Genomic DNA, 63,526 nt, shown 5'->3' with positions numbered 1-63,526 from the left:
GCCCTAACACCCACATAATTACAATGCAATACTTCCTTCCATCTAAGGATCTTACATGGTTTTAAACTAATTACACCTCTACCCCGATATAATGCCGTCCTCGGGAGCCAAAAAATCTTACCGCGTTATAGGTGAAACCGCATTATATGGAACTTGCTTTGATCCACCGGAGCGCGCAGCCCCGCCCCCCCGGAGCGCTGCTTTACCGCATTATATCCGAATTCGTGTTATATCGGGTCGCGTTATTTCGGGGTAGAGGTGTATTTGTATTACAATGGTATAAAGGGTCGCTACTGGTAGACCAGGATGCTGTTGTGGGCTATGTACAACAACAAAACAAACCCCAAATGCTACTTCCGTCTGTACAGCGTTTACAATCTCATCTACCCGCTCAGGGCCCTTGTTGACGCTAAATGGTACAGTGAGTAATTCAATCTAAACAGCTTAAAAATCACTCTGGAGTATGTGAAACTTGATCTAGAATATAAACTCTCTTCCTAGCTTTGGACTATGGCAGTGGTTCTTAACCAGGGCTACATGTAGCCTTGGGGCTACTCATGTCTTCTGGGGGTACATCAACTCATCTAGTTACTTGCCTAGTTTTACAATAGACTACAGAAAAAGCACTAGCAAAGTCAGTACAAACTAAAATTTCATACAGACAATGACTTGTTTATACTTCTCTATACACAAACGTAAGCACAATATTTATATTCCAATTAATTTATTTTATAATTATATAGTAAAAATAAGAAATTTAATTTTTCAGTAATAGTGTACTGTGACACTTCTGTATTTTTGTCTGATTTTTGTAAGCAAGTAGTTTTAAGTCAGGTGAAATTTGGGGGTACATAAGACAAATCAGACTCCTGAAAGGGGTATAGTAGTCTGGAAAGGTTGAGAGCCACTGGACTACAGCTGTCAAGTATCAGAAGGTAGCCGTGTTAGTCTGTATCCACAAAAACAACGAGGAGTCCGGTGGCACCTTAAAGACTAACAGATTTATTTGGGCATAAGCTTTTGTGGGTTAAAAAAAAAACCCACTTCTTCAGATGCAGAGAGTGAAAATTACACATACAGATGCTGCATCTGTAATTTTCACTCCATGCATCTGAAGAAGTGTGTTTTTTTTTTTAACCCATGAAAGCTTATGCCCAAATGTTAGTCTTTAAGGTACCACTGGACTCCTCATTGTTTTTGTGGACTACAGCTCTAATCTATATAGTGAAAATGAGCACCTACTGTTTCTGGGAACTGGTAGGGGCCTATAGCTCACTTGGATTAAATAGAGCAGCTGTCACCTATGCTGTCTTTATGAGCTAGAGATTAGGGGTGGACCAACTACACCTCCCACTATGCAATGTTCCATTTAGATCATAGAAAGAGACTACAACTCCCAGTACAGTGCGACATTGGAACTACCGCTCCCTTATGCAGTAGTCAATATTAGCTCCACTGCTGTAGTTGATAGGATGCCTATGACCTTGTCTTCACGTTCAATTTAGCTGTACCGGTCCTGGCTCAGGCAGGAATAGGCAGCAGGTTTAAAACAAACAAAAGGAAGTATTTTTCCCCACAAAGTCAACCTGTGGAACTCTTTCCCCGAGGATGTTGTGAAGGCCAAGACTATAGAGGGTTCACAAAAGAACCAGATACGTTCATGGAGGATAGGTCCATCAATAGCTAGTAGCTGACAGGTGCAGTGATGGTAGCCCTAGCCTCTATTTGGCAGAAGTTGGTAATGGGATGGATTAGTTGATTACCTGTTCTGTTCATTCCCTTTGGGGCACCAGGCATTGGCCACTGTCGGAAGACAGAATACTGGGCTAGATGGACCTTCGGTCTGACTGAGTATGGTTGTTCTTGTGTTCTCAAACAAACAAAATACACCCCAGGGGCTCCTCTCCCATGAGTGGGCTGCTTTGCCTCGCCTAGCCAAGAGGGGCTGGCCCTCTGGTGTGCCCACAACTGGAACTCAAGTGGCCCTGCTCTTGCTCCACACTACACACAAACCCCATCTGCTTGCCTTCTCACCTAGCGACAGTGTAGGCGGGGGATTCCCAGCCACCTGAAAGAAGGGCCCAAAGGGGGAGGAAGGGCCTGAACGACTCCAAGCGCACCAGAAACACTGCAGCAGCGCCTCCCACTCCCGCGCCTCCCCGCCCCCCACATAGGATCCTAGCCCCCGACCCTTGCGCCGGTAGGGTAAACATCCCCCAGCAGCAACCAGGGTCTGAGTCAACCTGGAGCGAGGCTTCAGGCCCTGTATGCTGAATGGTTTCCGGCCTAAGGTCAGTCCAGGGCCCCAGGAACCCCAGCCTGGGGCCCGTCTTGGACTGGTTCCTCAGGAAAGTTTGACCAAGTTCAAGTCCCCCTCAACTCTGAGTGCCCAAGCGAAGCCGAGCATGCCGGGAGCTGTAGTCCCCTTGGAGACGAGGCGGTCTGAGTGAGCGATGCATGCCGGGAGCTGTAGTCCCCTTGGAGACGAGGCGGTCTGAGTGAGCGATGCATGCCGGGGGCTGCAGTCCGGGATAAGGGCTGTGCTTCGAGCCGGTCCGCTGGCGGATTGGCTGCGGGTGCTAAGATGGGCGGGTGCTATAAGGTGCTGTGGCCACTCTGATTGGCTCTCTCTTTACTCAGGCGCGGTGCCGTCACTTCCTCCCCGGCCGGACCTGCCCCCGGCGTTCATTCTCTTTAGTGTTTGCCCTGTGTCCGCCACCTCCCTCCGCCACTGCGATTCGCCCCCCCTTCCCAGACCCCCTCCCCGCCTCGGGACCCGGCCAATGGACTGAGACGCCCGCCTGCCCGCCCGCAGCACCAGCCGGCCCGGGAGCCGCAGCCCAGGCAGCCAGGTGAGAGGGGGGCGGCTCCGGATTCCCCACGGGGGGGGCGGCGGCGGGGCCTAGTGGGGCAGCGGCGGCTCTGCTGTCTCCATCTGTGGGGTGTGCGAGGCCGGCAGCAGGGGCCCTGATCGGCGAGGATGGGAGTCGGTGCTCGGTAGGTAGTAGCGCCGCCAGCTCGCACAGGGGCAGGGTTCCCCTTCGCCTCCCGCTTCCTGGGGATGAGCCGGAGCCCCGTCCTCACGGGCAGCGGCAGGCGGGCCCTGGGGGGAGTCGGCCTGGTGTAGCGGGGGGGCGGCGGCTCAGGTTACAGAGCGGGCCCTGGCTGAGGCTTCTGAGGGGGAGCAGGCCGCGCTGGGTGGGAATCGCCGCCCTGTCCGCGAGGGAGGCAGTTGAGGGGAGCATCCCGGGCCCTGCCCCGCCGGAGGCACCGACCCCCAGGTGCATAGGCAGGTGGCAGTTGAAGCGCCAGGTTTCCTCCTTCCCACTCATCCCCTGTAACACCAGGGTGGGTGACAGCTACAGTATCAGCCACCCCCATTTTCCCGTCATGACCTCAATTTTTTGGTAGATGTACCAGCAACAGGTTCCTTTGCAAGCTGTTTCCCTGCTGCCCGTTTTAGAGCCTGTGGGATAGATGCATTTGTCTAGTTCATACCTGCTGCCCCATTGTGTTAGAGCCCCGATAGGCAATATCTTAACTTGATACGCAGATGACAGCCTTCTGTTTGTTTTTGCCTGTTAAAGAGGCAGAAGAACATGGTGCATGTCAGTGGGTAGGTTAAGATCACAGTGACACAAACAAATAAAAATGCCAGACCAACAATATAATCCTTTATCCGCTGCTTGGGTAGTAAGTTTATAAAATAGATACACAATGGTCTTCTGAGTTTTATTTAAAATTCTTATAATTCTCATTTTAACATGCAACTACAGTACCTTGCAGTAATGTTCATACTGGGGTGGGGGGGGGAACTATATATTAAACGTGTTAATGGTGATGTTAACATCATAGCATAGATGAGACAAGTTGTAGTTTTAACATGTGTTAGCTGGTCAAGGTAAACTCTAGGAATTGGTTTAGAAAAACCACAAGCATTTGGGAAGTGTCTAGACTAGCTTTTACAAAGGTATTAACTATTTCAAGTTAATTGGCAATCAGTTAACAAGGTTAAAAGACATATCCTGTATAGTTGATTTCTCCCACCCCTTACACATACATACACTTTCCTGTCCAAAATCCTCATTGGGTTGTAGAATTTCATTTTAACAAAATAAAACTCTGTACTGTGTATATGTGTAAATAAATAAAATTAACCACACTAAAATAAATTACAATAGCCAGACTTCTTGAAAGTCTTTCATATTTTTAATTTTTTTCTTGTGTGGGCATCTGTCAAGCCAATCTATGTAGACATTAATCCATCCATAGACTTACCTACATCTGTGCAATTGTGCTGATGTAACTACAGGATCAGAGGTAAATTGAAAAAATGGGCTGCCTATATCTCTGGCACTGAATAATATAAATTCTACTCTACAGGTGTCTGGATTTTTAAAGCCCCATCTAATAGTCTTTATTGGTAAATCTAGAAATTGTGAAAGTGGTTTGACTATTTTTACACATTTATCATTCCAAAAAGGGGAGTTCATTTTGCCTGTTGTAACAGTACTTTCAACAGTTGCATTGACAACTTTTCTTAGACATGAAGATGTTGATATTTACACTGCATGTACGTGTCTTGATTATTTTAGTGGACTGGACCAATAGAGAAGACCTATGTGGTATTTTTGATAACTACAATCATTAGCCTTGAGTGTGTATTTTCAAACCATGTAATGTTATAGAAAAATAAATAAAAAAGTTTCATTTAACGTATTTTTATGATAGTGGAAACTGTTAGCATTTAAAGGCTTACATGTTATCTCAGTTCTTTGCCTTAATGACATCTCTCTCTGCCCTTGGTTTTGTGTCTTTAAATCACAGTGTTGCTCCTGCTTCTCCTTCAGATCCCTGTTTAGGCTTTTTATCACTTGCTTCTCTTTTTATCATTAATCCACATCCTCTCTCCTGGGGTGTCTTATCTGTATTTGTGAAGCACCATGTAAATTATCAGCTATGTGAATTATTTTGAGCCTCATCTTATAGTGCCACAAATATTAGCTTTGGGATATTCCTTGGCTAGTCAAGGTCTTGTAAGAGGAACATGTTTGTGGTTTATAGAAAGTTTGTCCAGGAGCATGACCTTGCTCAGCTAGAGTGTGTTTGCATTCTGATCATTCATTTTTTCCTGTAATTGATAGAGTATGAGGGGCTAGTGCCTTTTTTGTGGTAGCTATTTAAACCTTTCAATAACAAATGTTTGGCTATCCTATTTTAACACTAATTATAAAAGTTAAATAATAAGCCACATCAGAGCTGCTTCATACTGCAGGTTATCAAGCCATTGTCACTGAGGTCTGGTTTACATCTAAAACTTGGGTCGACCTAGCTACATTGCACAGGGCTGTGAAAAAATTTGACCCAGTTAGGTCAATCACTGTAGATGCAGCTTGGCCAACAAAAGAATTCTTCCGTAGACCTAGCTACCACCGCTACAGTGAGAGAAAAACCCTTCTGTTACTGTAGTAAGTGTCTATGCTACAGCAGCATAGCTGGATCTATGCTACTGAAGTGTAGACATACCCTGATATTGGGTTATCATGGAGTATTTTGTAAAGTGACCTAACTCTACAAAGCTATTAGAGTTCGTGGAAATTTGGACTTGAAGTTCCAATAATGATTTGGTGTAGGGGAAGACTGGAAAGGAGCAGAGGCAGCTAAGCCATCAGTTCCTGCAGTATTTAACCTTCCGTGTTTTAAAAAAGTGTGTAGCCTTTATAGTAGTAAGGAAAATTCACATTTTGTAGTGTGGTTCTGTCTTCCTGGGTCTGCAGACAGCAGACTTAATCGGTTTCACTGTTGCCATGGGATTCTAACTAGCATTAGTGAAACTGATGATGTCTGTGTCACTGCTACTTGGAAAAGTTATGAACAGGCAAGATGCTGTAACTATTCACAGAGAAGGAGAAAACAGAAGTGGAAGCTGAGTGAAGGATAGAATGACAGTGCCCCTGGTCACTGCAATGAGGAGTCTGGAGGAGATGTAAAGTAATGGATCCTTCTGTACAGTCAGGGGGCTTGAGATGATGGAGGGGAAGGGGTTTGATATGTATTACCCTTACTAGCCAGAGGCTGATATTGGAGACAATAATAGCATCTTTCTTGGTAGCCACCAGCCATCTAGTTAAAAATGGGAAATAACGACAAGTGGATGTTGAATAAATTCCCAAACATCCCACTTCTTCATCTTGGGCACGTCTAATATATTGTACAGATCTCTGACAGACCCAACTGTAGATTCATACACATTGACAAAACTTGTATAATTTTTCATGGCATTAAGGTATTCATTTAATAAGAGATGGAAGCCCTGAGCAGGATTCAGGAACAGCACTTTGTATGAATTCCCACACCCTTCCTCGTCTCAGTGGCTTTGTGGGAGGTGGTTGTTCTCACTGATTGGGGTAGGCTGGTAGATGTCGTATTCTACTTATGTGGATGTCAGGTAAATTTTTCAAGACCTCAATTTTTGGGCTTCAGATAATCACCGCTACTATTTCTACTGAGGTTTCAGAGGTGTCCGATTGCAAGTTTCAATTTTTTATATGGTGAGTGTAGAGTATTAATAATTCATAAAGAATGTGATATGAAAACCATTCCTTCAAAATTGCAGATGTCACCAAAACCCTGCTGCACCGCAGACTTTTTCTGAGACCTTGGGCAAGTCACTTAGCCTCTCTGTTCCCCATCTATGAAATGAGATAATAACACTCTGTATTTCACAGGGACATTGTAAAAGATTGAGAGGCAGGTAGGTAATGTTATAATAGGGGCCATGTAAGTGCCTAAGATAGATAAGAGATTTATTTAAACCTAAGTTCAATATGTCTTTTGTATTAATGGGCAAAAACACCACTATTCCTGATCTTGAACTGAAGTTCTGAATATTTCATTTTATAAAAGCTTCTGTCTTTCCTTTTATACCCCTGAACAGGAATATGTTGCTGATTGGAAGAAATTATTCTGTCGACAGAATAACTCATACATTTTAGACTTTAGTTTTAGCTAAAGTACAGTACAGTAGCACATAAAATAGTCTGCTTTACTGTGCCTTATTAATCAGTTACTATTTTTACTCCCTCACTTAGTTTCTGAAAACCAATACAATATTTAAAATTAGAAGAAAAGTAGCTACCCCCTTCAAAGAAAGGACACAAACATTCAGAAATGGGTTTCTAGAAGCATGCCCATTTCAGCTAGCTTCTAGTACAGAGGTGGGCAAACTACGGCCCGCGGGCCACATCCGGCCCGCGGGACCATCCTGCCCGGCCCTTGAGCTCCCGGCCCCTCCCCCGCAGCCGTGCGGGCAGTGCTCTGGGCGGCGGGGTTGCTCGCTCCTGCGGAGCAGCGCAGCAGCGTGTCTGGCTCCAGCCAGGCGGCACGGCTGCCAGACATGCTGCTCTGATCGGCCTGGTAAGGAGGCCGGGGGGTTGGATAAGGAGTGGGGAGTCCCAGATAATGGGTGGGGGGTCCCAAGCGGCAGTCACGGGACAGAGCAGGGGGCGGTTGGATGGGGCGGAGGTTTGGGGGGGGGCAGTCAGGGGATGGGGAATGGGGGGGGTGGATAAGCGTGGGAGTCCTGGGGGGTCTGTCAGGGAGCAGGGGTGTGGATAGGGATCAGGAGGTGGGAACGGGGGGGCCTGTCAAGGGACGAGGGTGTGGATAGGGGTAAAGGCAGTCAGGGAGCAGGGGGGATTGGATGGGTCGGGAATTCTGAGGGGGGCAGTCAGGGGGTGGGAAGTGGGAGAAGTCGGATAGGGGGCGGGGGCTAGGCTGTTTGGGGAGTCACAGCCTTCCTTAGCCGGCCCTCCATACAGTTTTGCAACCCCGATGTGGCCCTCGGCCCAAAAAGTTTGCCCACCCCTGTTCTAGTAGATTTATGTTCTTTATAATTACAAGCTATTTGATTTACAACTATTAGACAAGTATGATAATGGAGAGGATATTATTAAACACAAATCGGAGGACATTTAATAATGTTATCAACATGATGCCATGTTGGTTTTGTGTTAGTCATTTGAAATTAAGAACTAAAAAATAGACAGAAATACATACATTTCTATAACCTCTTATTTGTTTAAAAATCATTCTGAAAAATATGTATCAATCAATTAGATGTTAAACTTCATAAACCTGCCCTAGTAATTATTCTTCTACCTTGTGATAGGTCACTCTGAAGATTGTCACTGCACAGGTGACAGATGTTCATAATATATTGGCTTTTGTTATATTTATGGTGATTGAAGAATTCCTTTCATTTTTAAATATCTCTGGGGAATACGACTATAACAACTCAATTTAGTGCGATGGGGTCTGTAAGATATTGTATTATTTATATCTATCATTTTTCTGATTAGTTTTTTTTACAAAATATCCTAAGTGTTGAAAAAACTGGATTTGTTCATCTAAAAAAGGTGGCTGGAAATGTTAGTACGTCTTGTACAATTTTCATTTGTGTAGATTGAGCATTCCTTGTCAGCTACTATTTATTGCACGGCCCTTTTCTCATCTTTTCTTTTTTCAGTCTTCTGTTGTATAGTGCTGTGTGGTATAAGTACAGAAGAAATGTCCCTGTCCCACCTTGTTTACAATTAGACAGAGTACAGTATACTAAAAACTACACATGGTGCGTGGACTGAAGGTCAAACCTTCACGTGGTCAGTTTTTTTTTTTACATAAAACTTTAAATTTAATACTTGATGCCTATCCTTGAACTGCTTCACACAATGTTCTGGGATGGTAACATTTGGATTTTATGAGGAAGGTCACTTATAGAACAGTGAGAAGGGGATTAAAAGGACAAGAAGTCCAAGCATTTAAGAAATATCCAGCTATTGAAAATGGTTACGATCATTCTGCAAAGTACATTCTCAGAGGCTGTATTGCTGCAACGGAGGAATACTTTTCTTTTTTTTTCTTTTTTTTTGTGCTATCTAGGTGAAAATCCTATGGAGAGAGAGGAACTTAAACCTGTCTTTAAAGTTTTGGCTCTAGTAAGATAGTTATAAGACTTTTATGCTAGGGACTGAAATGCTACTTTGGGACTTATTTTCAGTCTTGGCTTATGTCAAAAAACCATTGCAGTGCCAAGAGACCATACACCTTCTCTGATAAAATAGTAGGAAATAACTGAGTAGGAAACAAATTTTAATTTTCAAGATCCCAGAGGCAAAACTGGGGGCATGCTATGTGTAATGTCTGTCAAAAAAATAAACCATAAATGTATTGAGTAGGATTGGTCTAAAATTGCAAGTGACTGACTTGATCTTAGTACTGAAAGCATTTCTTTCTTTAAAAAAACAACAAAAAACCCTGGCATTTAACTACATAATTTTTAGTTATGAGACATGACCAAGTTTGAACATTGAAATTATTGCTTTAATGTTACTTAAGTTTTAAACCTTTAACAAAATATATAAGACATTAACTCTTTAGGGAACTTTTACTAATCAGTATCTCTGCTTTCTCCTTTTCCTACTTCTACCGCATAATATCAGTATATAACACAAGAAGTTAATCAGAAATATTAAGGAGCCTGACCTGGGCCCTGATAGTCAATAGTCATATAAAACTCACCTTGTAGTAAGTAAGGGCTGCAGCGTTTGATTCATAGTTGTTAAACTTTTTCTATTGAACCAGACTTCATAAAAATTCTGCAACACAATGCCAGAGCTTTAACTGATACCACTGTGTGCACAGCTGTTACTGTAACTTTTAAAGATGGTTGCAAAAGTCAATTTTTGAATAAGGCTATCAGATATCTGTTTCTCTGTGTAGTGCATTGCAATGCATTGGTTCTGTGGAGGAGGCATAAATTCTGTTCCCTTATCTGATCTTAGTCCTCCAGTGTTAGATCACATGGCAGTAAGATCAGGCCTTGCTGTGGAGGGGGTACATCATATTCTTAAGCAACCCTTATAGCCAGGCGAAGAGCAGGATTGATGGACTTCATGATTCCAGCCATTTCTCCAAGTCTAAGGCTTGGCCTATACTTAAAAGTAGTTTGATATAGCTATATCAGTCAGGGATGGGGAGGGAACACACCCCTGACCAACATAGGTATTCTGACCTAAACCCCAGCTTAGACGCAGATAAGTCGATGAAAGAATGCTTCCATCAGCGTAGCTGCTGTAGCTCATGGATGTGGTGTTCCTCGTATACCGCCTGGAAAACCTCTTCCATTAGTGTAGGCTGCATTTACACTACAGGGTTGTGCCAGTATAGCTCTGGCAATATAGTCTCCGTACAGTAGGCATCCCTAACGGAGGTTAGTTGGGATTAGGGAAGGGGAGCAGGAAGAGGAGGGTTGTCAAATCAAGCTGTAGTTCTGCATTGTTTACAAATGAGCTTCATTTTTTACCATCTGTCAGGGAGAATATAATTATGTAAGTTCTTGTCTAAGGCTGAGATTTTCAATGGTCATGGGGAGTTAGGCACCCAACCCCCTTAGGCCCCTCTGAAATTCACAGCCTAAATACTTACAATGCATATATTGAAGGCATCTTATAAAACAAGCCTCAGAAACTTAAAATATATGTGGAGTTAACATTTTTCTGAAAACCAATTCCAAAATTTTCAAGCAGTCTTCACTCTCAGCTACACTTTGGACAATTTTGCCCTCATATTCAGAAGTTTCTTCATTGCTCCTGATGATAATTTTTAGCAATGATCAGTTAATTATAGAATACCTTAAAATACTTCAGTAGCTTCACAAAGCAAATTATTAACACTGCATTTTTTTTCTTCCTAGGCTTTCTCCAACATAAATACCCTCCTTGGAACTAAAACCAAAACTTCACTGTCCCTGGATCACCTAAAGGTACAGGAAACATTAAACCTATGATTCAATAACTTTTATCACTTATAGTGGCTATCTTTTTTTTTAACCTAATATTCAAGGAGGTTATTAACTGGCAATATTCTGTTACATGGTGGAAAAGAGCTCTTTTTTCCCCCTGCGTACTTTAACTTATCTGAAAGACCTCTAATAATTTTGGCATTAAAGAAATTACCTGAAAAAGAAGTTACCTGAAAAAATTACTTTCTTGCATAACTTTTTCTTACAGAAATCTGACAATTTTTGGCTGAGTGAAATGAGGCCGTAAACTCAATTTGATAGTATTTCTCTGGATGTAACATAACTTTAGACTACCATTCCCAATACTTCCAAAATTTCAGGGAATATTGTAGGCATCAATAGACAGAATCCTATTGATTTTTGGTAAAAATTGGAAAACCAGGAGGAGGAAAATGTGAGAGTGAGTGGGATACAGTCCCTGGCATCTGGTTAGCACACCCATCAACTTTATTAAGCTCTCTAACTGTTTATAGAACAAAGAACTGGTTAATGGAAACTACCAACACCTTCCAGTATAACAACATTCCCCATCTAAACTCTGCTCATCATTCCAATGGAGTTTAAAATGTTCTTCTTTCTGCCTTATCTCCTAGACAGAAAGAAGAAAACTAATTTAATAAACTACAAATGGGGTAAATAGCTAAGGTGGTACTATGTCCCTGAACTGAAGGGGAGGTGGGGATGTAAGAGTGGCAAATTGGAACCGTGGGGTTGGGGGAATGGAGGATACAAGAAGCCCCTGGTGTGTGCAATGAGGCTGGCATACAGAAGCTACGAAGTATGACTCTCTGATCTAAAAGTATCTTAATGAGAAAAGGATTGGGAGCAAAACCACTGTGTTCACTTCTGTACTCTGCCTCTGGTCGTTGTGACTTTAGGCTTCAGTTTTGCTACCTGTATCTCACAAGGGTCACCTAAAGTTTATAAGGTATTTGCCATCAAACAAAAAGTCCTATAGGAGTTCAAAATGTTTTTTTAATTAATTTTTGAATGCAGCTAGCAAGGAAATTATCTGGTTTTTTTTCACCTAATACATGAGTATTTTCTTAGTTTTCTATTTCAGTTGTAAAATGTCAATATCAACCTAAGTCTCAAGTTTTCTGTTGTATGTGGCAACCTAAAACAGTCTAAATTTCTGTTACAGGACACATGTCGCCTTTATTGCCTATATTTTTTTTATAGATGCTAAAACATGGCCTATAATTAAGCTTTTGCTTTGAGTGGAATGTCAGTCGCAATAGCTTAATGAGTAACTTGTACAAATCAGTTACAGTAGTTTGGCTACCTAAGAAGTTTAAATTTCACCAATAAATGGACATCTTGCTTTGTGCACTGTTTGGAGTTCTGTCAAAATATTTCTCAAATTTGATTTTACAAAGTGTGTATATATATGTTATATAGAAGTCCTCTCTGGGCCATTCCTATATTTCTTATTGTTTGCAGTACCAGAAATGAAATAAATGGAGACTTCTTAAAAAAAACAACCTATAGAATTAGTTAAATATCTGCTTCACAAGAAGAATTAATTCTTGAATACAAGATTCCTAGGCTTTCCCTGCTCTGAGAATAAGTGTTGATGCTGATATATTTCCAGATTGGTTAATGTCTGTGCATCTGGCAAGGTATGATGCAATTGGAGTATAAATATAAATGGGCTTTGCTTGAAGGAGCAAACTAGGTAACGACAATTGTATCAAACAACAAACAAGTTATATCTATGTACAAACAAGCATTGTGTACGTTGATAGTAACACAGATAAAAAGGATAGGTTAATTAGAAAAATTTCACCTGCAACACGATTCAGTTTTTTTTTTTTTTTTTTTAAAGTAGCAAATTCATCTTGAGGTATGGAAATAAACTGTGCGTTCATGTATTCAAATAGTTGGTTGGCAGAGGGTAAATGTTAAGAGATGACTACTGCCACAAGCTGGCAATTATACTTCAAGTGAAGTTTTAGCTCATCGTGGATTCTTTCAAATCTCCAATTTGGGCAGACATTACTGCCACCTAGAAACAGTGATGGGAGAGAGCACTCATGATTTTGTTTGGTGCATTTTTCTTGCCTGCTAAATTGCCAACATTGTGTGCTGGGGGTCTCCATAATAACGTTCAATACCTACATAGCATTTTTCATCTGTAGATTCAAAGCACTTTACAAAGGAATAGTGAATGGTATTGTCCCCATTTTACAGATATGGAAATTGAGGCACAGAAAAATGCTGGAAATCTCATCTCAAATTCCCAGAGGATAAACAAAAGCTGAGCTCTTTCAGGTTATTTATTTGAAAGTTGGGGGAGTGGATGTTGGGGTGCATGGAGGGGAGGTAAACTACATATCATTGTTCCAAGCAAAGAGGTAAACTTTCAGCAGCTGTTTCCTAAACCCTGCCAGGCCTTTGTCTCAAACTTGAGTGGTTGGTTTGTAGGCTGAAAAGAAGAAGCAAGTTATGACCCTATGAACATCTCTACAGCAATTTTGTTGTCTGGTTCTGGAATGTGAACAGCTGAAATTTGTTCACGTTTGGATTAGTTTCTAAAATCTTATTGCTTTAAGTCCTAGGTCATGTGCTGGAGTTTCTATAGAATTTTAGGATAATGGCTGAATTCTCTATCTTAAGCATTGTTCTCTCTAGGGAATTTTTTTCAGGCTTAATATTGTTGTCTGACTCTTGATGGAGACTGATCCATGTAGAACTTAGTTTGAGCTATGATTGTATGTGAAGCTCCATCCCTTTGTCCTCCACAGCAAATATAGAAAGTAACTAGTATTCTACTCCGAGACTTGCTTCCCTGCAAAAAATACTAGAGCAGTTTTGCAAGATCTAGGTAGTAAGCACCTTGTGGATGAAAGGAGCAGAAGAAAACAGGAATAAATGCATGGAGACTTAGAACCATAACATTCTAAGCTAAACCACGAAACACGGGGAAAACTCAAACATAATAAGTCAAATGAAAACTTTGGCTAATCCTGTTAAGTACATACTCACATTTGAGGCAGTGTGGCTGCTAATGGATGTTCCTGACTATCAAAAGTGTATTGATCGGGGAAGTACAGATCCCAGTAGATCATGATGTGCACACAGAATTAAATTAGCATTCTGCTGTGTTTTTATCTTGGTTGCACCCTGATGGATTAGCACTTTTAGCATGGCAGTGATTAACAATATTCTGAACTAAGCAGTATTTAGGAAGTAACAGGCTTGTGTTGCTATTATCCCTAGAGGCTTATTCCAAGTAACCTATGACATTGTTCAAGAATGATCACCTAGAAAAAGAAATCTGGGTGGTGTTGAATGGCTCTGTGAATTCATGGCAGGAAGTTGGTACAAATTTCAGCAGCTTCTGCCTAAATAATATCTCCTATTTCTGCAAAAATTTAACTCTGAGCCATTGGGTTGCTTTGACAGTGTAAGTGTGATCAATGTACGTATTCACATGTGATTTAATTTCATTATTTTTTTCTAGTCTTAAGTTTGTATAACTAAAAATAAAGTGTCACCAAATTTTAGATTTGGCATCCACAAACATCTAACAAGCCACATTTGTTACAGAGAGGAATGTGTTAGGGACCTATATTTTAACATTTGTAAAAGAAAAGTCAAACTTTCTCTCTTGCTACAAGGACTGAGAATCTGTCCAGAAAAGTTGCAATCAGTGTTTTTGTGCTGGTATGTATGTTCTTTAGGCTGAAAGATGCTGTCATTTCTGTAAAATATTGTTTCATAATCTGCTTAAAAATAAACTCCATTTTAGTAGCTGCTATAATCTTTGGGGTTCCAGCATGTAGCGCATTCTTGCGGTAGTTAATCGTATGGTGTTTTTAAACCAGCAATTTTGGAGACATACAAAACATCTGAATAGGTTAGTTTTTATACTTGTTTAATTTAGCTAGCCAGTCTCTTTGAAATCTTAAAAATTATGCTCATTGGTAGACCTTAGTGCTGACTTGAAAACCTATGAAATATTTAATGAGCAGTGTGAAACATTAGAAATAGGCTCATAAAATTAAACTCTAGTCATCATCCAGTGAGCAAAATAGACTAAATAGCAAGCAATGAGGGGATTATGGAAGGCAGTATGCCCTTGATAAAAGCATGGAAAGTGCTTTGGTAACTTCCTAATTAAATTAACTATTGTACCTCATTAGTATTTATGTGCTAACAGTATTTGTTACTGTGACAATGCAAGCTGAAAGGTTTTTGGAACACCAGCATTTGTTTGCTTTTTTTAAGCATCTAGTGTATTTGCAGTACAATAACCAAGCAGAAAAATCATTAAAGGGAAAAAAAAGCAGAGCTTAGTTACATTTTAGATAGTGAAGTACCTGCTACAGGATTCTGCTTTACCATTGAAGACCTTTTGGAAACTGCCTCTAGAGATGAATTTGGTGGCTCACTTAGGCGATGTCTACACTAGCACTTTTGTCGGCATAATTTATGTCACTCATGGGTGTGAAAAAATCTGTAGTGTAGACATAGCCTTAGCAGTTTCCCACAAGAATTAAATTTTTTCTATTTTCTGCACTGCTGCTAGCTTGATTCAAAGTGCAATTTAATGTATGTTTTGCAGCTTGGCTATCTGAGATTCCCTCTTCCTATTTGGTACCACAGTAGTGGAGTTCAACTGAAAAATAGTGCACTGGTTTAAACATATGGGAGCTGTGGGCAGAGTTTTCAGTGAAGGAACTGCACTTTAGAACTTGGTTTCTACTTTAGGCTCTTCAGAAAAGCAGTGTAAATTATGTTGTTTTAAGGGGCATGATATTACTTCAAACTCACCAAAGGAAGAGAAGATTCAATAATTTCTTCTATTTGTAAGATGTTACTCTTTAGTTGTGTTGAGCGTGGTATCTCGTTTCACTCGGCCAATTATTTTTTCATTTAAAGTCAAGACTCTTTCAGCGCTTTCAGACATATACTCTTTGTAATTAGATGTAAGGGCTATAATGTCGTTACTCTGGAGCCACCTTCTAAATTTACTGCATCTTGCCTTCTCTCAACCTCCAGGTCCTTCTTTATAAACACTGACAAGTTATTGACTACAGTTATGGTGTACCAAATGTGAAAAGTCTATAAGTTTGATAGGCACATACAGCGCTTGCTCTCAGATATTTAAGACCATTTGCTGCATATATGAAAAACTAGTTTGTCTGAACTAATTTTCTCTCTTCTGCGAGCTAAAGCATTTAGAATGAATCGCTCATGGCATTTTAGAGTTTATGCTGGCAACTTTTAAAGTGAGGTTGAATTAGCAGGAAAATCCTTTTTTAGCCCTCAGAACATAATGAGGGAGAAGTGCACTTCAGAGATTCAGAATTTAAACTGCTTTGAATATTTGGAAAGTGCCATAAGGTCCCTGTTATGCTTGCTAGTATTTTTATTTTTAAAATAATGGAAATGGGAACCTTTTAATCTTTCACTATGTATATATCTGCAAATATTTAAAAAATGTAACTGTGTACTACTACAAAACAAGGTGAAAATATGCAAGCAAGTAATTTGCATCAGACACAAGCAATCTTGTACAAAATCCTCAGACACGCATGGAGTACATAAATCATAACAGGAAAGGTAACTATTAATCCCAGAAAGAAACTCCATACAAGCTTTTAACTACAGTATGATAGTCTTCAAAGTTCCTTAACAAATATGAAAAATATATTCAGTCATTCAGGTGAGACTGAATGTTCCCACTCCAGTAGAAAATAAACAAAAATCTTGATACTCAGATCTGAAAAGAGGAAATTTCCTTCTTGCCAGAGTAACTTTTACTAACATAAGGAAAGATGCATACTTAAGTAAGATGTTGCCCCTAGTTGTCTAAACCTAATTCATTCATGATCAATTGTAGATAAAGAAACAATGACTACCTTTGTTGAGGCATGGAATCAGAATCAAGAGTATTTAAAGGGGACTTAATGGAGATGCAACAAAAAAGTTTAGGAATATGAAGAGGAGCATCAAAATCAGTGAGTCTAGTAGACCAAAAACCTCCAGTTGAGATTCATTTATCAGAAATGCCACCAAATACAAATATTGAAATATTACATGACTTTCAGTCTACTGGATTGGTAATGGAAGTTTGTTTGCAAAATTATCACTTTGCCTTCTAGAAGTTTTTCCTCAATCCTTTTTAAAACAAACAAACAAAAAATCAGTGTTTGTATATTCATGAATACAAGTTCTCACGACTGCTCTTTTTAGCCATGTAATGCCTGTCCCACTTCCTCCTCAACGCAGGGAAAGGCTCTGGCAGTTCCCTGCTGCCAAAACCTTTCCCGGCTGCCTCCCCCCTACCAGAGTCTTTCACTGACACGTTTAGCTACATGCATGCTGCAGCATGAATGCAGCTTGCTTTTCACTGTGGCATGTAGCTACTCAGATACTACATGCCACCTCCAGTGGGTTGCAGTGTAGACATACCCTTTGAGTCATCCCCCTTTCCTTCCTACATTTGGAAGCCTCTTCACAGGCTTAGAATTTGAAGCCTGCAGAACATGTGGATAGTTGTATTGCTAGTAATAGCACCTGAGTGGATTCTGCATGAGCAATTTCACTTGTATTCTTCATCTTAAAGTCATACAGACAAACCTTTGCCAGCAAGTTAGGTTTTATAGAAATCTACAGCTGGGAAGTGTGTGTGTAAAATACATTAGTAGTAAACTTGGAAGTAAAAATTTACTTTGAAACAGTAAATTGCTGGATGGCTGGTAAATGGATATTGGCAGCTGGCTCTGGCAGATGTAATATCTTCAAACTGACAGTTTTAGTGTAGATTTAAGCTGAACTGTCTGGGCATGAATGTAATGTTGCACCCATGCAAAGCAGAATGCTACCACTAACTTGTTAGTGGAGAAAAGTGCTAGCATATATAGTACTTCACAATTACTCGTATAAGTTTGTCACTTGGAGGTTACGTCTAATTTAAAATAGACAGTTGCTTAAGAGCACTTCTAACATTTGGCTAGAGGGCCACAAAACTGAACAGTGCTATCGTAATGTATGAACTGTGAATAAGGCACCTTCTAATTCAATTATATATGCATTTGGAATATTCTATCTAATGTATGATATGTGTCAAACTCTCGACCCACAGTTTGAAAACCGCTGCTGTAGAGTAATGGCATGTTAGCATTGACTGCTGTCACCTACGCAGAAAAGGTGAACGATACAGTGAAAGCCACAGTGTATCTTCCTTCCAAATCAAATATATGGTTGTGTACTTGCTTTGAGCAACTGTTCTTTTTTAAAAGACCACATTATTGCTTATCTTTTTGAGTTATAGACCAATTCCAAATAGCAACAAAGCTGAAATGTAATATAATTTTGAAAGTTGTTCTGTTTTGTATACTAGCAACAACTCATGTAACTGGATTTGCTTTGAAAGTGGATTCAACGATGATGTAGAAAAGAGATGGGCAGTTAGGTAATTTTAAATGAGCAAGAATAAATGCAACTACTGTCCTTTTCTGTTTTGTAAACTAAACCAATGTGAAGTTTATGCACTTTGAAATATTTTGTTAAAATTGTTGGGATGCAGGTGAGTTTTTGTGTACAAAATGGGGTGCTTGAAGAATGTTTGGACTCTTTTTTTAATAATAGAGAAATAAATCTAATAGATATTTTCCAGTTATAAACTTCTTATACATACTGATGTTCCAATCATGTTTGTGAATTATTGGAACTTAAATATTTGGTATAATCTTTTTTTTTTTTTCCTTCCTTACAACCTTTTAGGTAGACCATTAGGCTCCATCGCACTGAATTAACCTGCATTCAAAGCTGTCTACCTGCAGTAATTCACTTTGGTTGCAAGTGAACATGTCTCAAGTTCAAATTCAGAATCCATCTGCTGCTCTCTCAGGGAGCCAAATATTGAATAAGAACCAATCTCTTTCGCAGCCTTTGAGTATTCCTTCTACCACTAGTTCTCTGCCCTCTGAAAATGCAGGTAGACCTCTTCAAAACTCTGCTTTACCTTCTGCATCTGTTACATCCACCAGTGCAGCTGCAGGTAAGCATGTTAATGAATGTCTGTATTTCTCAGCCTTGTTCTGTGGTCTGATACAGCAGGTTGCAGACATATAGGAACTGTTTTACAAACATTACTCTAAAAACTGTATTTGCCACCTGAGTTGGCTTCCATGTTTTGTCCCTGTTTTAAGATCATAGTTTTAAGAGAAATTGTTTTAAACAGATCTAAAAATAGCTTTCAAAAGTTTTGAGAGAATGAATTAAAAATATCTATTTAAAATTATAATAGCTAGATGATTTTGTTGAAGGAATTGTCAGCAACATTTTAATCAGTGTTCTTTACAACAGATTTTTTCACTTTATGCACATTTTAAACTGACAGCATGTCTTCAATTCACATATAACAGCAGGAGGATTGGTGTGTGAACAAAGGCCTGACCTTAGACCATCCCTGGCAGGTGTTTGTTTACTGGAGGTCTTTAAGAACAGGTTAATGAGAATTCTACACCCCCCCCCCTTGGAAGACTATTCCAGTATTTAACTATCCTTATATTTAGAAAGGTTTCTTCCCCCCAAATATCTAACTTAAATCTCCCTTGCTGCAGATTAAGCCCATTACTTCTTGTCTGCTTTCAGTAGACATGGAAAACTATTGATCACCATCCTCTTTATACATGCCCTTAACATGTTTAAAGACTGTTCTCGGGTCCCCACCTTAGTCTTCCTTTCTCAAGATTAAGCATACCCAGTTTTTAACCTTTCCTCAGAGGTTGGGTTTTCGAAACCTTTGTCCACATTCTTCCTAAAATGTGGCACCCAGAATTGAACACAAACTTCTGGCTGAGGCCCCACCAGTGCTGAGTAGAGTGGGACAATTACTTCCGGTGTCTTACAAACAACACTTCTGTTAATACACCCCAAAATATTAGCAGTTTTTTGCAACTGCATTGTACTATAAATCATTCAATTTGTGATCCCCAATAACTCCCTGATCCTTTTCAGCAGTGCTACTCCCTACCCAGTTACTCCCCATTTTGTAATTGTACATTTGATTTTTTTTTTTTCCCCCTTCTTCCTAAATGGAGTACTTTGCACTTGGATAATGAATAGCATAATGATCAGACTTTTTCAAAAAGGGGAGATACTTAACAAGGGTTTTCCTGAGAAAGTGGGAACAGACCTGAAGTGGAAAGGATGATATGGCTAGGGAACTAAATTAAATGCTAGAGAACTTGTCCTGATTTGGTTTAAATGCATAGCATATGTAGGTTAAATTTAATGTAGAGTTTGCGTGGAGGAAAAATGAATGAATACAGACCAGAGTAACATAGGAAAATAGATTCCCAAGGGCAGAAACAGAAAAGCCCATAAATAAGAACTGACCCTTCAAACAAATGAACATGCACAGTTAGAGAACATCTAATGTATATTGCGTAGGTCAGACTTGAGGCCTCAGCCTCCTAAACTTTAAACCACATCGACATGTACCTGGGTAGATGTCTGAAAGCAAATTGCCATTTGATCCTTCCTCTTAGTTTCTGTCACAATTATGGCATTTGCTCTTGGATCTTGAATTTAAATGCTTTCCATTCTACACACAATGGTTAGAGATCTCCACATTCACAGATTCACTGGTTTGAGACATGGTTAGAGCTCTCTATCCCAGCAAATAACTCTGATGGTAAAGTAGCATGTTCCCCCTGAACCAGCATGGATTGCAAGCTGCTATCAGTACTTCCATAAAGATACAGAAAATTAATTGTTGAATCTTTGGTAACTTTTTAAATTCTGGAATATCAGTCATCTTAATTATGATCTAATAATCTGTGATTTTTGCCTTATCATTCAGCTCCTTCTAACATGGCAAACCCCAAAGAGAAAACCCCAATGTGTCTTGTGAATGAGTTAGCCCGTTTCAACAAGATTCAGCCTGAGTATAAGCTTTTGAGCGAGCAAGGTCCAGCTCACTCTAAGGTAAATATTGCTCATATCACGTATGCATTTATATTGACAAGTAACTTTGTGAGTGGAAAGGCAAAATGTCTAGCTCTTGTGCAAAATAATCTACAGTAGTAGAGTTATGGGTAGTTTAATGGGACACTGAAAACAATTTAAAGCCTTAAGTGATTTCCAATTGCAGTCCAACTTTTTTAGTACAGCCCTATTGGGTATGATGAAGCATATTAAGGTTGAGCTGGGGATGTTATCCCAGGGGTTAAAACTTGTCCAATGCTAATTAATTGTTTTTAAAGCTGCTTATTGTAGTTGTTGCAGGAGATGTTTGAGACTTACCCTTCACAGTATACTACTTACTTTTTCCCATTGTCTGCATTGTGGTCATGGCCTTAACATACGGTGTTTAATGGAGTACGTGTTAGCAATCAGTTTCGATTATAATACCCAACTTTGAATTGTTACAAATGTTTTTTTGTGCTGAAATTTCCCATGCTCTCCCTGCTTGACAGTGATTTTATTTTAAAGTTTGAGCTAAATTCCATTCCCCAAAACACTATACCTTCAGATGCAGTAAAGATGGCTGAAATGTGGTGTTCTCTCCCCCACCCCCTTTGGAAAAGTAGTCCTTAATGAGAACTCAAGTACATTTGTTTGGTATGGGAATAGTAAGTTCATAGGAAAATCACTTCTGGGAATACTCAGTTGGCTACTTAAAATTTTAGAAGTAAAAACAGTCCCTTTCCTCTTGTATATAACTGCACATTTTCATTGACCAGATTGTGCTACTCATGCTGGAACAATTTAATCTGGGAATTGTCTGAACTGAATCTTTGCAAAGCTTTCCAGAAAATTAGAATTGGAGAGAATCATGGGGAGAGACTCATGGGGTCCCTAGAATTTTTGCTGCATTTTGCAAAGTGTCAATATTCATTTAAGGTAGTGCCTTTCCGATGCTTGCTTTCTACAGATCACTTCACCTTTATCACAGGCAATACAGTGCATTAGAAGTGCTGTGACAGCTTTTAATAGTCTATTCTCAAGCATTAAACTGTCTGAAATAATGCCTAAAGGTACTTGATGTTCAGATTTGCGTTTTTGGGTGGCTCTCCCACATTTCATTTATTTGCAGCTACAGTAACTCCTCGCTTAACATTGTAGTTATGTTCCTGAAAAATGCTACTTTAAGTGAAACAATGTTAAGCGAATCCAATTTCCCCATAAGAATTAATGTAAATGGGGGGTTAGGTTCCAGGGGAATTTTTTTGCCAGACAAGACTATATATTTTTATATGTATATACACACACACGCAGCGTAGAAGTTTTAAACAAACAATGTAATACTGTACACAGCAATGATGTAAAGCTTGGTTGAGGTGGTAGAGTCAGAGGGTGGAAGAGGGTGGGATATTTCCCAGGGAATGCCTTACTGCTAAATGATGAACTAGCACTCAGCTGAGCTCTCAAGGGTTAACATGTTGTTAATGTAGCCTCCCACTCTACAAGGCAGCACGAACGGAGGGAGGGGAGACAGCATGGCAGAGACACACACCATGTGTGTGAGAGAGAGAGACGCGCATTGCCCCTTTTAGTAGGCTGATCCCACTCTAAGTACACTGCCTTTGTAAGTAGATCAGCAAGTTGAGACAGCAGCTGCTGCCAGCAAGCTCCCTCCATCCTGAGCCCTGTTGTGTCCCACCCCCACCCCCTGCTCTGTGGAGGTGGGGTACAGGAGCAGGAGGAGGGGACACCCTGACATTAGCACCCCTCTTCCCCCCCCCTTTCTGCACAGCAAGCAGGAGACTCCCAGGAGCAGCTCCAAGGCAGAGGGCAGGAGCAGCACACGGCAGTGAGGGGAGGGACAGCTGAATTGCCAGGCAATTGATAGCCTGCTGGGCAGCTGCCACACAGGGAACTTAGGGAGTGGGGAGCGGAAAGGGGGGCTGCTGGCCCAGCCTGGTTCCAAGCCTCCACCAGCTAGCTCCTACGGGCTGCTCTTTCTGCAAGCAGTGGACAAAGCAGGCAACTGCCAAACAAAATTATAAGGTAGCATTGCTCAACTTTAAATGAGCATGTTCTCTAATTGATCAGCAACGTTTTTAACCGGGAGGATGTTAAGTGAGGAGTTACTGTACCTTGTTGTAACTGACAGTGAAGTGCAATTTACTAGAACCCTGCTTTCTAGATGGTTGAGAGCAAGATTATAGTAAATTTCACTTAACTGCAAATACACAATATAGTGGAATCTCATAGGGCATTAATCCACTTTAAAATAAATTACTTTAGTATTAAAGTCTTCAGTGCCTTATGGAATTAGTGGTGCTCGTGGTTTAAAAATATTACATTGCATGGACCCATTTGTGTACTTTCTGTGCCATACTATTCTAGTGAAATTTTGGCAGGTTGTAGTAAATACTTCGTTTCTTGAGTATGTGCTGTTAGCATTCAAATGCCCACCTTAAAAGGTTGTAGAAAATATACAGGAGGCGTCTGATGTTGCAAAAGGAGTGTACGGAAAGAAGTTAGAAAATTAAACTTTTTTCCTTAGTAAATCTCTGCATTGCGTGGATCCTGAGGCTAAGACCTACAGGGAAAATCTGTTGGAATGTTTTTATCTGTTTAAGTTGCTTCAGGCAAGAGGCCTATGCTGTAGTAGTGATTATGAATGTCATATGCACACTAGAACAATTGTTTTCATCTTGTGGTCCACGGACCCCCTAGGTGGTCTGCAAATCGTGTCTAAGATTTCCAGAGGGGTCTGCATCTCCATTTGAAATTTTTTAGGAATTCGCAAAAGAAAATAGGTTGAATACCACTGCCCTAGGAGAATATGCTTAGGTGTGATTATTTTTAAAACCTATTAAAGTTGATTTTGCTCCAAGATAAAGACAATTCCATTAATTTTTATCTAGTGTCTTAAGCCAAAGATTCCATGTGCAATGCAGGAAAGGGTTACATTTTTAAAAAATGAGTATTTGGGAAGAATAATCAAGGCATATACTCATTTGCATTGTTATTCTGATCAAAATTAAATGTATTTAACCTGCTGTGGATTTGATTCACTTGTGAAAATTAGGCTAATAGGTCTGTCCTTACCCCACTTTACTTACAGTGACGTATTACAAAGTTTCTGTAGTCGTTACACTTGTGTAAAATAACTGTTTTATCACCATATGGGTCTGAAAAACTGTGCACCTATGACTGTGATTCCCCAAATCTTTTCTGTTCTCCCCCCACCCACTCCCCATTACCCATAATGAAACCTGTCCACCTGGGGCTGCAGCTGGGAGCTGAGCAGGGCTGCCCAGAGGGGGGGGCAAGTGGGGCAATTTGCCCCAGGCCCCACAGGGGCCCCCACGAGAATATAGTGTTCTATAGTATTGCAACTTTTTTTTTATGGAAGGGGCCCCCAAAATTGCTTTGCCCCAGGCCCCCTGAATCCTCTGGGCGGCCCTGGAGCTGAGGCCGGAGCCGGGACTGGGTGATGCTCCTCCCCCCTCTTCCAATCGGGGGCTGGCCTGGGCCCCACCATGTGACGCCCATGTTCCCCCTCGGCGGGCATGCCCCACACTTTGGGAACCACTGACCTATGACAACATAAGAAGTTATTCCTTAGTGCCTCACATATCTTTGTTGTGATCTTTGAAAAATGTAACCCAAATTGAAAGTTTAAAGTAACAAGTGAATGACTTACGCCAGAGGTTCCCAAATTTTTGTTACTGCATATCCCCTTCCAGATCTACCAGCTGCCCATGTACCCCTACCCATCTCATCACTGATACTTTGTTCTTTCTAACACTACCTGTCTTTAGCCATCTGTCCATATTTCAGTTACATACAGATATACAACCGAAAAAAACCCCAACCCTGACTAAGTTCTGAGCTCAGTTAGACTAGGCAGTTGCTGGGCAACTGAACCCACGCTGTATGGTGATTGGGGGTGAGGGCTCTGTACGTCAGCAACTCTGTGTTCTTATTGGTACATCTTGAAGTCAATTAACTACTGTATTTTATAGAACAAATTCCCACACAGAGTTTTAAAGTTTCGTTTGAATAGCCTATTATGAAAATGCAATAAATAAAATCCACCATTACACAATTTTTCCTGCATTCCCCAGAGATGTCTCGTGTATCCCTGGGGGTACATGTACCACACTTCGGGAACCCCTGACTTGTGCAATGTAAAAATGTAATTCTACATAAGCAGTCTGCATTTTGAGAAGATTTAGGGGAATCATGTTGGCATTATAAACATTAAAATCACACAATACATTTCTCGCAGTAACAGCCCTCTGTGTAGCCATTACCTATCTACATACTTCTGTGCACGTCCTTCAATGCAGACTCCCCAAATGTCTTGCAGTGGGGAGCTGTTTGGTTAGTACTGTTGCAACAGTTTTGTTAATCCCTGCATTCAGTAGCCCAGGAAACCAAAAGCGTAACTTCAGCTACTGTGTTGACAAGGCTTTATTTAAGTTGTACTTAGTAATAAATAACCTTTCTGATTGTAGCAGAAGGCATATTAAACACATAAGAGGTCCTAACAAATAATGTGAAATGGTGGTGTTGGCTATAATAAAGAACTTGCACTTCTTGTTTGTAGGTGTTTACAGTGCAGCTGACTCTTGGGGACCAGCACTGGGAAGCTGAAGGAACTAGTATTAAAAAAGCTCAACATGCGGCAGCTGCCAAAGCTTTGGAAGGGACAAAATTTCCTAAACCTACAGCTCGCCCGTCTCGTAGTGAAGGAAAGAATCCAGGTATTTGCCAGGACAGGCTCTTTAAAAATGTGTATAGGATACCCACATCTGAACTTGGTATGTATAAGTTGCTTAAGATTGTGCTTATTTGGTGATCTTGAAGTGACATTCTGTACAGTCAGTGGCAACTGTCAAAATACGTGAGATCTTCATCTTAATCTAAAGGTCACCTGTATGCAATGTGGAATTGTTCAAATGCCTCTGACCACCAGAGACTATTTTGAAGTGTAATTTGTTCCCTATGTCTAGATATGCATTGTAGTAAGTTTAAAGAAACTTCAGTTTCAATTTTACTGTTTGTATTTTGCCATCTAACACTTCAGTTAGAGTATCCTTGTAAAGATTGACTTGCCCATGGATAGATTTTTTTTTTACTGTAATAATTGAATTATGGTGAGGGTAGGTAATAAGACTTTTTGCTTGGGCAGGTAAATATCTGGTAATCCTGAAAGCCTGATTTTTTGCGGCTTCGTAAAGTGTTTTTACTTAGTTTTGTTTCTACTGACATTTCTATCAGGTACATTTTGAAGGATTTTATGAGGACTTCCAAATATAATCAAAATACATGCATAAAATTTGTAGTACTGGATGTAAAATTATTGTAGTTGGCATTTCAGTTAAAAGATTTCAAATTGCTAAGTCAGCATTTAAGTGGGACCTGTGTGTTGAAAATAAAAATGTTCTGATTTCACTAAGCTTCTCTAGTAAGAACTTTTTGTAATTGGTAAAGTGAAGCTGAATAATCTTATCTTACTTTTACTGCATGCTCTTGACTTAGCTTTATTTTCTGTATATTCTGTATCCAAGACTTTCCAGTCAGATTAATACATTTGTATAACATCTTGATACTTAACCAACAACATCAACAAAATTAGTACAGATTTTAAAACCACAATACAAAAGATAAAAAACATTCAACCCTTCTCCTAAATCACACTTTTAAAACACTCTATAAAACAATTAGAGCCCTGCACGGATACAAAATTTATATCTGTGGATATAAAGCGGATATCAGCGGAGCTGCAGTGCTGTATCAGGAACCGCAGCGGCAATAGCGGCATGTCAGACCGTCCCTTGCAGGAGTTGGCACCCAGCCCGGGCAGCTCTTCCGGCATGACTCCTCCGCCCCCAGCCCTGCCCGCTGGGGTGCGCACCAGGCTCACCAGCAGTTGTCCCTGCTCATGCTGGTGTGCACAAGTGCCTTGCATGCTCCCGGACAGGAGATGCACACCGCTGCATGGAAGGGACTCCTGCCTGGGAACATGCGAGGCACTTGCACACACCAGCATGACCAAGGACAGCTGCCAATGAGCCTGCTGGCTGCCTCAGTGGGCAGGGCTTGAGATGGTACAGCCACACCGGAGCTGCCTGGACTGGACGCTGACTCCTGCGAGCGATGGCCCGACATGCTGCTGTTGCCGCTGTGGTTCCTGGTACAGCACTGCAGCTCCACAGATCTCCGCATCCGTGGATATAAATTTTGTATCTGTGCAGGGCTCTACAAACGATAATGAAATGATAAAACTTATGAATAAGTTGTCATTTAGCCCATAAAGAAGATGAATTTCACACAGCTCTTTCCTTGTATTTGTCACTGCCTAAGCAAATAGGGCAACTGCTCATATAACCAACACGTTATCACTACATAATAAATATTCTTCTTCGAGTGTTTGTGTATTTCACTGTGGGTACACATGTGCCTGGAGCCAGAGAATTTTGAAAGCAATGTCCAGTAATCCACATATGCTTCCTTGCCCATCCCGTGCCTTTGACTGAAGAGATAAAGGGTGCAGTGGACTCTGCCTCTACAGTTCCTTCTAACCTCGTACAGTCCAGGTCAGAACCTCCAGTGTCCAAAGCTTTGGTTTATCCTTAATCTGTGAATATGTATCTCTAAATCGTTTTAGAAGTTAGAGTTTAAAGTTTTATCTGAGAGTGTTAGCGTTTTATAGTTAGCCTCCCTGACATGGGGAGCCCTCCCAACCCCCATACCCTGTTTTGCGTACTGGACTATGTGCAAGACTCCGGCTTCAAAATGTGTGTTTCCTGCCCACACTCCTCCTTGGTCAGCGATGACCACCAACGCTGCTTGTACTGCCTTGGGGAAACCCTCATCGCAGCAAGGTGTAGTATCTGCCATTCATTTCCCAGTTGTACCCGCGAAGGCCCTCAATTTTGCCTTAAGAAGCACCTCATGGAGAGGGCACCGAGACAGCAATTGGACCAGGCCAGCAAACCCACCAGACATAGTCCCAGTTGAGCAAAGTACATGCCTCCTGCCACAAGGTCTAGCTCAGGAGCGAGGGAGTCTACCCCTACAGATCCGTCATCAGGGTCTGATGGGGAGAGCAGGGAGCATTCTCATAAGCATGAGACCAAATCCTTCTAAGTGGATTTGGAGGCAAAAAAGGATTCTGCCTAGACCGAGAAAGTATCTAAGATCAGCCCAAGAGAAGTTAGGATGTCCTAAGTCTCAGGACCAGAAAGCCCACAAGTCCAAGGCTCCATTGGCACCAGATTGTCATTTGGCAGCAATGGTGCCTCCAGTATTGCCCAGCACAAACCTGGGGTGTGCTGGCACTGACGAAGAGTGATCACTGAGACCCTTGACTAGCCATGGTACCGACTTTGTCTTCCATGGCTGTGGCACAAACTGTCCCTACTGCAGCTCTGTTGGTGCGGGTGGACAGGACACCTCACTCCAGGAAAAGCCAAGTCCTGCGCTCCTCCTGAGGACATGTCTGCTCTCCCAGATCTGATGTCTCCTGCTCCATCAAGTTCCTAATTCCATTTATGAGCCAATTTTTGGGAGGAGTCTGTCTCCCATTCCATGTTTGGGTTGTGACTTCCCTCCAGCAGCACCGTGGATACTGCCATTGGATCTGGAATTGGCTTTCTCTTCCTGGGGAGATTCTGAACTGCATGATGAAGTGCTATTTCATCCTCCAAGATGTCTTCCCAGACAGGAGGCCTAGACCAGCTTGGGATCAGCCTGCACCTCATCACCTGACAAGATTCTCAAACAAGAAGTAGAATCCATCTTAGAGTGAAGAGTGATAAAGCAGGTTCCTCTTCAGTACCATGTTTTTACTGGACGTACTTCCTAGTACCCAAAAAGAAGAGCGATTGGAGACCCATTCTCAATCTTCGCCATCGTAACAGTTTTATTTGCAGACTCAAGAATCGCATGGTCACGTTGGCATCTATAATCCCATCCCTGGAAAAGGGAATGTGGCTTTCAGCTCTGGATATGAAGGATGCCTGCTTTCACATAGACATCTACCCTGCTCAAACATTTTCTCAGATTCATGGTGGGCTTCAACCACTTTCAATATGAAGTACTCCCTTTTGGCATTGCTTCTGCCCCCCAGGGTCTTTATCAAAGTATTCTCTGTAGTGGCAGCCTATATCAGACACAGCCTATATGCCAAGAAGCCTGTGCATTGACTTTGGCAATGCTGCAATTCCTCTCCTTATTGGGACTCAGTGTAAACTTTGAAAAGTCCATCACCCCAGTGCAAACTTTAGGCTTTATCAGTGCATCCTTAAATTCGATCGCAGCAAGGGCTTACCTGCCAATGGACAGGTTTCAGATTACAAATGATCTGAGGGACCAGGTCATAAGCAACCCTTGAGCACTTGTCAAGATTTCTCATTCCTTGGTCCGCTACCACTCCTACCTCTGGTCTTACAGGAGATTTGGTAGGACAGGGCATGAGTCATTCGGGGGGGGGAGGGATAGCTCAGTGGTTTGAGCATTGGCCTGCTAAACCCAGGGTTGTGAGTTCAATCCTTGAGGGGGCCATTTAGGGACCAGCAGGGGACAAAAAAACCTGACAGGGACAGTACTTGGCCCTGCTAGTGAAGGCAGGGGACTGGACTCAATGACCTTTCAAGGTCCCTTCCAGTTCTATGAGAGAGGCAAATCTCCATATATTATATTATTATTCTCATTGCCCCCAACTGGCCCAGATAGTTTTGGTTTACGAGCCTCCTGTGCATGTCATCTTGGGCACTGATCATTATTACGACATTTTTCCAATCTCCTGACCCAAGGAAACAGCAAGAGCAAGCATCCCAACACCTGTCCACTTCACCTCAGGGTGTAGTTTTTGGATGGGCATCATCCGTAGAATAATCATGTTCTGGAGAAGTACAGAGCATCTTTTCTGGTAGTAGAAAGGAGTTCACTAGAAAATGTCATCTAGCCAAGTGGAAGTGTTTTTCTGTGTGGGCACATTGACAATGTCTACCCTCAGAAGCAGTGGCTGTTCCTCTTATGTTCGATTATATTCTTTCCTTAAAGACACCAGACTTGTCTATTAGCTCCTTATGGGTCCACTTGGCAGCAGTCAGTGCATACTATCCATCTTCACAGTGTTACTCGATTATCATGCATCCACTGACTAGCAAACTCTCTGGAAAGGCATAGTTAGAACGTGTGTGTTTAAAAAAAAAAAATAGCCTACTTAATCAGATTTAAAACTTGTTCTTTCATTACTCAAACCATTAGTTTCTTGTTTCCATGTCTCTCCTATCCATGAAGGTTGCATTCCTGGTAGCCATCACCTGACCCAAGAGGGTTGGGGAACTTGGAGCACTGATGGTGGAGCTCCTTATGCTATATTCCATAGGGACAAAGTTTCATTACCCTTATGTCCTAAATTAATCCCCAAAGTAGCTTCAGAGTTTCACCTGAACCAGTCAATTCACTTACTTGTATTCTTTCCAAAACTTCATCCATCCTTAGAAGAAAGGAGGCTCCATTCCCTTTGCATTTTGGTGAGCTTTGGCCTGCAAAGGACAAAAACAATCAGTCTCCCAGACTATTTGTCACCATAGTGGAAAGAGTTCAGGGTCAGGCTATAGCCTCTCAAAGAATCTCTCAATGGATCTCAGATTGTATTTTGCTCTGTCAGATGTCTAATTTCTCCTTCCCTCCATGGGGTAAGGGCTCATTGCACAAGAGTGCAAGTGACATCTGTGGCATCACTTCAGGAAGTGCCTCTACTTGATACCTGTAAAGCAGTTCCATGGAGTTGTAGCCACACATTTGTGAAACGTTGTGCTTTGGTTCAGGACTCCTCTGATGCATGCTTCGAAATAGTGCTCCTTTGTTTGGCTCTGCCATCTGCATCTTTAACCGTCCTCTTGAGTACTGTATGTCAATCGCCCACAGTGGAATACATGTAGGGACCAGCACTCGAAAAGAAATTACCTTGTAGTAATTTGAGGTTCTTTGATGTGTAGTCCCTGTTTGTATTCTGCTACCTCCTCCCTCCTCTGCTTTGGATCATCTTTTCATTCGCAATGGAGAATGAACTGGAGAGGAGATAACTGTCTTGACCTTTTATCTCCTTGGTTGGAGGCATAAGGTGAACAAGAGTGCATGTGCGGATGAAGGGATGCTGCTTTCAAAATTCTCTGGCTCCAGACACATGGAGTGCATACATTTGCACAGTGGAACAGAGAGAGAGACCTCACATCTGGAAGAACCTCCTGTTAGTATAATGTGACTATCTTTGTCTTCTAGTTTTGGCCCAAATGCTTTGTTTCATTGGGTCCAAAATTAGAGAGCCATTTATTTCTTAAATGACAATAAAAGTTGCAAGATAATGTAGCAAATCTTCGACCTGGCCGGACCCACCTGGAGGGAAACAGTTGTGCCTCTTAATGCCATTATACGTCCCTTCCAAATAAACCAACTGCATTGTTTGGAAATGGGGAACTGTAAAGGCTCTCCTTAGCTTATTCATAATTTCCAAATATTTCTTTCCAGTCAAATTCCAAAGGTAAAATTATACAGCTGTTCGTTAATATAAAAAGGTACCTCGTGGGAAAGAAACCTGCATTTTTTGTGTGGTTTCCCATACTGTTTGTGAAAATATAAAGGAAATATCCTAACAATTTATCAGAACCTAGAAAGCTCAATTGATTGCAACAAGACTTGCCAGTCCAATAGCGGTAGTAGATTGCTCTGGGATCCATTTATGTATGTGGTAAACTTTTTGTACTTGCTTTCACTCATATTCATATTCACAAATTCAGTACTGATTATTGTGATGTGTGCACCAAGAATCTAGTCCCAACCTGTCCTGGTTTGAGAGTTTACCTGATTTTACTCTGCCTTGACACTTAGACAGCTATATTCTATATTTCTATTTATCTAGATAGTGTAACCCCCACAGTGGAGCTAAATGCTCTTTGCATGAAGCTGGGAAAGAAACCTATGTACAAACCTATTGACCCTTACACAGGGATGAGATCTACCTACAACTATAATATGAGAGGTGGTGCTTATCCTCCACGGTATGTATTACAGTTTTTCAGTTTTGTAATCAGTCCCATACTCTTTGAGTTCCTTTCTTTAATGTGCACGCATTGCTGCTGAGACTTTTAAAATAATATCTCTGAAAATAAAATGTGCTTTAAAGGGACACTCAACTTTAGCCAGTATATTATTCAGGAACTCTCCTGCCCCAAGTACCTCTGCAAGTTTGTTTTTTACAATCATATTTTCTTTAAATTTTTCTCTTTACTGTGTGGCAAAAATCCAGAGGGGGGGGGGAGGAGCTAAACAGTGAAATTGTGCAGTTGAGAACATATTTATTGTTTCACTAAATAAACTGAAAAAAATTCCTCTAAATTATAATGTTAGGTTTGAGGAAAAATAGGGAAAACATTTTTAGACATGTTTTATTCTGAAGCTGGCTGTATGCCTTTACGTATTAACTTTGGTCTAAAATACTTGAGTATAAAAATCCATTGTTCCTTGCTTAGTAATTTGTCAAGTCTATAAAAACTTAGCATAGTAAATTATCATTCTGTGCTTCAAAAGTATTAGAAATGTGTTTAACTTTTCCTTGTCTTACAGTGTAGATTTTGTAAGTTTTTTACAAATGTAATGCAAGTCCTACATTAAAGTCGTTCAGAGTTAACAGTTAATGTATTCAAATTGGATCTCTACTATAGGAGTTCATTGTTGAGCTTCAGTTGCTGGGAGACTCATTAATATATAATGTTTAACCCTAAATGTTGATTTTTAATCAGGCAAACTTGACTTTTTAATTTCAGGTACTTTTACCCATTTCCTGTTGGACCCTTACTTTATCAAGTTGAGCTCTCTATTGGAGGACAGCAGTTTCATGGGAAAGGAAGAACAAGACAGGCTGCTAAGCATGATGCAGCTGCTAAAGCACTGAAAATTCTGCAAAATGAGCCCCTGCCTGAGAAACCAGAGGTAGGAATTAACCTGAAAATGTCTGAAGTTAATTAAGGTACCTTAAAAGTTGAAATGCAGTTTTAAATATTCTTTGCTAGTTTAAAAAGAAACTGCACTTCTTGGAAGACTTAATTTTAATGGTTTAACACTTGTTGTATCTAATGGAACCACTTTTAGGACAAATAGAACTACATCTACGCAATCAGGGTTTCCCGGTATGAGGTCCTGTTCATTGCTTTGTGCTGTCATAATTCCTGTACCATTGTCACCAGAAGATTGATCTCTGATGGGTGATAGGCAGCAGGAACAGATAAACTGCTAATATTTAACTGACAGTGTGCTTGGTGCTGTACAAACCTATGGAGAGATCTCTCTCACAAGCAACTTGCAGCTTAGTTCAGACACCTTTAGTACATAGTGTCAGTATGAGTTTGACATGATGTAGGAATTTTGCCAGGAGTGTGGATATACACTGTAGAAGTTTGAAAAGGTTTAGCAGAATGGGAGATTGTTGGGAGATTAAGGAATTGGATGGAAGATGCATGAAGAGGTGTGGGTGTGTTGCTGGGGGGTGCATTTCTAGGTATGCCTTGGGGAAATTGTGTATCTGTCTTAAATGTTTATGCTTAAACTTATATATAAAGTACCCAGAGCAACAGTGTATGCTTAATATATATTTTAAAAAGAACAGATATGTGCAGGGCTTCAAAGGTGAGGAAGAAATGCTTTAACTCAATTTGGATGATGGAGAATCCAGAGTGGTTTGAACTGAGTGACATGACTGGAGATAAGAGAGATTTAAGCTATGTTTTATGTATGGACTGGAAGCAAGAAGCTAGGGGCCGGAATGAATTAGCTTGCAGTATACAAGGCCACAGATGACAACACATTGGTTTGGTTTTTAGTACTAGACTTAGAGAAATATAAATTTACCTGCAAATGTCTGCCTTAATAGATAGCATACACTAAGGCGGAATTGTTTCTGTACATTTTTCATTAATTTTGTTTTTCACTATACTGTTCATGAAGTGTCAACTGTTCTTTACATTCTTCATATGTATTTAATCATTTGAACACATCTAGACTACAAACCATAACATAGTTACCAATGAAATAAATTATGGGGTATTTCTTGGCTTGTCCTCCCTTGGCAGTTCAAAATAGGAGAAAAGTTAGTCCAATAAAGAAAAATCTGGTCCTCTTAACAAGGAAAAGTTTGTAAAGTTTCAAAATTATGAGCAGGGAATGCTTCAATGCATCTGAAACTAGAGGTTAAAACTATTATGCTAATTGATATTTTGAAACTAAAAGGGGAAGTCTCATAGACTCCTAGACTTTAAGGTCAGAAGGGACCATTATGATCATCTAGTCTGACCTCCTGCATGATGCAGGCCACAAAAGCTGACCCACCCACTCCTGGAATAATTATCTCCCTTGACTCAGCTGTTGAAGTCCTCAAATCATGATTTAAAGACTTCAAGTCGCAGAGAATCCTCCAGCAAGCGACCCCTGCCCCATGCTGCGGAGGAAGGCGAAAAACCTCCAGGGCCTCTGCCAATCTACCCTGGAGGAAAATTCCTTCCCGACCCCAAATATGGCGATCAGCAGAACCCCGAGCATGCGGGCAAGATTCTCCAGCCAGACCCGCATTGACCATTGATACTAATTACCTGCGATGGCACGTTATTGACCTATTGACTAAAATCACATTACTGAAACAGCATCAGTAGAGGTGGCACTGGTGAGCTAATTATTACACTTAAGGGGTTTGAAGTTGACCGCATTGCACTATTGTAGGGGCATGGGTTAAGACCTGAAATGGTCATTCTATGTCCTTTCCTTTCGGTTCTGTCACACCATGGTAGACTCAAAATGAGTGAATCTGAAATCAGAAAAGTGTTAAAACTTGATGTCAAATCCTTTTGACTATTGCTGTCAATCTGAAATGCCAAATGTCTTGACTACATCTTCTCCTGGGGTGCACTCCAAGAGATGAACCTTCTAGCATTAGTACTGATACTGCCTAAACAGTTGTCAGATGCTACGGCACACAGTACGTTTCTCAATTCTCTACCAGTTGTGCCATTGTGTAGACCAGGCTTTGTGAACATAGAGTACATACCCGCATGTCTGTATGTAGTTTGGACTTTGAAGGCTGGAAGCCAGCATGATGTACATAGTACTGAGAGAACCAAAAATATTGGATGTTTTTATTATGAGAAGCATGTTGAGATTTACACATCCCTCTGGAGTGTTTGTAACTCAAACACTAAGTATTAGTGAATGAGAGAGAGAAAGTAAAACTGACGGAAAACAAGTGAAAATGCTAAGTATTTTATTGTTTACTCGTATTTCTCTTGGGTTGGGAGGTAAGACCATAAATGGTGAGTAGTAAACTAGATTTCTAAATGCTTAATGTCTTAATCTAAGATGGTAGTAACTCAAGTAAGGAAACTTTTTTTAATTAGAACTGTTTTTAACCTGACAAGGCCTCTTCAGAGTATATTTATTTTCCAATTTAAAAAAACTAACCCATTTTCCATATGGTGTTATGGACAGAAGTGATTTGTAAATTGACACTATTCCTCTCCACATTGGTCCCTTCCACATCAATGCATGACAGCTCAAGCCCTAGAGTTCCTTAGTCATTGTTATTCTGCCTATCAAATTCACCTTTGTACCTTGTGCGGAACACGAGTGCAGTAAGGCCATAACAAACTTTTTGAAACAGTAATTTGTGATGTGCTCAAGATAGCATTGCTCTCCTAGTGGAAGGTGCACGATCTTAGACTCAGTCATTTGATTTTTAGGCATTTTGCGAGTGATGCATTGTACTAATTTCTTATGTTTCTCCTGTTAGAAACATCTGCAGAGCAAATGATTAAACAGAAGCACGTGGAGAACACGTTACTACCCCAGAAACTAATTAACCGTCACTCATGAGAGTCCCACACATAGAATTCAAATTTCTCCTGCCTTTCTCTCATCTGATAGTCTTACAGATGTCAAATCAGTTTATGAGACTACAGTGTTTCACAAGTCTACTTCAATTTGGACGCCAGTTCATTTAACACTTAACACTTCCAAAAATAGTTTTGTAGCTTATTGGCCTTTGTGGTGTATTTTTTTTCCTTCCTTCAGTGAGCACTTGTGAATCTTATCAGGCTTTTACATAAAGCATGTTTTTCATTAAACAAGGTTCTTAAGCTTAAGTGTCTATACTATGTCTGGTGTATTGTACATTCTCATGAAAAGTGACAGTAAAGGTTAGACAACTTAAAGGTTTATGGGTTCAATAAATTGGTTTGCTAACAATTCAATTAGTGGGATCTTTATTTAAATGCTTATGCTTCTTTTAGGTTAATGGAAAAGAATCAGATGATGAAAATCTCAATAAATCTGAAATAAGTCAAGTGTTTGAGATTGCCCTTAAAAGGAACTTGCCTGTGAATTTTGAGGTATGTTTATTTTACAAGCTCTAGAGTTATTCTTTAGAACATTAGAGTTAGAATATTAATTTAGGATACTAAGCTAAAATTACATAAAGTGGCTCTGTTTTAGACAAATACAACAGACCTTTAAAGCTTCATGTTAGTTCTGAATATGCTTTTATCTTAATGAGTTTCAAACTGATCATCCCAGATCTATATAATTTAAACAAATTCTGCCACCCCAGAATTGGCACCCTATGCTAATTACATCACATGTGAGCAGTTCTGTTGTGGGAGAGGCCCTATATCATGCTTTTTGAAAATGAATCCTGAAAGGGTCTTGCACTAAACTTTTTTTAAAATCACATCTATAGTTAGAACAATAAAAGCAGAGTTAAGAAGGGAAAGAGTTTAAAGTGTCCCTTTAAAGGCAAGTTACAGAAGCATTTGCTTATTTGTGCACTGATGTGAACAACAAACAAGGTGGGGGTTCCCATTCCATATTACCCTAATCCTCAAGAATCATCATGGGTTTACTGTTACTTAAAATTGCCCTCCTGGCTTCAAGAACTGCAGAATCTTTGGCCTCATATGCATAAACTGTCCTGCCGCTTCTCACTGTCATGGTTACCCCCTTGTCCATCTCTCTCGCAACTATTTGTTATCTTAAATGAATACCTGCCAGAGGAACATCTTGTTGCACTAAAACTTTAATGTATCATATTGTTGTGATGTGCAGAAGACCTAGTGATTCTTCACACAAACACCTGAGTTCTTATGAGATAAAATACAATTGCATATCACTGAATTGCTTTTAATCTGTTTTGAGAAACACTAGATTGATGACAGATTTGTTACATTTTCAATCCTCTGCTTGTCACACACTTGAGTTTAAATTTTTATTTATTTTTGAGCTCTTTACTGTCAATTAATATATGGGCATTTGGTGTCTTTAAAGCGTGAGTGGAAGTAGAGAATGTCTGTTCAAAGACTTAGTAAGTTGTAGGCAACAGTATCTCACATTTCTGCAATATGCTCTGTTTCTTTGAACTAAAATCACAGTAGACTCTAGACCCTAAAGAATTACTTTACTGATCAAATTATTGTAATATGAACCATTTAATGGGGTGATGTTAGTTGGGTGGAAATATACACCAAAAAAAGGCACACCGTGTTTCCTGTTGAAAGGTAAAAACAGTAAATTAAATATGATGTGAATGATGTCTGCAGCATGTAAAGTCTACTTACAGCTTGCTGTACGTAAACTTTTTCAGATATAAATATTTTAGCAAATTACGGATGGGTGGGTAATATCCATTATACTTAGTGATAATGCATTTAAACAGCCACTACCTGGATTGTTTCAGGAATGCTATTCCATGTGAGTGTTCTGCATTTGAGAGTTTTTGTGAGTGAAGTTTGCTATAACCAGTGTGCCCTACCATTTTTAATAAGTGTTTATCACGCTTTCACTCAGTTTTTCCCTCTGAAACAGGTGACAAAGGAAAGTGGTCCTCCCCATATGAAGAGCTTTGTAACCAAGGTGTTCGTTGGAGAATTTATGGGTGAAGGTGAAGGAAAGAGCAAGAAGATCTCAAAGAAAAATGCTGCAATAGCGGTCCTAGAGGAACTGAAAAAACTGCCACCTCTTCCTATGGTTGAGAAAATGAAGCCACGAATCAAAAAGAAAACAAAATCAATAGTGAAGGTAAAAAAATACTTTATGATGGACCCAAATTTAACTATTGTAAAATGTCATAGGGTGAGGGACATTCCCAAGCTGATTATAAATCACCTTTTCAAATGCTGCACCTAAACCTGCAGTCCCAAGCTGCAACTGAGATGTTAGTTAACCTGCATCCACTGTTAATGGAGCTCTGGCCTCAGTGTTGCACTAACGAGGAATTGTTAGCTTTGAGAGCAATGAGAAAACATACAGAAGAATGTTTACCCTATAAACTACTAGTTTTATCTTACTTTCAAGCTTCTAAGGGCATTGCAGTTTGTCGATTAGTTTTAGTGGTGCCACCTCCCTCAGAGACTGCACTTTCAGCACTAGTCTCCTCACATTCAAAATAAGCTGAACTTGTGACGCTTTCTGGTGGCAGGTTATCGAAGAACTAAGTTGGCTACTTCCGTTTGGCTATTGGTATTGCTCTTTGTAGTGTTTCATAAAGCAGGTTTTGGTGGTTTTTTTTAGAGAAGCTAAAGCCTAGAGTTGAATGAATGAATTGGCACACTACATTTGGGATTACTGTACTCAAATATTCACAAGTGTCAGCTTATTTCTTCAACGTTATTTCCACCTTAGCTGCAAACAAGCCCAGAATATGGCCAAGGAATGAATCCCATTAGCAGACTTGCTCAGATACAGCAGGCCAAAAAAGAGAAGGAGCCAGAGTACATGCTCATCACAGAACGTGGTCTTCCAAGGCGCAGGGAGTTTGTTATGCAGGTTTGTATATTGATTTCAGATCTCTGGTTGCCTGGCTTTGATTTTTTTTTTTTTTTTTTTTTAAGCTTAGGGTTACCAGACGTTACAACAATGATAAATGTAGTTAGCAGGATTGCACCCTTGATTCCACTGAACTCATTAGGAAATATTTCCTCTGACTCCACTGGAGCAGAATAAGGACTCAAGACAGCAAATCTCTCCTATCTTGAGTTCTGTTAAAAAGCTGGATAGGTTGCTGGAAGACTCTCTCATAACTACAACATGCTCTAGTTTTCTTTTTTTAGCAAAAATAAAACTAACATGAATAGCAAAGTGCTGCCGAATATGATAGTAGGTGCTTCATACATCCAAAATGTGGGCTTCATTGAAATATAGCTCTGAGAATCCCTTGGCTTTTTTCCACTAGTTTCCTTCTCCCATTAAAAGTGCTGTGGTCCAAAATCTCACTCTGCATTTCAAATTCCAGTAATTTGGTAGCATTTGTGATAGTAGGTATTCTACTGATTTGTGGTTGATTAACTACCATCCCTTGGTAGTTAAAGTGCTTAAATGCTTTCCAGCCCTCTGTCTTTTATGCTGAGCAAGGCAGAAAACTACAACTATGTAGAAGGATGTGAATTCTTACTGCACTTGCATTGCACCAAGAAAGCTGCATAATTCTGAACCAATTACTTTAACTTGGTGACTTGTTGAATATAAATTTCCTGGCTTGACAGAGCATTTAAGCGAATGCCAAAGTGAGATCATGAAATACAGCTGATTATTCTATTTGTATGCGGCTTTATGCTGTGGGGCTCATGATCAATTATATCAAAAGGCAAACTTGGTTAGGACAATAAATCAATTCAACTGATTCTCTGATCACTCAGACCATATTTGAGACAAATGGGCCACTAATGAGCATACACTGGTTTTACTTTTATAAGGATTTATTTGCTTTTTCTTTGTCCCTGTTTCTTCCAGGTGAAAGTTGGCATGCACACAGCTGAAGGAATGGGTACGAACAAGAAAGTGGCTAAACGCAATGCGGCTGAAAACATGCTGGAGCTTTTAGGTTTCAAAGTCCCCCAACCTCAACCCCCAAAGCCAGCACTAAAGACAGAAGAGAAGGTAACACATTTTTAAATTACTACCACTTGGTATTTCAGCAGACGTTGAGTGAAATGATGACTGGCAGGGGGCAAGAGTATATCAAGTTCATACTTCCCACTGCAGCACACTTGACAAGAGGCAGCAATGATCCAGCTACAATGTGTTGAGTGAAAGGGAGTGCCAGGTAGTACTGCCTGTTGGTATCAAAGCCCCAGTGAGTTTCTGAACAAGGGTATAATCATGGCCCTATGCACTAGCCACAGGTGCAGAGTAGTGTTGGGGTACATATAATACAGATCTTCCTGGGTCTTGACAGTACTAGATCTGCTCCTGACTTATGCAAGCATAATGTTGACGGAGGACCGTCTCTTCACTGAATGGGTCAGAACCTGTGATATTTAAAATCATTGGTCTGAGGACCTAGGCTTCAGCAGGCTTATATCAGACCTCATGATAACATTATTTTTATGTAGCTTAATAGTGGATACTGTGGGGTACTTAAAACAATTGAACAGTTTTTCCCTTGGTTGATACCTTAGCATACTTCACAATGAGGCTTGAAATTAACAAGAAATTGTTTTTCTCCCTTTGTACTCCAGTGTCATCTATGTCATTACTGCTCTAGGAACAGTGATAACTAAGGTTAAGATTTTGTCATGGTTATTTTTAGTAAAGTCACGGGCAATAAACAAAAATTCACAGAAGCCGTGACCCGTCTGTGACTTTTGCTGCTGCGACTCTATGGTTTCCCCTGCCTCCGTGGTGGCTGGGAGCTGCAGGTTCTCTTCCTTCCCCCCCCCCACTCCCCGCAAGGCTGTCCCCGGTCACTGGAACCCCGAGGCCGGCACCCTGAGGAGGCTGTCGCCTGTTACTGGAACCCTGCAGGGGGATCCTGAGGAGGCTGTCGCCTGTTGCTGGAACCCTGCTGGGGCCCCGCTGGCTGCCAGCTCCAGTCCCGCAACGCCAGGGGCTGAAGCAGAAAATGTCACGGAGGCCTCTGGAAGTCACGGATTCTGTGACATAAATGTAGCCTTAGTGATAACTAGTGTTCATTTAACTGGCTATACTTCAGTAAGCTGTTTGCATGTAGGCCCTACACAAACAATTTTGGCATTTGATTTCTTGGGTGGGAGTGGTGAACTCTTCTAAGATTTGTAAAATAGACAGGGTCAAAACTTGGCTTAATTTGAAACCGTGAATTAATGGGTAGATTTTTAACACATCCTTTCAGTTTACAATTGATACAGTACCATAATATTTCCTTTTGAGAAGGCATAGTAATCTCAGGCAACTCCTATGGCTGTGCAGTCAGCTTTAAAGATTCAGACTAAGCTTTATTATCTTCAGCCTAGGTTCACTTTAGTCCACTCAGTTGAACAGTACCAACCAAGAGTATCCAGTTCTGAGCGACAATGCTTTTCAGCGGTACTTACTAATAGACTAATGTAGTCTTGCCTACCTAGTGTGTGTATGATTCACTTAACCATGCAAGAACAAAATAAATTATGTAAAGATTAAGTTCTGGGTATGCAACTGGAATCCTTTTCTAAAGTTTTGTGACAATTGAATCACTTAGATCTTGAAATCTTTAAGGAAAAGTTATTGGTGTTTGGGTTTTTTTAGACGCCAGTAAAGAAACCAGGCGATGGAAGAAAAGTAACCTTCTTTGAACCAGGCACTGAAGAAACTTCAGCTAGTAAGTGAAATTACTGAAATTAATTCGGCCCTTTATTTTATTATGGGTGTATGTTCGCAAGACAAGTTTGTTTCTTGATTTGATTGCTGCACTTAGCCTGCTGTTTGTATGGAGTACCAGATGAGCTTTCTTTAAGGAGCTGCCTTATTGCAAATGGTTCTGGTTCTGCTAGTGAGGTCTCAAATGAATGAGCATGGATTTGTGTGAATTAGTCCTTAAAGTTTATTAATAGAGGGGGCTTGATTCTGCCCCAAGTTGCACCCATCTTCCAGCTATGAAACCTCATTTGCTTCCAAGATCATTTTCCTGGCTTGTGCTCTGACTTTGTCACCCCTTCCCTCCTCCATTTCTAGTGTTCATCCTGTAGTCCTGCCCTACTTAATTTATCTATTCTACCAGGATGCTGACCCCTGCCTTTAATCTGCCACTGTACCCACCCTTCAAATACACCCCCTCACATTCTCCCATGGCACTCCGTATTGGCCTCTGTCAGGGGATAGAGGGACAGAACTCCTGCAAAAAATCACTACCTTATCCTCTTTGAAATCTCTTCTTAAATCTAACTTCTGCCATGGTGCCTACAAATAACTATTGGTTGACAATGGTTAGGCAGGTGGTGAGCTGTGACTTCTGCTTATTGTATGACATGCTTGCTTACAAACCTCATGTGTTCTCCTCAACCTGCTGTGTCTTGTCATAACCTAGACTGTAAGCTTTCTTGGTCCAGGATTCTTTATACTGCCTGTACAGTGCTTAGCACAAAGAAGTCTGGTCATTGTGTGGTTCCCTATGCTGCTACTGTGATTCAAGTAATGTAGTAAAATAAGAGACCCTGATGTCAAAGACCACCTGGAGTCTAGCTGCAGCAATGCAGGATAGCTCAGGGCACTTAGGGATAAAGGGGCACCTTTGGCAGAAACAGCCATTGCATTGAATAATTCATTCAACACAGCATTGCAAATACTACCTGAGGTGCAGTTGCACCCTTCTGAAACAGTGGAGATGAATCAAGCCCAGTAAGTGTGACTACTTTTGGAACACAATAAAAACTTGTAGATATTTAGAGATTTATAAATTGTTATATGCATGCTGACAAGGCTCCTTTATAAATGGCTAGAATCTATTTAATATGTACCTCTGTCTCTTCAGGTAATAAAGATGATGAGTTTAGGATGCCTTATCTCAGCCATCAGCAGCTTCCTGCTGGAATTCTTCCCATGGTCCCAGAGGTTGCACAAGCTGTAGGAGCCAATCAAGGACACCACACCAAAGAGTTCAACAGGGCAGCCCCTAATCCTGCCAAGGCTACAGTAACAGCCATGATTGCTAGAGAGCTGTTATATGGTGGTACATCTCCTACTGCTGAGACCATATTGAAGAATAACAACTCATCAGGCTATGTACCCCACGGACCACTCACTAGGCCCTCTGAACAATTGGACTATCTTTCCAGTGTTCAGGGAATCCAGGTAAATGTTCAATCTGAGGTATATCTGGAAAAATATTATATAGGGTTTACCATACTAGATTAGATCATTATTTCATAAAATTCTGTCTGCCAATTGCTTCTGATTTTAAGAGTTGCCCTCAGCTTCCTATTAATATTTCTCTTCAGCTGGAAAATCTTTTGAATTTTAGAGTTTTAGTATTTGAAATATGCATTTCTTTTGATGTGTGTTCTACCTTAATTCAGTGCTACTACAAAGTCTATTTTTAAGAAATGGAATTAAGTTCCATTTTGTAAAGTATTTCCTTAATGTGAGAATATACAGCCGACCAATATTGGCTGATCCAAATTTAAGTTTCTGAAAAAGCCCTGGGTACTTTGACACTTGCTGTAGGCTACAAATTATTCATCTTCCATATTCTCTTTAATCTGAATTTACATTTCAATTACTGCATTGCATTAATACACAAAGAATTTCATGGATAAATTATATTATGAAGAATTTAAAATGGCAAGTATCAATGGTTGGAATAAAGACAGCAACGATAACTTTTATACAGCACCTTTCATCCAGGAGCTCTTAGATGTGTTCAAGAACTATTACAGGTTCAAAGTTAGGTTTCAGAATAAATGGTTTTACTAGTTTTTATAAGAATCATTGCTCAATTAGAGTGAACATGGTTTCCTGGTGAGGGCAGATACTACATAGTGGCTGGAATACATTTACTCTTTTCACAGTTCATTGACAATAACTGAAGCATTTTTCTTTTTTTCCTCAGGTGGAATACAAAGACTTTCCAAAAAATAACAAGAACGAGTTTGTATCTCTTATAAACTGTTCCTCTCAGCCACCACTGATCAGCCATGGAATTGGAAAGGATGTAGAATCTTGCCATGATATGGTATGATGACTATCACTGATATACTATCTTCTTTGGTCTGCATTGAGCAAGGGGTGCAATTGATCGTCATTTCACAGCCAATATCTATGCTGTGTAATTGTCTGGTTAATTTTTGTCTGACATGTTGCAAGCCTCAGAAGCACTTAAATTGATTTACCCTATACTGATGATGTACTTCAGATGTAGAATTGACATTTAAAATGCTAAATACATGCTCACCATTTTAGCCTATAAAAATGTACTTGCTTTCTTATCTTGCTGTGATTAGTTAGCTTACATGATCATTCAGTAAAGAAAATGTATAAAATGAACTTTCAGAACATAAATATCTATTGATATTTTATCATTGGGAACTGAAATACGCTTTTATCTGATTCTATAATATTTCTTCAGGCTAGACTTCCTGCTAGGAAGTAAACCAAGATGGAAGCAATGTCATTCCCATTAGATAGCACAAGACACTCTCAAATCTATTAGGTTTTAAAAGGAGATCTTTAACAATGGTTTTGAACAATGGTTCTTTACAAAAGGTTGAATCTCCTAGTCTGTAAACTTTGAGGGAGAGACCTCGTCTTTGTACCAGTCTGAAAAGGGCTTATATGGTTGGTAACCTGCATCTAGTCTATTACAACTTTGAAAAAGTTTGTCATTCCTGGGCTATCCAATGGTGAATTGTGTTCTAACTGACAGCCTCAGACTGTTAGCATGGCAGCTTTTTAACTCTTATATATTTTTGTGTGATTTAAATTATATTTTTTATCTTTATACTTGGATTCTTTATAGTGATTTTATAATTTAAAAAAAAAAATTCTAGAGATTTCTTTTTAACCTGACTTATGTCCTCACTTTGAAGTATTCATAGATATCTACCCATCTTGTCCAAGAATGTATATAAGATTAGGCATACAAACAGATGTAACGGGAAAAGCTGTAAATTTGGGGAAGAAACTTTGAGACCAGCCTTATGAAATAATTTTATGTGTCTTGCACATGTTCATATATTTATCTTTAATTTATGCCTATGACATAACTAACCTTTATGGTTAACATTAAACCAAAAATAATTGTTTAAAAAAAGAGAATAGTCCAAGCCTGATCCTAATCAAGTTACTGTAAAATCTTTTTCAGTTCAGCCCAGAAGATATGACCTGTTTGTCACATAGTGACAAAATACGCATAGTCTGTTAAATAGTAATCACACCATACCTATATTTGTATCGATATTTTAACCATCTGTGCCTAGTGTCAATATGGTTAGAAATAAATAATTGGTAATGACCTCTTTAATGACACAAGTAGCAGGCCAGTGGTGGTGGTCATGTTTGGCACTGTTGGATCCATTGTCCCATCCCCTAAGAACAAATGCAGTAGGAAATCCAAAACCACAGCATCCTGCTACTGTATAGTGCTACAAGATGCTCTTAGAAGTTGAAACCTTCATCCTTCCTCACTACTAACTACACTGGAGGAAAAAAAATTGACTTGGCTTTACTTTGATACCCAGTTTCAGGTTGGCCTTTAGTCCTGTTTTCCCCCAAATGAACTAAAAGAAATGACACATTAAAAACACTAAATGCTGTCTCTTTTCTTTAGGCTGCACTGAACATTTTAAAGTTGCTGTCTGAGTTGGACCAACAAAGTACAGAGATGCCACGACAAGGAAATGGACCAATGTCTGTGTGAGTGAAAGAAATTAATTCTGGCCAATATTTTTCCCTTGCAGTAAAGTAAAAGCAGCTGTGACCTTTTAAGGACAGTCTTACCTCAGGCAAATAAAATGTTGTAAGGCTGGTTGGTTTGTTTGTCTTTGGGTTTTTTGGCCAGGATAGTTAAAATATCAAACTATATCATCTTGGTAAGCGCGAGAGAGCAAGTTTTATGACTAAGCTTGGACATTTTTATTAAGAAAAAAGAAAAGTTATTGGGCTCAATACAGGGGTAATTGAGTGAAATGTCATGGCTCGTGATATATACAGGTAGTCTAACTAGATCAGGGGTCGGCAACCTTTCAGAAGTGGTGTGCCGAGTCTTCATTTATTCACTCTAATTGAAGATTTCATGTGCCAGTAATACATTTTAACATTTTTATAAGGTCTCTTTCTATAAGCTTATAAAATACACCTCTACCCCGATATAACGCGACCCGATATAACACGAATTCGGATATAATGCGGTAAAGCAGCGCTCCGGGAGAGCAGGGCTGCGCACTCGGGTGGATCAAAGCAAGTTCAATATAACGCGGTTTCACCTATAATGCGGTAAGATTTTTTGGCTCCCGAGGACAGCGTTCTATTGGGGTAGAGGTGTATAACTAAACTATTGTTGTATGTAAAGTAAATAAGGTTTTTAAAATGTTTAAGAAGCTTCATTTAAAATTAAATTAAAATGCAGAACCCCCCAGATGGGTAGCAAGGACCCGGGCAGTGTGAGTGCCACTGAAAATCAGCTCGCGTGCCGCCTATGGCACACGTGCCATAGGTTGCCTACCCCTGAACTAGATCATCTGATTGTCTCTCTTGGTCTTATGCTCCATGAATCTATTACTCTTACCCACTTGCTTTAACAAATGTTTAGTAGTTCCTTTTTTCAGAAAGTCTTCTGAATATGTAACCATAAACAGAATATCCAGGTTAGGCAGCTTACTGTCATCTAAATTGTCACCCTTATGGAACTTTAAATGAATTCCCTTTGCTGATCAAAGTAACGTTCTTTTGCAAGAAGTTTGAGCTAATTAAATTGTGGCACTGGCAGCACACTTTCTATCAATTTAGAAAAAACATTATGGTTCACGTGAATTATTTTTTCATGTGAATATAAAATCCTCTGTGTCAAGACAGTTAATTTTAGTGAAAATAGCATTACAGGAGGATCCTCTGAGTAACGTGGTGTTTCTCATTTCTAGATGTGTGAAACAAGAAATGGAAAGTGACCCTCTCCTCAAACCGGCTAACTCAAACACTTTGGGACAAACACTGGACAGCACTGCCTGAAAAGGCTTTTGACTGGACCCAAACCTGAAAGCACCAGAGAAAATCAAATGCTTCCTATTAATGTAACCTAACTGTTTTAGAGTACTACAGTCTTTCCAACCTACTGTAGTATCTAAATCATAACCGTTGCTTTTTCTTCAAAGTGATAAATTTTTAGTTTCATGATACTGTTTTGATTGAAATGACACTATAAATTTTTCATTTAAAAGTTTCTTAATTGTATCTAGAACAATAGCACAGTTTAGAAACTTTGTCTTCTGAGACTGATGTTATCTGTGAACTAACTTGGGAAGATCATATCCATGTATGTGGTTATTTTGTTTTTATTGAAATAGCAAAGTTTCATTGGAAACAAATTGTGTGCCCTCCATTTAATAATAATAAAAAAAAAAGTCAAGGACTTTGGCAAACTTAACTTAATTCTCAAAACGGTTGTATGAATTAAACATTTTAGGAATTTTAAACTTTGATTTTTTTGGTTAATTTCTAGTTTTCTTGAGGGGGATGGGGGGACTTGAATGCAACAGGAGTTTAAATAATCTCTGATCTATGTTTTAAAGATTGTGTGTGTGTATATATATATATATATAGTGGCACACAACTCACTACATTACAGGATATGATCTCAATGTAGTGCATATAAAACTGCAGATTGATTTTCCTTGAGTGCTTTATACTGTTTAATTACATCTCCATGTAGGGCTGAAAAAAATTACCTATGTTTATATATAAACTGTGTTGCTTTTGATGTTGTGTTATTGCGCACAATTCTGTGTGCAATAAGTTTTTTGCATATGGTCCAGGTAAAGCACGATAGCCTTGCAAGTTAAGTACTGCTTCAGTTCATTGTTTACGCTGGAATTTTTTCTCCCCATGGAATGTAAGTAAAACGTAGTGTTTGTCTCAAATAAATGGTAATACTAAAAAAATTTTGGTTAATTTATTCTTGTATGCCATTACTGGGGCTCCTTTTTGATAGGATTTGTAATGCTTGTGATATAGTACGGGCTGTAATGTAAAACTATGAAGTAACTGTACAATGGTTAATCAATAACCTATAAATAACTACTTTTTAGTAATGTGGAGGTTGTGACAAACTGGCTAGGTCAAGGAAATTCAAAAGTAATATGGGTACACTCTGTCTTTGGTGCCACAATGTCTAGCTTAAATACATTAATGGGAGTCTTACAAAATTATAACATGATTTTGAAAAGCAACATGGCATAGCAGGTTGAAATGATATCAATACTTAGATCTCTACTTTTAAGTTTTCTTGCTTGCTTGTAATTTGTGTCATAATCTTAGCTTTGCACAGAGTAATTTTTTGGGGGTACTACTTAAACACCCAAAACCTTCCCTCTAGCAGCAAGAATTGGCACCATAGACTGACACATAACAGTGTAACATTTGGATGTGAACTACCTTAAATGTATATTTAACTGGTACCCTGTAGCAGCTCTTCCTAAATATCTACATGCAGTATGTGAAGTAAATGTTCTTCTGAAAAGCAGTTACTGCACATGCTGTTTATTCAAAGTTAAATGTCTCGGCCATATTAAACCTTATTTTGTTCACATTATTAAGCAATTGGGCCATACTAACTGCTTACCAAATTTTTATTAAATCAAAGTTGTTTTTGATCATTATAAGTGCAAAAAGCATTGTAAAGTTTTTTTACATTTGTAGAACTAAAATGCTGTAAATTTAAAAATTAAAAAAAAAAAAGACTTGCTAGGCTGAGACTCTGTATTGCAAATTCTTACAACCAACTTAGAAATTCCCTGGAAAATCGTTTATAATGGAAAACCTGAATGATGGTGCAGGTGGTCACCATAAGTCTCTATTCGGCAGTTGGTTAACTCTCTTCTCACTAAGCTGAACAGGACAGCCAACAGTTCTGGCTGTCTTGGCTTGTGTAGCTGTTGAGGTATTACAGTGCTCCACGTGAACTTTTAACAAAACTGCATAAAAATATCAAATGTCTATACTATCAAATACCTAATCCATTCCTAGAGGCACTAGCACCATAGTTGTATGTGGTACATTAGACACAGGATAAGGTCCCTGGCCCAAGTAGCCTGGAGTCAAAGCCAGATAACAGGACATCAAATTATTGGGGCGGTGGGTGGTAGGTGGGGCCAAGAATATGCAAAAGGAGAGCTGTTTGGTTTTTTTTTCCCTTTTTTTTTTTTTTTTTCACCTGGAGCTGTACTCACTTGAGCTGCTTGTTACATTATTGCTTGGGTTTTATGTTCTATTTAGTCTACTCTTGATGCAGAGTAGGATAGGACAAGTGTATAATAAATACCCAGCTTTTATATAGCATTTTCCATTAGTAGATCTCAGTGCTTTACAAAGGAGGCCATATCATTATCCCCATTTTACAGATGGAGAAACTGAGGTGCTTGGCGGTGAAGTGACTTGCCCAACATCACCCAGCAGGCTAGTAGCAGACCTGAAAATAGAACCCAAGTTTTCTGAATCCCTGTTCAGAATCCTCTAGGCAACACTGCCTCTGACTTTTCTCTATGCTAAACTCCTATTGCTTTGATCCTCTTAGATCCCTAAAAACGTGTGTGCACATGACTAAAATGTACAGTGTTCACCACTGGCCAAACTCCTCCCATTGAAGTAAAAATCGCACTGCACGTCTATAATCCTGGTAAGTCTTATTTTTGCTAATGAGCCTCATATAAGCAGACTGCAAGATTTATAGTTCTAAAAACATGCCTTTGCATCAGACTCTTGGCTTAATTGGTTTTAGTAATTTTTTCATGCAATGGGAGATTTTGACACAGTCGAACCAGTCCAGGAGCCTTTTCTGCTCTCATTAATCAAACAGTCTAGCAAATGGATAATCTTCCTGGGTTTATCCTTTTGTCTTAAGTTTAGGGTTACTGACTATAACAATATCAGTGTCCCAGAACCTAACGAACGTTCAACAAGGGGATAAGCTTTGCAGACCAAAAAATAATGCAATTTAGTCGTACAGTAGAACCTCAGTTACAAACATCTCGGGAATGGAGGTTGTTCATAACTCTGAAATGTGCGTAACTCTGAACAAAACCTTATGGTGGTTCTTTCAAAAGTTTACAGCTGAACATTGACTTAATACAGCTTTGAAAGTTTACTATGCAGAAGAAAAATGCTGCTTTCCCTTTATTTTTTTAGTAGTTTACGTTTAACACAGCACTGTACTGTATTTGCTTTTTTTAGTCTCTGCAGCTGCCTGATTGTGTACTTCAGTTACAAATGAGGTGTGTGCTGACTGGTCAGATCTTAACGTTGGTGTTCATAACTGAGGTTCTATTGTACTGGGTGTGCCTTTCAAATCGTGACTGAGTGTAAGGAAAATCTAACATTTAAAATATCTAGTCCTGTTCTATCCAGCAGTCTCGTAACAACTACACTAACAGCAGTTGAGACAGTGATCTTTCTTTTCAGTCTTTGCTTTCTCTCACATAGTAGTAATGGCATTCATATAGCACTTTACATGTTCTTAGCACTGTACAGACACTAATACTCACAACATCCCTGTGAGGTAGGTGAGAGAGTTCAATTTACACCAACTTTCAGCATCGAAATCAAAACACACACTTAAGGCAAGCTTCACATTGAGTCTGCTAACATTTATAAATGGCATCTGTGTTTCATACTCGTATCCGCAGCACTGGTTTGCCTCCTGTGCAGTGGAACTGAGACGACCTATCTGCTCAGCTATGTCTCTTCCTCTTGTCACCAAGTGGTCTGCCTTGAGCTGAGGCAAGCACTCCCTCTTCAGCCTTTGCCTTTAGGCACAAATCCTACAAACTACTGGGATGGGAGCAGCTTTCGATTAGGGTCCCTTCCTCCAAACTTCAGAGCAGACCAGTGATGTCTGGAACCGTCGGCGCTCCCTGCCTCACAGCAGCAGGGTGTGGCGCATGTAAACAAATCTTCCATCTGTGAAGTGTCTGTCCAGGAAGCAACTAAAACAGAATTGTCTAGTCTGTTCCCAGGGAAAGGGACTGTCTCGGAGATGGGAGGATCTTCCCCTGGCACAGCATCTATCCACATCACAAAACAAGCATGTGCAAAGCATGTATTTACTAGACACCTAGCTTTAACTAACAAGGACCCTGGGTCCCAATTAGACTAAGATATTCCTATAAAGTCCTAAAATGGGCATTCAAGCAGCCATCCTGTAAGATTATCCCAGCTTTCTAATGGAATATCCGCACAACCAAGGGGATACAGCTGATGAAAAACAAGGTGGGGGGAAATCTTTTTTTTTTTTTTGAAATTTTCCTGTTTCTCATAACTTTTAAAATTCAAAAAGTCATCCAGCTCCACGAGGGGATTCTTTCCCATGCCCCTTAATCATATCCCCAGCTGAGAACATACAGCATAAAACTTCCCATCCAAAAGGAGCTAAGGGAAGCATGTCTGAAAATACATGACCCCTCCCCCTCTTTATAGTGTGGTGGCCAAGAAGTCTAGAAAACAATTAAAAAAAAAAAAAAAAATTCCTGGAAAGACTTCTATTCTCATCTCCTTGCCATCTCCTGGGACTTTGGGTCAAAATACTACTCCAGCTTGTGGAGCAAAGTCGAAGACCTGATCTCTTCCTGCTCTAATGCATAAAGACTAAAGGATGGGATTTTCAGAAGTGCCTATGTGCAGTGAAGGAACCAAGCATCAAGTGCTGATGCATGTATTTATATCCTTCATCTAGCCCTCCCCCTTGTGTGTAGTAGCTATTACATAAATGCTTGGTGTCGTCAGAATTCTCCTGAAAGCCTGTAGACATAGACCAAAAAAAAAAGTATGGATCAAAATAAGATGATACCTTAAATGTTTCTACATTGAAGTGAGTTTATTCACCAGGTTTTCCCAGTTGAGTTTAGATTAAGAAAGTGTTCCAGAAGCTGTTAATAAATCCGTGCAAGTACCAATCTTCCTCTTCCTGTTGCTACGAGATGGCGTTTCGCTTCCCTTTGTCTAATGAATGGATGCATGCACTTATCAATACCCAAAAACTTGTGAACAAGAACTTGAACATCCCATGGAAGGAGGCTGGAAATAAAGTTTCAGTAATTAGGAAAATATGTTAATTTTCTCAGATCATTATTCATTTAATTCTTTTAGGGCCTTGATTCAATCTTTGGACTAGATCTAAATAATGTATTGAAAAGTGAACAAAACTTACCTAAGAGGATATCTATGCTACCTTCTCCATCCAAAGAAAGAAAAAAATCTTGTATGTTACTAATACTATTCTAATATACTAAAATTTTATAAGATTATGGTGGAAAAGCTATAACAGTATTAAACAATCCATCTTCTCCCTGTCAGATCTCAGAACATATTCCCCAAATTGCTAATAGATATGTTGAACATTAAATGTAATGTAGCGGACGATCTGAAGAAGCCTTTGACAGAGTATCTTACTTCCATGGTCTTTGCTATTTCAAACATAAGATGTAGGTGTAGCGTCTTGCATATTTAAAACAATCTTTTTTGCAGCGGAAAGAACATGGTTTCCGAAGTAGCAGATCCTGGCCCTATGTAAGGCCAAGAACCTTCTGATACACTTTTCTATTAAATCTGAATGTTCTAGTCATTTTGGGACAGTCCGATAACACTACAGCCAATTATTTCACTTTTAACTGCATCTTGAAACAGTACCATCAAAATGAATTAACGTAGATGCAATTCCCTGAGTGGAAATACTTACTGTTTTAAAACTACTGCAAAGTACATTACTCTGGGGATACATATTGTGGGCTGATTATTCAGTATTCCTTTCATTGCTGTCTTCACACAGTCATCTGGTTTTAATGGAGAGAGAAGAGCATCCAGCTCTCGCCTAGAAAAACAATTGGTAAATGTTTCATTAAGAAAGAAATCAGTAATTTGGGGAAAATTAGATTCTGTATAACCCTTCTGAAACCACCACTGCATAAAGGAAAAGTGTCAACCCTTTCCTTTTAAACCATATTAGGTAGATCCAGGGGAGTTCATAAACCAAGGTGTCTAACCTGTCAACCTGTTCTAATTACAGTAAAAGCTGTGTTATCCTGCACTTTATCAACCAGAAAGCTCTTTTAACTGGCATTTCTGATATCTCCCAATACAAATCTTCAATCTAGTAACTGGGACTAGTATACTGCCCAGGAGGTTATGCAATTGCACATTCTGCACTCTATTTTTAGGCAGAAAAGACATAAGCAAGCTGATATCCGGGGTTTATTCAAAAAAGCCACTTTCAGGGTGTATCTTACAGATTCAGCCCAATCTCCTACACTGCCTACATCTACAATGATGATTGATGTTGATAATGATGACTGATGCACTGCAAGACCCTGAAGTGCCTTCTGAATCACCAAAGATTAAATTATGTTCAGTCTAGTTTTAGTGTTAAGTGTATTTTTAGTGATCTGGGTGTACGCCATGCACTGCCCATAGTGATATGTAGTGTCCTAAGATAACCTACTGTATGGAAAACTTTACCTGTATACACCTAAGTGCTTCAAGAAACCAACCACTCTGCAGTACAGTACTACTACTGGATTGGTGAGTACCTGTATACTATTTTATACTTTATTCATTTGATTGTATTCTAATTCTTTGAAAATTGGTATTCCATGGGTCAGTATAACTCTTAGCTAACTAGAATTTTTGACTAACAGGCACCCCCCACCCATTCCCCCAACATGCCTGATAACAAAGCTTTTACTGTATTAGCTCAGATATCACCCTTGTTGGTGATGTACGACATCAAGTGCTCCTGGCTTAAATGAATTTAAACAATTCTGGCTCCTGGTGAGGATTACTAGCAATAATTGCGGAGTTCTTTATATTATGCTAACATCAAAGGTAACTGTCATTTTTAAGTATCAGAGGGGTAGCTGTGTTAGTCTGGATCTGTAAAAAGCAACAGAGAGTCCTGTGGCACCTTTAAGGCTAACAGATGTATTGGAGCATAAGCTACTGCTTCTGGAGATAGTGGATTTACTACAGTGACTGAAAAACCCCTTCCATCACGGTAACAAGTGTCTTACACGGCAGTGGCTTAGCTGCACCTGTACCACTATAGCGCTTGTAGTGCAGACAAGCCATACGTGAGGGTCTCGTACCCAAGCTGTAGTTCGTTTTGAACATCTCCACATTAGTTGAGTTCTGGTCTACTGGGAGCTCGTTCTCTTTGGACAGATGAACTGGGAGCTCAGCATTAAAATTCAGTTATACATGAGCGTGGCTGGAGCGGGGAGGCCTACCTCCAGCCCCTAACCCTGCAAAACACACTTAAAAGGTATGTCACCTTTTGGCTTATGACATTACTTCGGGGGGGGGGGGAGAGGAAATACTATATACCCTGTAGTGTTTCATCACCTGGAATTTTTTATTCTCATATCCTGCGATATTCAGGCCCAATCCCCCTGGTCAGAGAATCATGCACTCTTTGCAAATTCTATACAGGCTAATAGAAATCTTTGCACAAAATTAGTACCTTGCATCCAGGGGCCTCCAGGTGCTTTGCAATTAATGCTCCTGTGATTGTGAAAATAGGTAAATTTGAAGCTAAGTGACTTGTCCAAGATCTCAAAGTGGTAGAGTCAGTAATACAAGAAGGGCATCCTGTCTGCTGGTCCTGTGCTATAATGTGGATCTGATCTTATAAATGGAGAAATCTATTTCAGTATAGGGTTCCTCCCTCTCTTACAGGAAGGTACTCTTTATTTTCATGTGAGTGTATCATTATCCAGTAGGTTCACTCTAGTTTGAAGTGTTTTGTTAATGAGGGAACATGTGAGTACTGACAGCTCCTGCAATTTAGAATTGCCAAAGTTTGCTACAATTTTCCCCTGGTTTCTTGGTCATGTCCAATCATTCTAGACGATCCATTTCTAGCTTGATTCTTCTTACATAAGCTCTCATTTGCATCCACCCCTCAGAGAAAGGCTGGTTCCTATTTTCATTTTTGTAGGTAAGGATTTTACAAGTTCTCTTTACTTTTATCAAGAGATGCCAGCTTTACCTTCTGATTTTGCTGTCTGCCCTTTCTTAAAAAAACGGCAGTGTTCTACACTAGTGATCCAAACTGCTATAATTCAGTAATATTAAGGGACAAGTACGCTAGGCTAATTAAAGGAGAGTTTAATTGCTCCATTATCTGAGCGGCTGAACCAGGGCAGAGTTGCTGCAAGGCTAAACGTTGGGGGTGTCCGCTGATTCTAGTTGTCTATAAAGTCAGCTGGAGGTGTTCTTTCAGGTTCCCTAACAACTGAGGAACTGACCCCAGTTGCAGCTGGACAAGTGTGATATGTCTGCGAATGAGTCGAATGTAAATGGTTTTACCTGATTCTACATCCAGTGAACATGCCTGTGTCGACAAGATAGGGGCACACCAGGGTAGTCTTCACTCCATTGATTCGCTTGGCTTTCAGCTGATGGCTAAGAGCTTCATGGAATCCAACTACTGCAAACTTGCTCGCACAGTAATCCTGCGGACAATGAGAGGCTTTGGCTAGTGGTAGGTGGGGGAAGAGGCTTGTTCCTCCTGGAAACACTCCCAGGTATTAGATGGCAATTGCTAGCTTAGCTACGGGAGTGCCGGAGGCTGGCTTCTCTGCACAAAGCAGGTTTGCTCATTGAACCAAAGCATTCCAATGAACCTATGCTGAAAATGGAGACTCTTGTGACCCGCTTAGTTTTCCACATGCCACCTTTCAATATTGTTATGGGTTGGGTTAAAATCTTATTGAAACTGTGATGGATGTGATGCACCCTTAACATAGCTTTAAGAAACAGCTAAAAGGCCCCACCTAAAACAAGGCATAATGGAGTCTGCCCCAAAACTACCACCATGTGGGAAATTAGTGGGTGCCACAATTCACCCCAGTGACTCCTATCCGCTGGTGGCCCTGCCGATCAACTGCTCCCCCTCCTTCCCGCCCACCACAATCAGCTCTTCTGCGGCATGCAGGAGTGCTGGGGGGAGGGGTGGAACTGGGCAGGAAGAGGCAGGGCGGGAACTTGGGGGAAGAGGTGGAGTGGGGGCGGGGCCTGGGACTGGGCAGGGGTTGAGCACCCCCTGGGAAAGGAGGAAGCCGGCTCCTGTGGGCGGGGGGGTTTGACAGGGTAATGTTTAAACAGGGGTGGGTGGGACAAACTGAAGTGCAGACAGAAACTGAGAACACACGGAGAGACCGAAGCACAGAAACTGAAGCAAGACGTACTGGGAGAGAGCGAGAGCCAGGACAAGCACGGTGTATGACCCTGGAAGAAACTAGAGAGGGGACTTCTGGGTCTGGTGCTGGATAAAGAAGCTTGAGGCTGTAAACAGAGAAGCTATCCCGTTTTTTGGCTCCTCTTGTGTTAGGAGAAATAGGACTTTATACACTGCTTGATTTTTTTTTTTTTTTTTTTAAAGCATCAAAGAAAGCACCAGACTCCAACATCAATTTCTGCTCACAGCTGGAACATCCTCTGGGCCTGAGCTTTGACTAGTTACTCAGGTCAAAAAGAGGTAACAATATTATGAGCCAAATGATGGTCCCAAGTAAATGGGACACAAGGAGGCTGTCATATGTTTCAGTGAGTTTGGCTGTACTCAAAACATTTTTCCTTTTTACCTCTGATTTAAACTCCTTTCTGATTCACCATATTGTTCTATAATCTCCTCCATCTCTTTGATCCAGGATAGTGTCTTTCTTTGCCCCTGGATAAATGCCTTTTACTAGCAATGCCTGCTGATGAACTGCAGGTGCCAATGAGCTAAGGATGTGATCTAAAACCCAAGGGGAGTCTTTCCATTGGCTTGGATCCAACTCAGAGCCAGGTTTTCATAGCGCTTAGATGTGCAGTTTTGCTTGCAAAAAGTGTGCACAATTGTGAGCCTCACTTCCCCGTACAAATCAGGTCAGTGCAGACCTGAGAAGTGAGGTGCATTTACACCATCGTTCTTGCTTTTTAAAATCCAACCTCTGCATTAATACTGCTCCTGTAATACTTTGCAAATGCCTAATAAATATTGTCATTGCACTTTAAACAGATGCATAAAACCCCCATATTTATAATGAAGGAAAATCATTTGTTGGTTTTTCTTAATTTCAGGGACCCCATTTTCCATCCTTTACCTTGTTTGGGCTGTCAGATTGCTTCTGACGGCCTTTCCATTAGCATCTAACATCCTATTTTTATTGTACATTCCAGGTAATTTTCTCTCACACTTGACTTGCCCCCTCCTCAGAACTTGAGAACATGTTTAGAGGTTTTAGCACCAATAAGCTATTGTGATAAGCAGATCTCTCAATAAACCCCCCACGTTTTTAATATGGATAATAGACTGAACTCCACAACACACACACATTTGAAACATGCTGGGGAAATAATCGGGGTGCTTGCCAAAGCTGACAATTGCTGACATTGAATTTTCATATGTATGCCAGCTCTTTAACAAAGGTCATCCCAGTCTCAGGAAAATAATGCAACAAACTATGGCTGAGGTTTTCAAATAGAGCTAGGTGCCCAAATGCTACTAAATTTCAATGGGATTTGGGTGTCTTAGGTTATAATATTTGCATTTCATTCTGACTGTTCCAAAGTGCTTTAACAGGTAGATATGCATTGTTATCTCCATCTTAAAGATGGGGAAAAACAAGGTGCTGAGATTTGGGAATACAGGACCATGTGTCTAGAAATCCACAAGAAACTCCATACTGACATAACACTTTCCACGTGCCTGTGATGGAGGTAATGATTACTCTTTGCCTTTTAGCTATAAGGAAACTGAGGCTGGAAAGGATTAAGTAGCTTGCCCAAGGCCCCCCAGAATCCGTGTAAGAGGTGGTATTAGAACTCAGGAGTGCTGTGCTTGGGCCACTAACCTACACCCCTCCCTAGTGATGCCTTCTGTTTTATCAACCACATTTTTGGGGGGAGGAACACCCATGAAATTAATTACAACTGAAAAGTAAGGCTACGATTTAATCACAGGTATTTTTAGTAAAAGTCATGGACAGGTCACGGGCAAGAAACAAAAAATCACAGTACGTGGCCTGTTCATGAATTTATACCATAAATACCCCTGATTGAATCGGGGGGAGCCTGCAGCACCAGCTGCCGAGGGGAGGGGGAGTGAAAGGAAAGCACACACTTTGGTGATCCATAGCTACTGACCGCCATACAAGCTGTTGCAAAGAGGCCCAAGGATCCTGCTATCGTCACAATGTGACCATGGTCCATCTCCATCATTCTTGGAAGGAAAGCCTTGACAGTCTGTATGGACAGAAGGAAGAGAGCTTATTCATGTGCACCATTCGCCTATGACACTTGCACATCTAAGAGAGTGGGTACAAAGCTCCAAGGTCTGTTTTGCTGATGCGCTGCTAGGACACACGTTTATTTCTATTCTTAGCTGCAGATTAAAAGACTCATGGCTCAACTATTCCTGCAGAGAAGCAGCTGCTTTTACTCGCCCTTATTCCATTATGTGGACTAGATGATTTTTAGGCATTTGCAATTTCCTTATTCCGAATGGTCCATGTTTCTGATTTGGCAGCTGCATGGAGATTTTCCCAATGTGCAGTAAAGATGCTGACGGGTGTATTTTTATGAACTTTCCACACAGCCCCTTAGCAGCGTTGCTGATTTCAGATGAGAGATTTTTCATGGCATTCAAGTCAACGACGCATGTGATTTAACATGAGGCAGCTAGGAGAGATGGGCTTGAGCTGTAACATTACAACCTGGATTGGAACTTGCCCAATGTTTGGGGGTGTTTGGCTCTGTGGTTTTGGTTTAGCTTCTTATATTACATAGAGGCCAAAGCTGCTGTTTTGATCTCAACTCCATCCAAGTTTGGGATAGTTCAGATCCAGGGTTCTGGTTCAAGCCCATATCTAGCAGTTGACCATTTACATGCTAAACACTTAAGGATCCCGCAGAAACCAGTGTGATCAGTTTTGGCAACTCAGACATTTTTCTTGTTTTATTAACTTTTATTTGGGCACTTGAGCAAAAGAATGACAGTCTGCCAGTACAGGGCGTTCACATTTAGAGATTGTTGAAAACACATCCCTTTAATGTTCAGCTGCAAATGAAGATTTTCCAGATTGTAGAGTAGTGGCTCTCAACCTTTCCAGACTACTGTACCCCTTTCAGGAGTCTGATTTGTCTGGTGTACCCCCAAGTTTCACCTCACTTAAAAACTACTTGCTTTACAAAATCAGACATAAAAATACAAAAGTGTCATAGCCCACTATTACTGACAAATTGCTGACTTTCTTCTTGTTACCATATAATTATAAAATAAATCTATTGGAATATAAATATTGTACTTACATTTCAGTGTATAGTATATTAGAGCAATATAACATCATAGTATGAAATTTTAGTTTGTACTGACTTCGCTAGTGCTTTTTATGGAGCCTGTTGTAAAACAAGGCAAATATCTAGATGAGTTGATGTGCATCCCCTGGAAGACTTCTGCATTGCAGAACCACCGTTGTAGAGCTCTGAGAGTATTAGCATACTGTGGACAGCAATGAGAGCAACAGTGTAATTCAGGCCGCCAGCGACCTTGTAACCATCCCGTTGGCTAGAGCCTCTCTGCGCAGGCTTAGACAATAGAGTGGTTCCAATGCCAGCAGCCACTCCTATCATTGCTCCCACTGGTGGGGAGACACTGTCAGGAGAACAACCACCTCTAATGTAGACAAAGCTAAAATGCTAAATGCAGACACAGCCCAGAAGCATCTTTACCTTGTAGTGCTGTGCCAAAAGCATCCATGCCAAGAGAGTGCGCACTCTGACAACTGTCCGCTGTCACTTGGGAGACGTGTTCTGTTGGGTAATGCACTGATAAATGGCTGGGATCCAGCAAAGCTTTCATAAGCTGGCTGGAAGCCAGTGAATCTCTCAGAGAGGAGCTCTGTCTGCATCCAAAAGTGAAAAACAATGGGAGCTGAGGTGGCTTCTGACCATTTATTATGCACTTACAAACTTTACTCTGCCTTCATAAGGGCCCTGCTACAATCAACCCAAAGTGAGTTAAGAAACCATATTTAAACACTGCTCCAGCCAAAGAGATTTCTATGAAAATATCTGAATGTTACCCAGGGAGATTAAGTAAATCCAGCCAAAATAGCTGTGTCTCATGTGTTTGATTATCCTAGGCCCTCCCACTTTCCCTATCCTGCCAATTTAGGAAACACTGATGCCCATTTAAAGTTCCTTTTCAGTTGCACATGTGAGATGGTTTTGCTGTGTAACAAGATTAGTTTTCACTGCAATCCTCTTAAAATGTCCTTCCTCTGATTGTCTTTTCATCTTTCAGTGCTGTGAAACCAGGATTAATGGGGAGCCAGACCTCATTCCCCAAGTCCTGGCTGATAAGCTACTTTCCAGAATTAGCTGCCTACAAACATAAGTCATACTGAACAATAATTGTTACCAGAATTTAAATGGGCATTTTTATAATATAATGTTTTGCATAACGCCTATATGCACTCAGCACTTTATCTCCATATGATCCCTCTAGATAAGGAGGTGGGTGAAACCGCATAGGTTAGGTTGTCTCTGAGAGAGTGAGCACAGAATACCTCATGTGGGTTTCTCCTCTGGCTAGCTCTGTAGAGAGAATTGGTATATTTTCATATCCTAGTTCACACATTTGCAGGATGTCTTCTTGCACTCTTGTCAGATTTTAAATAACATCCTTAAACCATCCACTAGGGTTTCAGGACATACTTTTCTTCAGCTTGGTTTTGATTTGGATGCTGTCACAAGAATCTCAATTATGAAACATAGGCTGATTGGTTGGTTGAAAAACCAGTGTGGCAAGTCAAATTGTGCTAAAGCTTCCTGTAACTTGGTAGATCTGAGCAACCAAATGGCTATATTTGGTTACTCAGCAGAACCAATGTTCATTTTACACAGAGAGAAACTGAGGCACGGAGTGGTTACATAAGTAAGAGCTATAGAGGGAGTCGTCAGCACAATGGGATGTGAAACCCAGGACTGCTCACTGCCTAATCCTTTGTTTGTTCCAGTAGATCACTCTGCTTCTCAAAGCTCGTAGACCTGAAGCCAAGACATGAATGGGGAGGGTTCCTCAGCTTTCCCCCTTGCTGTGCTGTGTTGCACTATCCCTTCAACACCACCTCTTTTGTTGTTGATCTTAGCCTGGCCAACAGAGGAGGTTTCATTCACCAGGGAAATTCTGGGAAGCAGCTCAGAGTTCCACCTTGGAAACCACCCTGTCATGTGTATGCTATCACAGGGATGGGAACACTCTGCTTGGCTGACCTTTCTAAACGTGAACGGCTGCGCTTGCACTGCCCAAGCAATGCAGATTGAGAAATACCGTCAGTGTGTTTTCACAGATGCCATGTGGCCCTCTCTGTCAAAGTACTTCTGCAACAGATGGCTGACCATTCAGTTCTCATGACTAAGGTGAATCTATGGAGATAAAATCACTGATGCAGCCATGTCTGAGTGTGCCATTGATGAGACAGATTGTTCTCATTCGAGACAGATGCCTTTCTCTTTGGAAGCGTCGTTACTTAGTGGAGAAATATTTAAAGGGATCTTATCAAGACTTCAAAGCCTGGGAAATTCAATCTGACTTAATCTTTGGCCATAAATTAACACTTTTATGTTGAGTAAAACTAATTCAAAATTTTGGTTTTATAGATTTGGAAAACTGGAATTTTTTTTTTAATTTTTATTTTTTTGCCTGGACTCTGCTTAGGGTGAGGTTGAGAGTTTGTAATGAATGAATCAGGGACTGTAGTCTTTTATTCTGTTGGACCAGGAGCCCCTTAGCTGCTGGACAAAGACTGGACTTCCTACATGTTACTATAATAAAAAAAAAATATGGAGATATACCTATCTCATAGAACTGGAAGGGGCCCTGAAAGGATAGAGTCCAGCCCCCTGCCTTCACTAGCAGGACCAAGTATTGATTTTGCCCCAGATGGCCCCCTCAAGGATTGAACTCACAACCCCGGGTTTAGTAGGCTAATGCTCAAACATGTGAGCTATCCCTCCCCAATAATATAATACAGTAATACAAATAATAAATAATAACAATCCTTGGAGAGAACCCAAAATAGAAAAATCAATCCACTCCTGAACTGTGTCCCATGGGACCCTGAGGTTCTGCATAGTGCAAACTAAAATATTTGATCATAAACAATTATGGAGTCTATTCTCTCATGTAGGAAGGGTTGTGATAATTTACTGGGTTTGGATTCAATGCTCTGATTTTCTAATGTTTTGGTTCAGAAAATACGAGCATGAGAAGCTTGCCGCATTGTATCTGATCTCTCTCTCTCTCTCAATAACCAGTGCAGGATGCTTCAGAGGAAGGGATAAACCCACCACAGTGGGTACCAAACTAGTAATACTAATCAATGGGGGTTATCTCTGTTCTCTGTTGGTGACCTTATCAAGCCTTGGAGTACGACTGATTGCCATTGCTTTTAATTTTAGCTAGGGAATAGCTGCTCCAAATGTAATTTTTATGCTAAATTTCATCTTGGACTAATAAAATGACAAATAAAATGTATAACCACCTAGTCTAAAAATGAGAATAATATACAGACCTGAAGGAATACAGTTGCTAGTGTGATCTAGACTGGATCGGGTACAGGACTCGGATACCTGGATTCTATTTCCAATTTTTTCATTGCATTTGTATGCCGTTGGACAAGTCACTTAACTTCTCTGAACCTTACATTTTCCCTTCTGAGATAATGATGCTCATCCAACTTTGCAAAGTGCTTTGAGATCTATTGATAACCTTGACTCAAATCTTTGGAATTTTTTGTACTGCAAATATTGAACTCTAGTAGTGAGTAGAGGGGTCTTCCCAATGAAAAGGGAATCTCAACCTGTCTCCAAAAAGGTTAAGAAGGAACTAATATTTCAAATGTTAAACTGGCCATGTGATGCCAGGACCCATTTAGAAGGCAGAGATTGTGGTAAATATCCCCCTTCTGATGCTTGTCTCAACAGGATGTGTCCACTTCAAGGTCTAACTGGATGCTATGAGTTATAGAACCCTGCAAATCCATGGATATCCACAGACCATTTTTGCAGAAAGTGGATCAGATGCGGATACAACCGTACAGGGCTCTAATCACCAGCCGTGCCTGGCCTGTGGCATCCGGCTTGGGCAGCCTGGGTGGTGCAGCGCGCTCGGGACCGGTGGTCAGTGGCTGGGGGGCACCCACTTGCTGCATTGCTTCCTGTCCAGCAGCTCGGGTCTCTTGGACAGTGACAGCGTCCCCACCGTGGGGATTGGAGTGGGTGGGGCTCCAGCGCCCCACCCCTCCACCCCATTGTGATGCAATGCCCTCCTGCTGCCATCACTCGCGAGCCCCTAGGAGCAGCACGCGATGCACTGCCCCTTCCCCTCAGCCCACCACTCTGAGCCGCCCCTTCTCCTTGAGACACCCCACTGTCCAAAGTCAGACAGTGAATTAACAGCACCCAAATACAGGGAACCCACCCTGTCCCAAATCCCTGAACAAATGGATGGGTTCTGCTCCAGCATGTCCTGAAGGGTAAGACTTTTGCCTTCAGGGATAAAGGGGTGGGTGAATTCCCAAGTAGAGGGGCCCTGCTGCATCTCCCACCGCTCTGGACTCTGTAGTTCACTTCTGTCGTTGGTCTAAAATAGGCCATATCGGTTGCCTTCAGGACGTGCTGGAGGGTGAGAAGTAAGAGTCAGTCCCAGTCACAAAGAGGAAG

At 40.5% G+C, this 63,526-nt stretch overlaps 2 protein-coding genes across 3 annotated transcripts in view; one reads left to right on the top strand and one right to left on the bottom strand.

The window, feature by feature from the left end:
- The first annotated feature begins 2,795 nt into the window (after positions 1–2,795).
- STAU1 (staufen double-stranded RNA binding protein 1) lies at positions 2,796–48,483 on the top strand. 2 transcript variants are annotated; one of them, XM_065414234.1, is made up of 16 exons: positions 2,796–2,852; positions 10,754–10,822; positions 18,599–18,875; positions 20,685–20,809; positions 25,392–25,548; positions 31,719–31,857; positions 32,623–32,788; positions 36,130–36,228; positions 37,697–37,909; positions 38,513–38,656; positions 39,620–39,766; positions 41,372–41,444; positions 42,594–42,913; positions 43,671–43,793; positions 45,387–45,472; positions 46,696–48,483. In XM_065414234.1, exons 3-16 carry the CDS (start codon positions 18,683–18,685, stop codon positions 46,781–46,783), a joined length of 2,073 nt encoding a protein of 690 aa, XP_065270306.1. In that variant the 5' UTR covers positions 2,796–2,852; positions 10,754–10,822; positions 18,599–18,682; the 3' UTR covers positions 46,784–48,483. The 2 variants fall into 2 exon arrangements, with proteins under 2 accessions (XP_065270306.1, XP_065270305.1); XM_065414233.1 differs by having other exon boundaries at positions 37,679–37,909.
- Positions 48,484–51,693: 3,210 nt separating this feature from the next.
- The window catches only part of LOC135886938 (retinol dehydrogenase 10-like), a 12,542-nt gene continuing 709 nt past the window's right edge, over positions 51,694–63,526 (bottom strand). Inside the window, exons 2-5 of the mRNA XM_065414714.1 lie at positions 57,947–58,045; positions 55,124–55,269; positions 52,500–52,631; positions 51,694–51,838 (exon numbers count right to left, since the gene is read on the bottom strand). Coding sequence (XP_065270786.1) covers positions 51,694–51,838; positions 52,500–52,631; positions 55,124–55,269; positions 57,947–58,045 — 522 coding nt within the window. The remainder of the gene's footprint in view (positions 51,839–52,499; positions 52,632–55,123; positions 55,270–57,946; positions 58,046–63,526) is intronic.

This window comes from Emys orbicularis, chromosome 12 (assembly GCF_028017835.1).
Source record: "Emys orbicularis isolate rEmyOrb1 chromosome 12, rEmyOrb1.hap1, whole genome shotgun sequence".
Lineage (NCBI taxonomy): Eukaryota > Metazoa > Chordata > Testudines > Emydidae > Emys > Emys orbicularis.
Note: the sequence above shows the minus strand (reverse complement) of the source record. Positions and strands in the feature narration are given on the sequence as shown.

Coding starts and splice junctions, on each gene's coding strand:
- STAU1 (XM_065414233.1), top strand. CDS start 18,683: ATGTCTCAAGTTCAAATTCAGAATCCATCTGCTGCTCTCTCAGGGAGC. Junction 31,858..32,622: donor GGTGGTGCTTATCCTCCACG/GTATGTATTACA, acceptor TTTTAATTTCAG/GTACTTTTACCCATTTCCTG. Junction 42,914..43,670: donor CCAGTGTTCAGGGAATCCAG/GTAAATGTTCAA, acceptor TTTTTTCCTCAG/GTGGAATACAAAGACTTTCC.